Here is a 72,089-nt window from a genome sequence, read left to right as displayed (position 1 = left end):
ATTTGTCCCCTAAGCATATCAGCTTTAGCACAGCCTGTTGCCGCTTCCCTACTGCAGTGCTACACTGCTTCCAGCTACCAACTGATGACTGACTGGTGCTGCACGTGGATAATTCTGAGGAGGAAGTAGAGGAGGAGTGGGGGTTGGAGCCACTAACGTAGGTGCTGGCGGAAACCCTGATCGACATAGGGCCCGAAATCCTTAGGTAGCACCTGTGCCATCCCAGGGTACGACTCGCTCCCAGCCTCCACAATGTTCACCCAGTGTGCCGTCAGGGAAATGTAGCGTCCCTGCCCGAATGCACTTGTCCATGTGTCCGTGGTTAAGTGGACCTTCCCAGTAACTGCGTTGGTCAGGGCACATGTTATGTTACAGGACACATGTTGATGTAAGGCGGGCACGGCACACCGTGAAAAACAGTGGCGGCTGGGGACTGCGTAACGAGGGATGGCCACCGAAATCAGGCTGTGGAAGGCCTCAGTGTCCACAAGCCTAAATGGCAGCATTTCCAGGGCCAGTAATTTGGAAAGTTGCGCATTTAGTTCTTCGACCTGTGGGTGGGTGGCTGGGTATTTGCGCTTGCATTCAAATGCCTGGGGTAAGGACATTTGTACGCTGCGCTGGGACACGGAAGTGGATGTGGTCGCTAACGGTGCTTGCGAAGGTCCAGGTGCAGGGCGGGATGCAACTGGGCCTGCGCCTTCGACAGGGGATTGGCCACCATGTAACAAAGGGGAAGAGGAGGCAGTGGTGTGACCCGCAGACAACCGAGGCGTTCGTCCCACTTATTACGGTGCTTGGATGCCATGTGGTGGATCATGCTGGTGGTGGTTAGGTTGCTAGTGTTCACGCCCTGGCTCATTTTCGTATGGCACAGGTTGCAAACTACTATTCTTTTGTCGTTTGCACTTTCATCAAAAAAGCGCCATACTGGGGAACATCTACCCCTTGGCAAGGGAGATTTCCGCAAGGGGTTGCTCCATGGAACAGTTGCCTGCCTGTGTGGTATGGCCCACCTTCTCCCTTTTGCCACCCCACTGCCTCTTCCAGTCTGTTGCAGTGCTGCAGATCCCTCTCCCTCTGTACTGCTGTCCTCACTCGGCCTTCCACCTTCCCAGGTTGGGTCAGTGACCTCATCGTCCAACACATCCTCTTCCACTTCCTTCCTCTGATCATCTTCCTGATTTGTTGACCTAACCACAACCTCAGTGATTGACAACTGTGTCTCATCCTCTTCATCAACCTCTTGAGACAGTAATTGCGGTTGACTCATTGGCAACTGTGTCTCATCATCCACCTAATTAAACACTAATTGCCTTTACCCACCATCATGTTCTTGTGACTGTGGATGTTCAAGAGGTTGGGAATCAGGGCACAAGATCTCATGTCCCTCTTCAAGCGTGCTTGGCGAGAGGGCCAAATCAAGTAATGGCGATGAAAAGAGGTCCTCGGAATATCCAAGTGTGGGATCACTTGTTTGTCCAGACTGTAAATGGTGGGACGAAGGAGGATCAGGGTGAGGATTGTGTTGACCAGACTCCTGGCTACTGAGACTGGACTTGGTGGAAGATAGGGTGGTGCTTAACCGACTGGAAGCATTATTTGCTGCAGTTCAACCGACCACCTGGTCGCACTGGTCTGACTTCAAGAGTGGTGTCCTGCGTCGTCCTGCAAACTGGGACATGAAGCTAGGTATCTTGGATGATTGTTTTTCTTGTGCTCTGGCAGCAGGCACTGTTTCTCCGCGCCCAGGGCCACGGCCTCTGTGTGCACCATCAGCATCACGGCCACTTCCCCGTCCCTTATTGCTCGCCTTCTTCCTTTAAAATGTGATATATGCTTGAAAGTGTGTCACACGTACAGTAGCATAGGATTTGGAAGTGTACAGTCGTGGCCAAAAGTTTTGAGAATGACACAAATATTAGTTTTTACAAAGTTTGCTGCTAAACTGCTTTTAGATCTTTGTTTCAGTTGTTTCTGTGATGTAGTGAAATATAATTACACACACTTCATACTTTTCAAAGGCTTTTATCGACAATTACATGACATTTATGCAAAGAGTCAGTATTTGCAGTGTTGGCCCTTCTTTTTCAGGACCTCTGCAATTCGACTGGGCATGCTCTCGATCAACTTCTGGGCCAATTCCTGACTGATAGCAACCCATTCTTTCATAATCACTTCTTGGAGTTTGTCAGAATTAGTGGGTTTTTGTTTGTCCACCCGCCTCTTGAGGATTGACCACAAGTTCTCAATGGGATTAAGATCTGGGGAGTTTCCAGGCCATGGACTCAAAATGTCAACGTTTTGGTCCCCGAGCCACTTAGTTATCACTTTTGCCTTATGGCACGGTGCTCCATCGTGCTGAAAAATGCATTGTTCTTCACCAAACTGTTGTTGGATTGTTGGAAGAAGTTGCTGTTGGAGGGTGTTTTGGTACCATTCTTTATTCATGGCTGTGTTTTTGGGCAAAATTGTGAGTGAGCCCACTCCCTTGGATGAGAAGCAACCCCACACATGAATGGTCTCAGGATGCTTTACTGTTGGCATGACACAGGACTGATGGTAGCGCTCACCTTTTCTTCTCCGGACAAGCCTTTTTCCAGATGCCCCAAACAATCGGAAAGAGGCTTCATCGGAGAATATGACTTTGCCCCAGTCCTCAGCAGTCCATTCATCAAACTTTCTGCAGAAGATCAATCTGTCCCTGATGTTTTTTTTGGAGAGAAGTGGCTTCTTTGCTGGCCTTCTTGACACCAGGCCATCTTCCAAAAGTCTTCGCCTCACTGTGCGTGCAGATGCGCTCACACCTGCCTGCTGCCATTCCTGAGCAAGCTCTGCACTGGTGGCACTCCAACCCCGCAGCTGAATCCTCTTTAGGAGACGATCCTGGCGCTTGCTGGACTTTGTTGGATGCCCTGAAGCCTTCTTAACAAGAATTGAACCTCTTTCCTTGAAGTTCTTGATGATCCTATAAATTGTTGATTGAGGTGCAATCTTAGTAGCCACAATATCCTTGCCTGTGAAGCCATTTTTATGAAACGCAATGATGGCTGCACGCGTTTCTTTGCAGGTCACCATGGTTAACAATGGAAGAACAATGATTTCAAGCAAAACCCTCCTTTTGACATGTCAAGTCTACCATTTTAACCCAATCAGCCTGACATAATGATCTCCAGCCTTGTGCTCGTCAACATTCTCACCTGAGTTAACAAGACGATTACTGAAATGATCTCAGCAGGTCCTTTAATGACAGCAATGAAATGCAGTGAAAAGGTTTTTTTGGGATTAAGTTAATTTTCATGGCAAAGAAGGACTATGCAATTCATCTGATCACTCTTCATATGCAAATTGCTATTATAAAAACTTAAGCAGCAACTTTTCCAATTTCCAATATTTATGTAATTTTCAAAACTTTTGGCCACGACTGTATGTGCAAAAAAATTCACAAAGGTATTTGTGATGAGGAAACTCTATACGGGACAGGTACCACAGGTTTACTGGATGCCACTGATATTTTAGGGATGCGCACACTTTAAACAGGAGATGTGGCGCGGATAATTTAAGTGTCCGCAGAGGACACAGTCTACGGAAAAAGTGCACTGGATGTCACTGATATTTTAGGGATGCGCACAATTTACACAGGAGATGTGGCGCGAATAATTTAACTGTCCGCAGCGGACTATTACATGGTATTTTGCGCAGGATGCGCTAAAAATATATATTGCTGCTGTCACACACAATAGTCCTTAAAAGGACTTTTGGGTCTATGAAAAGTTTTTTGTATAAAAGTCTTCCTATTACACTCCCTACACTGTCTGTCCCTTCCTATGCACAGCTCTCCCTAACACTGAGCAATTTAGCGCAGGTTGCACTACAAACATATATTGCTGCTGTCACACACAATAGTCCTTACCAGGACTTTTGGGTCTATGAAGCGTTTTTGTGGAAAAATTCAATTCAATTACACTCCCTACACTCTCCTTCCTATGCTCAGCTCTCCCTGATTTAGAATGAGATAAACACGCGTCATCGGGGGCTATATAGCACTCGATGACGCGTTCCGGCCAGCCAATCACTGTTATGCCAGTAGCCAACATGGCTACTGGCACTACAGTGAGGGCAGTACTTACCTACACGTTTATTGGCTGCTTAGCAGCTGCGAAACGTGCAGGAAGGAGACTCGGCTGAGTACCGCCATGTGCTGAGCATAGCGATGCTCGAGCCAAACTGGTATTCGGCCGAGCATGCTTACTCAACACTACCATAATCCCCATAAACAATTTGCATTGCACCACAGATAGCAGCTTCATGACCCTCAGCAGGGCTTAATGCATTTACCACCCCTGTCACCAACATCATAGTGTTTTATAATTTATTATCTGGAGGAGTAAAAATTTATGTATATAGCTTATTTACCACTAATCTTAAGTGGGGAAAATTGGCTTCTACCTCACAGGTTTTTTTTTTTTTTTTTGCCTTCCTCTGGATCAACTTGCAGGATAACTGGCCGAACTGGATGGACAAATGTCTTTTTTCGGCCTTATATATTATGTTACTATGTTAGGTAAACTTCTAGTTAGGAGACAGTGTACCATAATAAATATACAGTTGGTCTTATATGATACTGTGGGATCAGCATCATAAATGCACAACAGATGTCAAGACAAAAATTATACTTTCCTTTGGGCTAACATGCATTTATCATAAAAAGATATAATGCAACCAGTATGATGTAAGATTATAATAAATGGCAATATCATTATTACAACCCATAATGCCTAACTGATATATTGGAAGAAGGTTAGCATAGCCAATACAGTATGGTCATATTAGTACAACAATCAAAAAATAACTAGGTCATATCTTAACAAAAACAAAGTCTGGGCAGCACCGCAGTCCTGCTTGTATGTATAGAGTGCCAGCGGTTGTGGGGACGATCCACCCCCAAAGTAATCCAAATAAAGAAAAAATTCCACGGCACAGCCAAGGTGTAAAATCCAAGTAAAGGCTTTATTCACCAGACAGCGACGTTTCGGTCCACCTGCTGTGACCTTTCTCAAGCAGTGTCATATCTTAGGTATCAGAAAACTGACACCCACAACTATTTGCAACATGTCCATAAATCCTTGCAGTGAAACCAAAAGAAAAAAAAAGGATAAAGTATCTTTCCTTCTTTTTGAGAAATGTCACTCGATCTGCACCTCTCATCCTTAGTAGCACTCTATCAATCACTTGATACCTTAGCCGACACATACTGTGACCTGCATCAAAAATGCTTTGGAACTGGTAACTCAGTATTTTTCAATCTGATAGTAGATTTATGCTGTCCAATATGTCTTTCGATTGGTTGGGTGGTTTTGTCTAGGTAATGTAGGCCATATGGGCATGCTAAGAAATAAATTACAATATTGGAACTGCATGTATAATAACCACTATTGAGAAACCTTACTGGGACGTTCCCGGAATTTCTTAATCTCACGGTGGGTAATCTTGCCAGTATTTTCTTAAAATTAGTCCAGTTATGTCACTAACTAATGCATTTATTTTGCTTTTTCTGTTGTTGGTCCCATATTTCACCCAGTGTTTCTTCCATTTTTTTAAAAGATGAGATGAATAAATGCTGACTTTTTTATTGGAATCTTCAGTTTCTTGGCTTTTTTTCAGTATTGAATTGGACCAACTGGTTGGTGTTCAGATGGAGATCGAGGACTCTGAAGCATTTCTTGATCCCAATTTTGACAATTTTGTTACGGTAATTATAGAAAACCCAAATCCATGGATGTATTGCTTTTTTTCCGGTGGTCTGGTAGTGTGGACAACTTGGAAACTGATGTGTATGGTGACTGTGATCCACACAATGTACCTATTATAAGGCTAAAAAGGACAGAACAGATGACAGGAAGTGTTGACATGATCAGCCTTTGCAGACTTGTAATCAATCAGTTACATTTACAGTATTTTCTAAACTTCTCATGCACACCACTTTATGCGTGGCAGGTCTTCTGGATGAAACAATTAACGAAACAACAATTGAATGTAAAATCTGTTGCTAAGTGAACAATACTTTTAATAAAAAATGTAAAAAACATCCACCCCATGGGACCCAGTTCAAAAGACTTTTTGCAGATATGTGCTTTCATAGTAAGCTGACTTTTTTAGGTCCCACGGGCTCTTAGACCCTGGGTGCAACTACAAACTCTGCACTCTTATGACTACACCACTGCCAGCATCAGATTAAATTTGACCTGAATCAAAAATGTGCCAGTTGTCCTGAAAGGGCATGTATAGCATACTGAGGTCTCCTAGGAATGTATCCAACCCCTTTTAGAATCTTTAATGCTAAGACAACATTAGTAAAGTCAAAGCGACATATATGGCTATGAGTGTTATGGATAACGGATGTAGAACTATTGTTCCAAGTAAACGGATTGACTTTGGGCTATTCTTGAGGGCATTGTGGTGGTAAGTGTTGGTAAATAATTAGCGCTTTTTTAGTGGCAGATGGCTTTTCTTCTGTCTTCTGATCTGTAAAATGGTGGCCACCATTTTGAGTGTTTCATATGGGATGAATCACAAAATAATCTTTTGGAAAATTTGTGACTAATTCGATTAATGTAAAATAGATTCTCTCATTTCTAGAGACAGTTTACAGAATATGACTCAGACCACATATGAGTCGTATTATCCTCACCCATGTTATGGCCCATGGTGTTAATTTCTAGTAGGATTCTGTGTATCTCCAAACATATTTATGATCATTTATGACTCAAAAGCTTCTCAAACTTTTGGAAGTGGAATTTTTGTGTAGGAGCAAGAACTTGTTTAATGTGTTGCAATTGAAACTGGCAAAGAACATCCTGTTGTAACTTTTGGAATTTTCATTGAAGTGAATAATGAAGCAGTCATTTCCCTGGATCAGGTTTGGGGGTATGAATGAAAGCAAATGATTAGGCTTCATCTACTTAGCAAGAACTAAACTGGAAGGGCAGCTTGGATAGTAAAAGATGTTAAAAGACTGGTTATATTTCGTACTATAGTCCTCAGATAGAAAAGATTGCGTGTCCTCAGTTGTTGAAAACTTTTAATGGCTAACTGAAAATATGATGATAAAATTATATCACTACTTAGGTCTCTCCAGGTCTGATGAAGAGACATAAATAGTCTCCTGCAGAGCACTTCATATACATTAATATATGAAAACAAAAAGGACATTTACATTTCATTCTAAAATGATTTACTGTATTTTTCGCCCTATAAGGCGCACATGCCCATAAGTCGCACCTACAGTTGTGTTCAAAATAATAGCAGTGTGTTTAAAAAAGTGAATAAAGCTCAAAATGCTTCTAATAGCTTTCCTTTGAATCACTTAATATTTAGTTGTATAACCACTGTTTCTGAGAACTGCTGTACATCTGTGTTGCATGGAGTCAACCAACTTCTGGCACCTGTGAACAGGTATTCCAGCCCAGGATGATTGGACTACATTCCACAGTTCTTCTCTATTTCTTGGTTTTGCCCCAGAAACTGCATTTTTGATGTCACCCCACAAGTTTTCTATTGGATTAAGATCCGGGGATTGGGCTGACCACTATATAACGTCAATCTTGTTGGTCTGGAACCAAGATGTTGCACGTTTACTGGTGTGTTTGGGGTCGTTGTTTTGTTGGAACACCCATTTCAAGGGCATTTCCTCTTCAGCATAAGGTAGCATGACCTCTTCAAGTATTCTGATGTATTCAAACTGATCCATGATCCCTGGTATTCGATCAATAGGCCCAACACCGTAGTATGAGAAACATCCCCATATCGTGATGCTTGCGCCACCATGCTTCACTGTCTTCACATTGTACTGTGGCTTGAATTCAGTGTTTGGGGTTCATCTGACAAACTGTCTCCGGCCACTAGACCCAAAAAGAACAATCTTACTTTCATCAGTCAACAAAATGTATCTTTAGGCCAGTCAATGAGCTCTTTGGCAAATTGTAACCTCTTCAGCACATGTCTTTTTTTCAACAGTGGGACTTTGCGGGGGCTTCTTTCAGATAGCTTGGCTTCACATGGGAGTCTTCTAATTGTAACAGTAGTCACAAGTAACTTTAGACCTTCTTTGATCTTCCTGGAGCTGATTGTTGGTCCTTGCCATTTTGGCTATACTTCTATCCATTTAAATGGTAGTTTTTTGCTTTCTTCCACATCTTTCAGGTTTTGGTTGCCATTTTAAAGCATTTGCGATCATTTCAGCTGAGCAGCCTATCATTTTCCCTTTCGTCCTAACCAGCAGCACAAGTGGGGTATTCGCCCCTGTGAAGCTGGTCAGGACAGGCGGAATTTTTGCTGAATAAAATTCTGCATCCCTAGTAATTAATTAACTCCCCCCTCCTTATATAGGCCGCCCTACACAGGGCTAGTTGCTTTTATTTTGTCCTGTGTGTTGGTCTGACAGGCATGACTCTATTCAGAGTCTCTCCCTCTGTAGTTGGGGGAGAAATTTGCTAAATTTCTGCATGTTTATGTTGCCTTATGTTATAAACTTTCTCTTACAGGTTCAGGCAGAGGACGGCTGTCTCCTGCCTATCTGGGAGCGTAAGTATGTGGACATCCTGGCTGTAGTAGCCAGTAAGTTAGACAGGGAAGTGCGCACAAAGCGGTGCTGTGGAGCTCCCTTCCCCCTGTCCCCTCTCCGCTCCGCTCCTGTCCGCCCTCCTCCTACCTCCTCTGTAGTCTGCGGGCCGGCCCTGAGATCGCGTCTCAGCTCCGGTGTGTCGGACGCGAAACCGGAAGTGCGTCACTGTCACTTCCGGTCCGCAACTTAGATCGACGCCGCAATGGAATACAGCTTAAATTTGCTGTATTATGCTTGCGGAGGAAGGGGGAGGAGGGAATAGGCTTAAGTTTTAGTGGGAACTTCGATTTTTATAAGTTAGTCCCGCAGTGGGGAGCTTGGACATTGTTGGAGGAGGAGCTGTTGCTCCCTCCTCCCCCCGCCCTCCCCTTCCTGCTATATAAGGCCAGACTGCTGGCTGGGTCAGTGTTGCACTCAGTTTCTGTGTGCAGCTGACCTTGACTGTTGGCTGATCCAGTGTCCTACTCTGATCAGAGGGCTCAAGGTTGCTCAGATTTCTTAAAGTGATGACGTCACCTTCTCAGGGTAAGATTGACATCTGGGCTTGCCCCTTTTTGGGGGCATTGGAACCATTTTAATAGTGCTTATTTCTTTTCTTAGGAAAAGCCGCCCACAAGCAGAAGCACCTGGCTTGTTCCAGTTGTGGCACCCCGTTACCTGATGCCTACGAATTTCATCGCTGTCCAGGCTGCCGCCCTAGGCCAGCCAATCCTGAGCCGACGGTCGTAGAGATGTTTTCTTGGATGAAGGAGTTCCTGGACACCTCCGTCGCGGAGATCAAGGGGGCGGTCTCCAATAAGAGACCCAGGCAGGCCTCGCCTGGGCCTGTTCCAATGTCTGAAGACGTGATCTCGCTTGGCGAGAATTCTTCCTCTGAGGAAGAGGAGTCGGGCGGAGAAGACACAGAGATTACTGCGCTCCATCAGGTCAAGGGACCAGGATGTTGAGCATGGGGAAGCTCCACACTCCACCGCTAGGGGGCCAAGGGCCTTCAAAGTGGACGAGTCGCTTAAAAAATTAATGGCGACCGAATGGAAACATCCAGAAAAAGGACCGGTCTTAACCAAGAGGTTCAAACTGATGTTCCCCCTACAGGAGGGGGACTCCCTGGATTGGGTCCCACCACCTAAGGTGGATCAATAGCCAAGCTTTCCAGAAGAACCTTGGTGCCTTCCGATGACGGGAGTAACCTGAAGGATCCCCTGGATAGACGCGCAGAATGTTCGCTTAGGCGTAACTATGCTGCGGCGTCCGCCTCTGCCTCTGTGGCCATAGCCGGTACCGAGGTGTCTGATTTCATTCGCGCCCGTATGCTGAAGATCCAAGCAGACATAGATTCGGGAGTCGCCAGAGATGACATCCTGGATCAATTTAAAACCCTCCTTTTAGGCATAGATTTCATGGCGGATGCGTCTCAGCAGCAGCTAAGGCTTGCTGCCAAGTCAATGGCTTTGTCTGCTGCCAGCAGACGGCCTTTATGGCTGAAGCCCTGGGTAGCGGATAATATATCAAAATTTAATTTGTGCTCCCTCCCTTACGAGCCTGGCAGGTTGTTCGGCTCCAAGCTAGACCGCCTCATGGAGAATCTAGCGGACAAGAAGGGAAAATCACTCCCTCAGCAATTCTTTCGAGGACATGGGAGAGGCAGAGGTGGAAGATTCCAGGGAAGAGAGAGGAACCAGAGACGTTCCGAAAGTAACAGGAGAGGTAGAGGTCGCGGTCGCGGGAACCGCAGGGCTGATCAATGACTCTCGGCAGCCCACCACCTCCCCATCCCCACCCCCCACACTTCCACACGAATCTCCCTGCCTGAATCCTCCAGTAGGAGGTCATTTATTTTTGTTCAGAGATTTTTGGGAGCAAATAATCCCAGATCCTTGGGTGCTGCAGCTCATCAGCACCGGTTACAGGATCGATTTCAGTTCCCAGCCTCAAGAGAGGTTCGTCCTTACAGGACGTCTAACACCCAGCAGACAACTGGTCCTGGAAGACTCTGTACTCCAGTACATTGTCAAAGGGGCCTTAGAGGAAGTTCCTCCTCGAGAGCTCGGTCAGGGAGTGTATTCTCCCATCTTTCTTGTTCCAAAGCCGTCAGGAGACTGGCGCATGATTATCGATCTGCGTTACCTAAATCGGTTCATCAGAAAGAAGCGTTTCCGGATGGAAACCATTCGCTCAGTCCTAAACATCCTGAACCCGGCAGACGTGATGGTAACAATAGATCTGAAGGATGCTTACCTTCATGTTCCTATCTGTCCGGCCCACAGGAAATATCTCAGAGTTGCTGTCTTCATAAAGAGGTAGTGAAGCACTACCAGTTTGCTGTGTTGCCTTTTGGCATCTCCTCTGCTCCACACACCTTCACAAAGGTTGTGGCTCCTGTGGTCGCCCACTTAAGGCTCCTCGGCTTAGAAGTCGTCCCTTATTTAGACGACTGGCTTTTAAAAGCTGCGTCCGCAGACATCTTACAAGCCCAGCTCCAACAAGCTCTCCACACTCTGCAGAACCTGGGGTGGCTCGTGAATTGGGACAAATCAGAGTTGGTCCCCTCTACCACAAGGCGGTTTCTGGGGTTTGTGATAGATTCACAACTAATGACCCTATATCTGTCTCCACAGAGGAGAGACAAAGTAATAAAAGCTGCAGAGTTTCTCCTACCCCCTAGACGGGTGTCTATTCGGGTTCTCATGAGGATGTTAGGCCACATGTCAGCGTCTGCAGAGGCAGTACCTTGGGCCTTGTGGCATCTTCGGCCACTACAAGAGGAAGTTTTAGCGGTTTGGAATCGCAAACCAAGAGACCTAGATCGGAATCACTCCCTGTCTGTAGAAGTCTGTTCCTCCCTCAGGTGGTGGAAGAACCTAGTGGATGGAATGCCTCTAGCCCAACCTACTTGGGTGATCCTGACCACGGACGCCTCCCTTCTAGGCTGGGGAGCCCATCTGGGACACAATACAGTTCAGAATACCTGGAATCCTCAGGAGAGACTCCTGTCGTCCAATCTGAGGGAGCTAAGGGCGGTGAGGTTAGCCCTCAATCACTTCTCACCTCTCATCCAAGGTCAAGCCGTGAGAGTACGGACCGACAACACGACTGTGGTTGCTTATTTAAACAGACAGGGAGGTACGAGATCCCGGACCCTCCTGAGGGAGGTGGGATTAATTTTATCTTGGGCGGAGAGCAATCTATCTCATCTAGTGGCAGTCCACATCAGAGGGGATCTCAATATAGTAGCAGACCGTCTAAGTCGGGGCCTTCCGGTACCAGGAGAATGGTCCCTGAACGAAAACATCTTCTCCAGGATAGTCCAACGCTGGGGGACTCCCGAGATCGATTTGATGGCAACTCGTCTGAACGCCAAAGTAAGCAAATTCTGCTCCTTGTACAAGGAGGACAATCCGGTAGCGATAGATGCTCTGTCTATAACATGGAGGTTCAGGCTGGCCTATGTATTCCCTCCAATTTCCATGATACCAAGGGTATTGATGAAGATCAAGCAAGACCAAACCTCAGTGATAGCCATCATTCCATTCTGGCCGAAGAGGTCTTGGTTCACCCAGCTCATGCAGATGAGTCAGGGCAATTATTGGAGACTTCCCCTAATACAGAACCTAGTGTACCAGAACACAGGTCCCTGTCTAGATCTGAGGAGGCTCAGTCTGACAGCCTGGAGACTGACCGGTCCCTTCTAGAAGCTAGAGGGCTTTCGGTGGAGGTCCTGAGAACAATCTCTCACTCCAGAGCAGATTCTACGAATCAGAAATATTCCCGCATATTCAAAATTTTATGCGATGGTGCGCGGATAGAGAGGTAGTTTCCTCAGATCCTCCTCTCTCTGAGATTCTTCAATTCCTGCAAGATGGTCTAGACAAGGGTCTAAGCCCATCTACATTGAGAGCTCACGTTGCTGCCTTGTCAGCATGCCTTGGTAAGCCAATTTCTCAGGACCCCTTAATTAAGAGGTTCCTTAAAGGTGCTCAGAGGCTTAGGCCCAGCATCCAGAGACCAATCCCTGAGTGGGAGCTGCCAGTGGTCCTAAGGGGGTTGTGCTCCCCCCCCCCCCCCCCCCCTTCGAGCCTTTGGAACAGGTAGACTTAAAATACCTTTCCCTCAAAGTTACCTTTCTCTTGGCCATAACCTCAGCCAAGAGGGTTGGGGAGCTCCAGGCTCTGGGGGCAGCGGAACCATACTTAAGTTTTCTGCAGGACAAGGTCCTGTTAAGATTTCTGCCTACCTTTCTACCAAAGGTTCCTTCGTTTGTGAACACCAACCAGACAATAACACTGCCGGTGTTTTCTCCTACCTCTAATACTCCTGAGGAGGAGAGATTACTTTCCTTGGACATCCCAAGAGTCCTTAGAATATATTTGAATAGAACTGAAGAGTTCAGGAGATCAGAAAACCTGCTGATCTTTTATTCGGGGAACAACAGAGGGCTCAAGGTTTCCAAGCCCACCTTGAGCAGATGGATTAAGGAGGCTATTAAGCTGGCGTTTACGTCACAAGACTTACCACCGCCATCCTTCTTATCTGCCCATTCTACAAGGGCAGTTTCTACGTCATATGCGGAAAGGAAACTAATCCCTTTAGAGCAAATTTGTGCGGCTGCCTCGTGGAGCACGCAAAACACCTTTATTTCCCATTACCGCCTGGAGAATAGGCGTTCAGAGGGAACAGCCTTTGGACGGTCCGTGTTAAATGCTGCTCGTCCATAGGTCAGCTCTCTAACTCCTGTGGGATAATTCAGCTACTTAGTAGTAGTCCTTTAGCCCTCCCAAAATTTGTGCGAGGTTCCTTGCTACTTCCCCACTTGTGCTGCTGGTTAGGACGAAAGGGAAGCGTCAATTTTGACGTAAATTTGTTTTCCCTTAGTCCTAACTGCAGCACACAAATATCCCTCCCTCTATGCTGTTATGATTACTTGTTAAAAAAGCAACTAGCCCTGTGTAGGGCGGCCTATATAAGGAGGGGGGAGTTAATTAATTACTAGGGATGCAGAATTTTATTCAGCAAAAATTCCGCCTGTCCTGACCAGCTTCACAGGGGCGAATACCCCACTTGTGCTGCTGTTAGGACTAAGGGAAAACAAATTTACGTCAAAATTGACGCTTCTGCACTTCTTTATATGTTTTCCCCTCTCCAAGCAACTTTTTAATCAATGTACGCTGTTCTTCTGAACAATGTCTGGAACGACCCATTTTCCTCAGAATTTCAAAGAGAAATGCACTGTAACCAGCATGTACAAAATTTGCTGCCTTCCTTCCTTAACCACCTCCGGACCGCCTAACGCAGATTCGCGTTCCGGAGGTGGCAGCGCTGCGCACAGTCACGCATATACGCGTCATCTCGCGAGACGCGAGATTTCCTGTGAACGCGCGCACACAGGCGCGCGCGTTCACAGGATCCGAAGGTAAGCGAGTGGATCTCCAGCCTGCCAGCGGCGATCGTTCGCTGGCAGGCTGGAGATGTGATTTTTTTAACCCCTAACAGGTATATTAGACGCTGTTTTGATAACAGCGTTTAATATACCTGCTACCTGGTCCTCTGGTGGTCCCCTTTGTTTGGATCGACCACCAGAGGACACAGGCAGCTCAGTAATATGTTGCACCAAGCACCACTACACTACACCCCCCCCTGTCACTTATTAACCCCTTATTCACCCTTGATCACCCCTGATCACCCCATATAGACTCCTTGATCACCCTCCTGTCATTGATTACCCCCCTGTCATTGATCACCCCCCTGTAAAGCTCCATTCAGATGTCCGCATGATTTTTACGGATCCACTGATAGATGGATCGGATCCGCAAAACGCATACGGACGTCTGAATGGAGCTTTACAGGGGCGTGATCAATGACTGTGGTGATCACCCCATATAGACTCCCTGATCACCCCCCTGTCATTGATTACCCCCCTGTCATTGATCACCCCCCTGTAAAGCTCCATTCAGATGTCCGCATGATTTTTACGGATCCACTGATAGATGGATCGGATCCGCAAAACGCATACGGACGTCTGAATGGAGCCTTACAGGGGCGTGATCAATGACTGTGGTGATCACCCCATATAGACTCCCTGATCACCCCCCTGTCATTGATTACCCCCCTGTCATTGATCACCCCCCTGTAAAGCTCCATTCAGATGTCCGCATGATTTTTAAGGATCCACTGATAGATGGATCGGATCCGCAAAACGCATACGAACGTCTGAATGGAACCTTACAGGGGCGTGATCAATGACTGTGGTGATCACCCCATATAGACTCCCTGATCACCCCCCTGTCATTGATTACCCCCCTGTCATTGATCACCCCCCTGTAAAGCTCCATTCAGATGTCCGCATGATTTTTACGGATCCACTGATAGATGGATCGGATCCGCAAAACGCATACGGACGTCTGAATGGAGCCTTACAGGGGCGTGATCAATGACTGTGGTGATCACCCCATATAGACTCCCTGATCACCCCCCTGTCATTGATTACCCCCCTGTCATTGATCACCCCCTTGTAAAGCTCCATTCAGATGTCCGCATGATTTTTACGGATCCACTGATAGATGGATCTGATCCGCAAAACGCATACGGACGTCTGAATGGAGCCTTACAGGGGCGTGATCAATGACTGTGGTGATCACCCCATATAGACTCCCTGATCACCCCCCTGTCATTGATCACCCCCCTGTCATTGATCACCCCTCTGTCATTGATCACCCCTCTGTAAGGCTCCATTCAGACATTTTTTTGGCCCAAGTTAGCGGAATTTTATTTTTTTTTCTTACAAAGTCTCATATTCCACTAACTTGTGTCAAAAAATTAAATCTCACATGAACTCACCATACCCCTCACGGAATCCAAATGCGTAAAATTTTTTAGACATTTATATTCCAGACTTCTTCTCACGCTTTAGGGCCCCTAGAATGCCAGGGCAGTATAAATACCCCACATGTGACCCCATTTCGGAAAGAAGACACCCCCAGGTATTCCGTGGGGGGCATATTGAGTCCATGAAAGATTGAAATTTTTGTCCCAAGTTAGCGGAAAGGGAGTGTCACAACCAGACAGCTGAGAAGCTCTGACAGGAGCCGTCCAGATCCTCCTCCTTGAGTTTCTTTGTTTTGGTTTCTGTTTCTCACCTCGTTAGTCTATCTCAGCTGTCATGCAGTCAGACTGATTACCTCCCTTTAAATTCCTCCCCATAAGGCAGTAGTTTGCGGCTGATACTTCTTCCTGGAGTGTGTGTGCATGCTGTCCCAGTTCCCAGTTCCCAGTTCCCAGCTCCCAGCTCCCAGTTCCCAGTTCCCTGTCCACAGTCGTCTGCAAGATAAGTTCTGTTTATGCATTTATGATTTTCTGTTTTCTGGATCCAGGTGACCCTGACTCCCTCCGTGTCTGTGTAGGGAGCCGGTGGTCGTGTCCCCTCACTATTGTAGGGCCTTCAGGTCTAAGATAGCCGAGGTACGTGGATATGCGCCCATCCACCTTTGGGGTGGTCGCATAGGCTGAGCAACAAGGGAGAGCGGCAGGTCGATTGCAGGGGTCTCCCTTTTGTTCCTTAGTTGTGGGTCCAGTGAGTCATTGTTTGTATTGTTTTATCTTGTTTCCTGTACACCATCCGTGACATTATCAGCCGCCAAAACCGTCTCAAGCATGGATCCGGTTACACTTTTGGCTGAACGCTTTCAGGGTCTTGCTTTGGAGGTAGCTGATCTCCGTAAGACTTTTTCTCAGTTTCAAGTGACCGGTTCAGCTTGCGTTCATGGAGTTTGTGATGAGCCTAAGATTTCGCTCCCGGATACGTTTTCCGGGGGTAGTGAGAATTTTGTACGTTTTAGAGAGGCTTGCAAACTCCATTTTCGCCTTCTTCCCCATTCTTCTGGTGATGAAGAACGAAGAGTGGGTATCATTATATCGCTGCTCAGGGGTAACGCTCAGTCCTGGGCCTTTTCGCTGCCGGAGGGGGCACGGCCCCTCCGTTCAGTGGATGAATTCTTTTTAGCCCTGGGTCAGATATATGATGATCCGGATCGTATTGCTCTGGCTGAGTCTAAACTTCGTCTGTTATGCCAGGGTAAACAATCCGCAGAGATTTACTGCTCAGAATTTCGGAGATGGGCAGCAGATACGGGTTGGAATGATGCTGCACTCCGAAGTCAATTTTGCTATGGTCTTTCAGAGGGATTGAGAGATGCATTTGCCTTTCATGAAAGACCTACCTCCTTGAATTCTGCTATGTCTCAGGCTGTTCGTATTGTCAGGCGTCTTAGAGAGAGAGGAGAGATCTCTCCTTCCTGTCATACTCAGTCCCGGGACAGTGCAGCGGTCTCATTCTGTGCACAGGGGTCTCAGTCGTTGTCAGCCCCTTCTGAGCAGGAGCCCACGCAGCTGGGGTTGATTGCCTCGGACAATAGAAGATTCAGCCCGCAGGGGAGGGTTTGCTTTTGTTGTGGAGGTATAAATCATCTGGCAAATGTTTGTCCCTCTAGGAGATTCAGGCAGTTTTCTGGGAGTAATAAAGAGACAAAAAGGAAGAAATCTTTTAAGAATGTTCCGTCGGTTACTATTGGCAGGGTTGAGGCGGAAATTGAAGGTTTTCCTTTTGCTTGTAGTTCCCGTTTTGTCCTGCCTGCTAGGGTGGCGCTAGAGAGCAAGAGCATTTTTTGCGAGATTTTTGTGGATAGTGGAGCAGCTGTCAACCTCATTGATAATCAATTTGCAATAACTCATGGTTTCCAGGTATGCACTTTGGGAAGAGATATTCCTGTTTTTGCTATTGATTCAGCTCCACTTTCTCAGAAATCATTAAAGGGCATAGTTCACAATATCCGTTTAATTGTGAATGATGCTCATGTTGAGGATGTGTCATGTTTCGTCCTTAGCGGTTTGCCTACTCCTCTAGTGTTGGGGCTACCCTGGCTCACTAAACATAACCCCACCATTGATTGGCAAGCGAGGCAAATAAATGGTTGGAGTAACTTTTGCAGAGAGAATTGCCTCATAACATCTATTTCTGAGGTTTCTACTAAAACTGTACCACCTTTCCCCTCTGAATTTTTGGATGTCTTCTCTGAGAGTGGAGTTCAGGGTTTACCTCCGCACAGGGAGTATGATTGCCCTATTGATCTCATCCCAGGCGCCAAGCTGCCTAAATCTCGTTTATACAATCTTTCTCAACCTGAGAGGGTCGCTATGCGTGCTTATATCTCTGAGAGTCTGAGAAAAGGACACATACGACCCTCGAAGTCACCTGTTGCCGCTGGTTTTTTCTTTGTTAAGAAAAAAGATGGTTCTTTAAGACCTTGTCTGGATTTCAGGGAGCTGAACAGTATCACTATTCGTGATCCTTATCCGCTTCCTCTGATCCCGGACTTGTTTAACCAGGTTGTTGGGGCGAAAGTCTTTTCCAAATTAGACCTAAGAGGGGCATACAACCTGGTTAGGGTCAGAGAAGGAGACGAATGGAAGACGGCTTTCAATACCCCTGAGGGCCATTTTGAGAATTTAGTTATGCCTTTTGGTTTGATGAATGCCCCAGCCGTTTTTCAGCATTTCGTCAACAGCATTTTTTATCATTTAATGGGAAAATTTGTATTAGTGTATTTGGATGACATTTTGATTTTTTCTCCTGATTTCAAGACTCATAAGGAACACTTATGTCAGGTCTTACTCATCCTGCGGGAGAATAAATTATACGCGAAACTGGAAAAATGTGTGTTTGCGGTTCCAGAGATCCAATTTTTGGGGTTTCTTGTCTCCGCTTCTGGTTTTCGCATGGACCCCGAGAAGGTTCGCGCTGTGCTTGAGTGGGAGCTTCCTGAGAATCAGAAGGCGCTGATGCGTTTTTTGGGCTTTGCTAATTATTACAGGAAATTTATTTTGAATTATTCCTCTGTTGTTAAACCACTCACTGATATGACCAGAAAGGGGGTAGATTTTTCTTCCTGGTCGGTAGAGGCGCGTAAGGCCTTTTCTAATATCAAGGAGAGTTTTGCTTCCGCTCCCATCCTAGTACAACCTGATGTTTCGTTACCCTTCATAGTTGAGGTTGATGGTTCTGAGGTAGGGGTGGGTGCGGTCTTGTCTCAGGGTTCCTCTCCTGCCAAATGGCAACCGTGTGCCTTTTTCTCAAAGAAGCTCTCCTCCGCAGAGAGAAATTATGATGTGGGAGATAGGGAATTGTTGGCCATCAAGTTGGCTTTTGAGGAATGGCGCCATTGGCTAGAGGGAGCCAGACACCCTATTACCGTGTTTACTGACCATAAAAATCTGGCCTACTTGGAGTCAGCCAAGCGTCTGAACCCGAGACAGGCCAGATGGTCTTTGTTCTTTTCAAGGTTTAATTTTGTTGTTACGTTCCGCCCTGGGGTTAAGAATGTGAAGGCAGATGCCCTATCACGTTGTTTCCCGGGAGGTGGGAATTTTGAAGACCCGGGTCCCATTTTGGCTGAAGGTGTGGTGGTCTCTGCTCTTTTTCCTGAATTGGAGGCAGAGGTGCAGGCAGCCCAGTCAGAAGCTCCTGATCTTTGTCCTCCTGGGAGGTTGTTTTTGCCTCTCGCTTTGAGACACAAGATTTTTAAAGAACACCACGATACGGTCCTTGCTGGGCACCCGGGGACAAGAGCCACACTGGATCTCATTGCCCGGAGATTCTGGTGGCCTGCGCTTCGTAAGTCGGTTGAGGGTTTTGTGGCAGCTTGCGAGACTTGCGCTCGTGCCAAGGTCCCTCATTCACGGCCATCAGGTCCTCTCCTTCCTTTGCCCATTCCTTCCCGTCCTTGGACACATCTGTCCATGGACTTCATAACGGACTTGCCTCGTTCCTCGGGGAAGTCTGTGATTCTGGTGGTGGTGGACCGTTTTAGCAAAATGGTGCATTTTATCCCTTTTCCTGGTTTGCCCAATGCTAAGACGCTGGCGCAGGCATTTGTTGACCACATTGTCAAATTGCATGGGATTCCTTCAGACATAGTCTCTGATAGGGGCACGCAGTTTGTTTCCAGATTCTGGAGGGCCTTCTGTTCTCGCTTGGGGGTTCGCTTGTCATTCTCTTCTGCTTTCCATCCGCAGTCGAATGGCCAGACAGAGCGTGTCAATCAGAATCTGGAGACATATCTGCGCTGTTTTGTGGCGGAGAATCAGGAGGATTGGTGTTCTTTTTTGTCCCTTGCTGAGTTTGCTTTAAATAACCGTCGTCAGGAGTCCTCTGATAAGTCACCATTTTTTGGTGCATATGGGTTTCATCCGCAGTTTGGGACTTTCTCTGGAGAGGGCTCTTCTGGTTTGCCTGATGAGGACAGATTCTCCTCGTCTTTGTCATCTATTTGGCAAAAGATTCAGGATAATCTAAAGAACATGAGTGAGAGATATAAGCGTGTGGCGGATAGGAGACGTGTGCCTGGTCCGGACCTGAATGTTGGTGATTTGGTGTGGCTGTCTACCAAGAATATCAAATTGAAGGTTCCCTCCTGGAAGTTGGGTCCTAGGTTTATTGGGCCTTACAAGATCCTGTCTGTCATCAATCCTGTTGCCTACCGTCTTGATCTTCCTCAGACTTGGAAGATCCATAATGTTTTCCATAAGTCCTTATTGAAACCTTATGTTCAACCTATTGTACCCTCGCCTTTGCCTCCTCCTCCGATTATTGTTGATGGAAATCTTGAATTTCAGGTCTCTAGGATTGTGGATTCTCGTCTTGTCCGCGGTTCCCTCCAGTACCTCGTTCATTGGGAGGGTTATGGTCCTGAGGAGAGGATGTGGGTCCCAGTGACGGACATTAAGGCCTCTCGTCTCATCAGGGCTTTCCATAGGTCCCATCCTGAGAAGGTGGGCCCTGAGTGTCCGGAGTCCACTCCTAGAGGGAGGGGTACTGTCACAACCAGACAGCTGAGAAGCTCTGACAGGAGCAGTCCAGATCCTCCTCCTTGAGTTTCTTTGTTTTGGTTTCTGTTTCTCACCTCGTTAGTCTATCTCAGCTGTCATGCAGTCAGACTGATTACCTCCCTTTAAATTCCTCCCCATAAGGCAGTAGTTTGCGGCTGATACTTCTTCCTGGAGTGTGTGTGCATGCTGTCCCAGTTCCCAGTTCCCAGTTCCCAGTTCCCAGTTCCCAGCTCCCAGTTCCCAGCTCCCAGCTCCCAGCTCCCAGTTCCCAGTTCCCTGTCCACAGTCGTCTGCAAGATAAGTTCTGTTTATGCATTTATGATTTTCTGTTTTCTGGATCCAGGTGACCCTGACTCCCTCTGTGTCTGTGTAGGGAGCCGGTGGTCGTGTCCCCTCACTATTGTAGGGCCTTCAGGTCTAAGATAGCCGAGGTACGTGGATATGCGCCCATCCACCTTTGGGGTGGTCGCATAGGCTGAGCAACAAGGGAGAGCGGCAGGTCGATTGCAGGGGTCTCCCTTTTGTTCCTTAGTTGTGGGTCCAGTGAGTCATTGTTTGTATTGTTTTATCTTGTTTCCTGTACACCATCCGTGACAGGGAGACTTTGTGAGAAAAAAATAAATAAAATCAATTTCCGCTAACTTGTGCCAAAAAAAAAAAATTCTATGAACTCGCCATGCCCCTCATTGAATACCTTGGGGTGTCTTCTTTCCAAAATGGGGTCACATGTGAGGTATTTATACTGCCCTGGCATTCTGGGGGCCCTAAAGCGTGAGAAGAAGTCTGGGATCCAAATGTCTAAAAATGCCCTCATAAAAGGAATGTGGGCCCCTTTGCGCATCTAGGCTGCAAAAAAGTGTCACACATGTGGTATCGCCGTACTCAGGAGAAGTTGGGGAATGTGTTTTGTGGTGTCATTTTACATATACCCATGCTGGGTGAGAGAAATATCTTGGCAAAAGACAACTTTTCCCATTTTTTTATACAAAGTTGGCATTTGACCAAGATATTTATCTCACCCAGCATGGGTATATGTAAAATGACACCCCAAAACACATTCCCCAACTTCTCCCGAGTATGGCGATACCACATGTGTGGCACTTTTTTGCAGCCTAGGTGGGCAAAGGGGCCCACATTCCAAAGAGCACCTTTCGGATTTCACAGGTCATTTACCTACTTACCACACATTAGGGCTCCTGGAAAATGCCAGGGCAGTATAACTACCCCACAAGTGACCCCATTTTGGAAAGAAGACACCCCAAGGTATACCGTGAGGGGCATGGCGAGTTCCTAGAATTTTTTATTTTTTGTCACAAGTTAGTGGAAAATGATGATTTTTTTTATTTATTTTTTTTCCTTACAAAGTCTCATATTCCACTAACTTGTGACAAAAAATAAAAACTTCCATGAACTCACTATGCCCATCAGCGAATACCTTGGGGTGTCTTCTTTCCAAAATGGGGTCACTTGTGGGGTAGTTATACTGCCCTGGCATTCTAGGGGCCCAAATGTGTGGTAAGGAGTTTGAAATCAAATTCTGTAAAAAATGACCGGTGAAATCCGAAAGGTGCTCTTTGGAATGTGGGCCCCTTTGCCCACCTAGGCTGCAAAAAAGTGTCACACATGTGGTATCTCCGTATTCAGGAGAAGTTGGGGAATGTGTTTTGTGGTGTCATTTTACATATACCCATGCTGGGTGAGAGAAATATCTTGGCAAAAGACAACTTTTCCCATTTTTTTATACAAAGTTGGCATTTGACCAAGATATTTATCTCACCCAGCATGGGTATATGTAAAAAGACACCCCAAAACACATTCCCCAACTTCTCCTGAATACAGAGATACCACATGTGTGGCACTTTTTTGCAGCCTAGGTGGGCAAAGGGGCCGACATTCCAAAGAGCACCTTTCGGATTTCACTGGTCATTTTTTACAGAATTTGATTTCAAACTCCTTACCACACATTTGGGCCCCTTGAATGCCAGGGCAGTATAACTACCCCACAAGTGACCCCATTTTGGAAAGAAGACACCCCAAGGTATTCCGTGAGGGCCATGGCAAGTTCCTAGAATTTTTTATTTTTTGTCACAAGTTAGTGGAAAATGATGATTTTTTTTTTTGATTTTTTTTTTATACAAAGTCTCATATTCCACTAACTTGTGACAAAAAATAAAAACTTCCATGAACTCACTATGCCCATCAGCGAATACCTTGGGGTGTCTTCTTTCCAAAATGGGGTCACTTGTGGGGTAGTTATACTGCCCTGGCATTCTAGGGGCCCAAATGTGTGGTAAGGAGTTTGAAATCAAATTCTGTAAAAAATGACCAGTGAAATCCGAAAGGTGCTCTTTGGAATATGGGCCCCTTTGCCCACCTAGGCTGCAAAAAAGTGTCACACATCTGGTATCTCCGTATTCAGGAGAAGTTGGGCAATGTGTTTTGGGGTGTCATTTTACATATACCCATGCTGGGTGAGAGAAATATCTTGGCAAAAGACAACTTTTCCCATTTTTTTATACAAAGTTGGCATTTGACCAAGATATTTATCTCACCCAGCATGGGTATATGTAAAATGACACCCCAAAACACATTCCCCAACTTCTCCTGAATACGGAGATACCACATGTGTGAAACTTTTTTGCAGCCTAGGTGGGCAAAGGGGCCCAAATTCCAAAGAGCACCTTTCGGATTTCACCAGCCATTTATTACAGAATTTGATTTCAAACTCCTTACCACACATTTGGGCCCCTAGAATGCCAGGGCAGTATAACTACCCCACAAGTGACCCCATTTTGGAAAGAAGAGACCCCAAGGTATTCGCTGATGGGCATAGTGAGTTCATAGAAGTTTTTATTTTTTGTCACAAGTTAGTGGAATATGAGACTTTGTAAGAAAAAAAAAAGAAAAAAATCATCATTTTCCGCTAACTTGTGACAAAAAATAAAAAGTTCTATGAACTCACTATGCCCATCAGCGAATACCTTAGGGTGTCTACTTTCCGAAATGGGGTCATTTGTGGGGTGTTTGTACTGTCTGGCCATTGTAGAACCTCAGGAAACATGACAGGTGCTCAGAAAGTCAGAGCTGCTTCAAAAAGCGGAAATTCACATTTTTGTACCATAGTTGTAAACACTATAACTTTTACCCAAACCATTTTTTTTTTTACCCAAACATTTTTTTTTATCAAAGACATGTAGAACAATAAATTTAGAGCATAATTTATATATGGATCTCGTTTTTTTTGCAAAATTTTACAACTGAAAGTGAAAAATGTCATTTTTTTGCAAAAAAATCGTTAAATTTCGATTAAGAACAAAAAAAGTAAAAATGTCAGCAGCAATGAAATACCACCAAATGAAAGCTCTATTAGTGAGAAGAAAAGGAGGTAAAATTCATTTGGGTGGTAAGTTGCATGACCGAGCAATAAACGGTGAAAGTAGTGTAGGTCAGAAGTGTAAAAAGTGGCCTGGTCTTTCAGGGTGTTTAAGCCATGGGGGCTGAGGTGGTTAAATAAGGGGAATAATTGCCACCTGTTTTTCAAAGAATGAATGACCTTACTAATTGAACTCCACACTGCTATTATTTTGAATAAACATGCCCCTTTCAATTAGTGATTCAATTACACAGAATCAGCAGGATGCATGTTATGACTGTTGGGTCTGTTGGATTTCTATTACTCTATTACACCTGCTAGTAAATTATTTGCCATGTAGAAATATCATTTCTACCAAAAACAGTGATTGATCAGGTTAGTGATGTCTGACTGCTATTATTTTGAACACAACTGTAGGTTTTAGAGGAGGGGGAAAAAAATTTCATTGGACTTCAGATCAGACTACCAATCTGACCCCAATGTTAATCAGACCTCAGGTCAGAGCCCTATTTTGACCCCCAATGTTAATAAGAACCTCAGTAAGACCTCAGCTCAGACCCCAATGTTAATAAGACCCCAATAAGACCTCAGATCAGACCCCCAATCAGACTTAAGCTCAGACTCCAATATGAATGTTCCCCAAGCAGACCTCAGATCAGAGCACTAAAGTAAATAGGACCCCCTCATTCAGACCTCAGATCAGACCCCCAATGTGAATGATCCACCAGACCTCAGATCAGAACCCCAATATGAATAAGACACCCCCCTTATTCAAACCTCAGATCAGACTCTTAATATGAATAACCCCCAGACCTCAGGATAAGAGCCCCAATATAAATAAGACCCCCTCCCCCTTCCGACCTCAGATCAGAACCCCAATATGAATGACCCCCAGACCACCAATCAGAACTCCATACTCAGAGCAAAAAAAAAAAAAAAAATTTACTTACCTCTCCTGCTCCAGACCACCGCTCCTAGGATCCTTCTCTCTTCATCTTCTTCCTGCCACGCGCTGTGCTGTGACTGGACGCGCACAGTGTGAGGTCACAGACCGCGCCAATGTCCTCAAGCTGTGCGCAGTCACAGCACGGTGAGTGGCTAAGGACAAGTGTCACGAGGGTATCAAGAGCCACGTCTGACTCCGTTATACCCGGGGTCAGGAAGTCACAGCGGGTGGCTGCGCGCTCTATATCTAAAGATCACGTTGTTTCTTAGTGATTGTTTTCTGTGTTTGCCTTGCCATCCTTTTTTGTCTCACTCAGGGATCCGTAGCTTCTCCTCCTCAGCTGTTTCTTGTCTGCCACTCCCAACCTCCTTATATTCTCCCCTCACACTTCTCTAGTTGCCAGTTATAGAGCTTCCTGCCTGGACATCTATACTGACCCACTGGAGTTGTGAATCCTGGTTGTCGTTCCAGAGTGCTACCCTCCGGATCCCTGTTGGGCTTATTGTTGTCTCCTGTTGTCGCCCACCTGGGATTATATGTTGAGTCTGTGTTGTCTGTCCTCCCCTTGGTGTTTTCCCTTAGAGCTAGTGGTGCGGACTAGTGTTCCCATCGCCCTGTTCACTATCTAGGGCTCAGCTCAGGGAAAGCCAGGGCTTTAGGCACGTGATCGGCGTACGGGTGAGGAACCCGTCTAGGGACGTCAGGGCAGCCAGGTGCCAGCCGCCAGGTGAGTCAGGGGTCACCACCTTCCCTCTCACTTGGGCAGGGCCTTCCTCGTTCCCTCCCTCTGTGTCACGTATGTGATAGCCACGCCGACCGTGATATTATAACTGGCCCTTACTTTTTGAGAAAAAAAAAAAAAAAAAAAAATTATATAATTTTTTATTTGTTGTTTTTTTTTTCTCTCTACTTAGAATCCAATATGGATCCTATTGATGCCTTGGCAGAACAGCTTAAAGCCTGTCTTTGGAGGTGGCAGGATTGAAGGCGTCTGTTCTCCAACAACAGCAGCAAATGCAGCAGACCGCACCCCCAGCGGTTGCTATGGTTAACCAGGTTGTCACAGAACCCAAGGTTGCTCTTCCCAACAGATTTTCTGGGGGAAGGGACAAATTCGCGACGTTCCGTGAGGCCTGCAAATTATATTTTAAGTTGCGCCCTTACTCCTCAGGTCATGAAGAACAGCGGGTAGGGATTGTCATTTCCCTGCTTCAGGGGGATCCGCAATCCTGGGCGTTCTCGTTACACCCTGGTTCTCAGTCTCTTCGGTCAGTGGAGGGATTTTTTGGTGCTTTGGGTCTCATATATGATGACCCTGACCGAGTCGCCCTGGCTGAGTCGAAGTTACGGAGACTCCTACAGGGAGATCGGTCAGCAGAGGAATATTGCTCAGAGTTCCGTAGGTGGGCTACGGATACTCAGTGGAACGACCCGGCTCTCAGGAGTCAGTTCTGCTCTGGGTTATCTGAAAGGGTTAAGGATGCACTGGCGCTGTATGAGACCCCCCTTTCCCTTGATGCTGTTATGTCCCTCTCTATCAGAATAGATAGACGTCTTAGGGAGAGATCGAAAATTCCGGAGCAATTGGTTACCTCTCCCAAGCAACAGTCAGCCTGTACTTACTTAGATGAGCCTATGCAGCTAGGCGGAACTTCTCGTCAGGTCCGTCCTCCCGAGGTTCGCCGTAGGGGGGGGCTTGTTTTTTCTGTGGGGGGAAGGGTCATTTCATTAATGTCTGTCCCTCCTTTCTCAAAAACAAAAGACCGTCGGAAAACTACTAACCCCGGGCTGTGCGGAGGATGTCAGCCGGGGGGTATACGTTTCCTCCATACGAACATCTCAATTTGTGTTAACAGCGGTCATTGTTTTTGGTGTTAAGACGGAGTCTATTTCTTTTTTTCTAGACAGTGGAGCAGGGGTAAACTTGATTGATGCCCATTTTGCCCGCACTATGGGTTTGTCTCTCTGTACGCTGCAGAGACCTATTCCCGTATTCGCTATAGATTCTACTCCTCTGTCTCAGAGAAACCTCACCCACATTGTTCATAATTTACACCTTCGGGTAGGGGACCACCATAATGAGTGTCTTTCATGTTACGTTCTGGAGGGCCTTCCTTCTCCGGTGGTATTGGGTCTTCCCTGGTTGGTAGCGCACAATCCAGTGGTGGATTGGCAGGCCAGGGAGATATTGGAGTGGAGTGAGCATTGCAGAGAGAATTGCTTAAATAACAATTGCTTAATCGCCTCCATAGCTTCCCTACCTACATTTATTTCGGACTTTGAGGACGTTTTTTCTGAAAAGGGTTGTCAGAAACTACCACCTCATCGTCCTTATGATTGCCCGGTTAACCTGATTCCCGGGGCAAAATTACCCAAGTCCAGGTTGTATAATCTTTCGGGTCCCGAGAGACAAGCCATGAAAGATTATATCTCCGAGAGTCTGGCTAAGGGACACATCAGACCCTCTTCTTCACCCGTGGCTGCAGGGTTTTTCTTTGTTAAAAAGAAAGATGGGGGCCTGCGTCCTTGCTTAGATTTCCGTGAGTTAAACCAGATAACCATCCGTGACCCATACCCTCTTCCTCTCATTCCTGACCTTTTTAATCAGATTGCGGGTGCTAAGTGGTTCTCCAAACTTGATCTTAGGGGGGCCTACAATCTGATTCGTATCAAGGAAGGGGATGAGTGGAAGACAGCTTTTAACACCCCTGAGGGGCATTATGAAAATCTAGTTATGCCTTTCGGTCTGACCAATGCCCCTGCTGTCTTCCAACATTTCGTTAATGATATTTTTAGTCATCTCATCGGCAGGTTTGTAGTCATATACCTAGATGTTATCTTAATTTATTCGGCTGATCTGAAAACACATGAGGTGCATGTCAGGCAAGTACTGCAGGTCCTACGGACGAATAAATTATATGCGAAAATTGAAAAATGTGTCTTCGCCGTTCAGGAATTACAGTTCCTGGGATATCTATTATCTGCTTCAGGTTTCCGCATGGATCCTGGGAAGGTCCAGGCAATTTTAGATTGGGATCTTCCTGAGAACCTTAAAGCCCTACAACGGTTTTTGGGTTTCGCTAATTTCTATAGAAAGTTCATAAAAAATTATTCAGTGATCGTTAAACCCCTTACCAACATGACTAGGAAGGGGACGGATGACGCCGCTAAAGATGCATTTTCCTCGCTAAAGGAGAGGTTTACCTCGGCACCTGTTCTAATTCAACCTGATGTCTCCCAGCCTTTTATTGTCGAGGTAGATGCGTCAGAGGTGGGAGTGGGAGCTGTATTGTCTCAGGGTCCGTCTCCTGGCAAATGGCGTCCTTGCGCTTTCTTTTCCAAAAAATTATCTTCTGCGGAGAAGAATTATGATATTGGAAATAGGGAACTGTTGGCGATTAAACTGGCGCTTGAAGAGTGGCGTCACTTCTTAGAGGGAGCAATCCACCCCGTCACGGTGATTACGGATCACAAGAACCTTCTGTACCTAGAATCGGCTAAGCGTCTCACCCCTAGACAAGCTAGGTGGTCGCTATTCTTTACCAGATTTAACTTTGTAATCACCTATCGTCCTGGGGCAAAAAATACCAAGGCAGACGCATTATCTCGTAGTTTCCCTGGAGGGGGTAATGTTTGTGATCCGGTACCTATTTTACAAAGAGGAGTGGTTGTCTCTGCTGTACACTCTGTTCTAGAGGGAAAGGTGTTAGAGGCTCAGGGGGACGCCCCGGCCTCTTGCCCCTCAGAAAAATTGTTTGTACCGTTAAACCTGCGTCTTGAATTATTAAAAGAACATCATAATTCGGCACTTGCTGGACACCCGGGTAGTAAAGCAACCTTGGAGCTTTTATCTCGTCGTTTTTGGTGGCCAAGGTTGCGTCAGGATGTAATGGATTTCGTGTCTACTTGTTCTACTTGTGCACGCGCGAAAGTCTCTCATACACGTCCAGCAGGGTCTTTATTGCCACTTTTCATCCCCAATAGGCCATGGACACATCTGTCAATGGATTTCATCACTGACTTACCGTTGTCGGCGGGTAAAACAGTTATCTTGGTAGTAGTAGACAGGTTTAGCAAAATGGTACACTTTATTGCGCTACCCGCACTTCCTAATGCTAAAACTCTCGCTCAGGTGTTTATCAGTGAAATCGTGAAGCTTCACGGGGTCCCTTCCGATGTGGTTTCGGATCGGGGAACCCAGTTTATTTCTAAGTTTTGGAAAGCTTTTTGTTCCCGTTTGGGGGTTCACTTGTCCTTTTCCTCAGCTTTCCATCCTCAGTCGAATGGACAGACTGAGCGTACCAACCAAAACCTAGAAACATATTTAAGGTGTTTTGTGTCTGAAAACCAAGAGTTGTGGTCATCATATTTACCGTTAGCTGAGTTTGCCATAAATAATCATTATCAGGAGTCCACTGGCAAGTCACCATTCCTTGGTGCATACGGTTTTCATCCCCAATTTTGTACTTTCAAAGAGGGGGGGTCTTCTGGGGTTCCCGAAGAGGAAAGGTTTTCTTCATCTCTTTCATCGGTATGGCAGAAGGTGCAAGTTAACTTGAAAAAGATGAGTGGTAAATATAAATGCATGGCCGATAAGAAACGGTCGCCAGGTCGGACCTAGGAGTGAATGACTATGTGTGGTTGTCTACTAGGAATATTAAGTTGAAGGTTCCTTCTTGGAAACTGGGTCCTAGGTTCATTGGTCCCTATAAAATAGTAGCCGTCATTAACCCTGTGGCTTTTCGCCTGGAGCTACCTCAGACTTTTAAGATCCATAACGTCTTCCATAAATCGTTACTCAAGAAGTATGTTCCACCTCTAGAACCATCGCCGCTGCCACCTCCTCCTGTCATTGGGGCTAGTAATCTGGAGTTTCAAATAGCCAGAATTGTTGATTCTCGTCGGGTCCGCCGCTCTCTTCAGTATCTGGTGCATTGGAGGGGTTACGGTCCCGAGGAAAGAATGTGGGTTCCAGCGTCAGAGGTAAACGCCAACAGGTTAATTCAGACTTTCCATGCCTCTCATCCGGAGAGACCTGGTCCTGAGTGTCCGGAGGCCCCTCGTGAAAGGGGGGGGTACTGTCACGAGGGTATCAAGAGCCACGTCTGACTCCGTTATACCCGGGGTCAGGAAGTCGCAGCGGGTGGCTGCGCGCTCTATATCTAAAGATCACGTTGTTTCTTAGTGATTGTTTTCTGTGTTTGCCTTGCCATCCTTTTTTGTCTCACTCAGGGATCCGTAGCTTCTCCTCCTCAGCTGTTTCTTGTCTGCCACTCCCAACCTCCTTATATTCTCCCCTCACACTTCTCTAGTTGCCAGTTATAGAGCTTCCTGCCTGGACATCTATACTGACCCACTGGAGTTGTGAATCCTGGTTGTCGTTCCAGAGTGCTACCCTCCGGATCCCTGTTGGGCTTATTGTTTTCTCCTGTTGTCGCCCACCTGGGATTATATGTTGAGTCTGTGTTGTCTGTCCTCCCCTTGGTGTTTTCCCTTAGAGCTAGTGGTGCGGACTAGTGTTCCCATCGCCTTGTTCACTATCTAGTGCTCAGCTCAGGGAAAGCCAGGGCTTTAGGCACGTGATCGGCGTACGGGTGAGGAACCCGTCTAGGGACGTCAGGGCAGCCAGGTGCCAGCCGCCAGGTGAGTCAGGGGTCACCACCTTCCCTCTCACTTGGGCAGGGCCTTCCTCGTTCCCTCCCTCTGTGTCACGTATGTGATAGCCACGCCGACCGTGATAACAAGGAAGCGGTGAGTACAGAGCCAGGGAGCGCTGCATTCATCTCTTCCCAGTCCTCCTGTACTAATGAGCGCTTCCATAATGGTATTATTCGCCTCATACTGACATTTTCCCCACTTAGGTGGGGGGGTGCGTCTTATAGGTGAAAAATACGGTATATAATGGAAGAAAACCTCCTTAACTCCTAATGTGATTGTCCCAAAATGATTACTTACCACCTCTCCACAGGACAGGTGATGTTGTCAGATCCGTGCGGGTCCAGCCGATTGGACCCCGACCAGTCACGAGAGCAGGGATGTGTTTAAAAGACGCAGCAGTAGAATATGTGAACTATTTAAACTCTCGTGATTGATAGGGTCCCACCAGCTGGACCCCCACCTTTCAAACATTGTGGATAGGTGAAAAGTCATTCAGGGACAACCTATTTAAAGAAGACCCATCACACTCTTGAAACTGGCAGCACTGATTGGACAGTGGTACACTGTGTATGAACACCCCTCTTCACCAAAACAGTAACACACATCTATAGTGTAGCTTTAGGATTGCTTACCTTTTCGAAATTCATTTACTATAATACTTGGAATCAAAGAAGAAATTCTCATAAGGGGTAAGATAGAGATTAGTTTATATATTTAGGAAACAGACCATATGCCTCATTTGTTAGTGCAGGTACACATATAAATCCTGAAAGTTGGTCATATAGAAAAAGGGAAACATGCAACATTTCTCACTAATAACCATTGTACATGTGTAACAATTTACATGCATAGTATGAAAAGAAGAGTATTTGAAAGTCACAGTGGTACTAACAGACGAGCAGGAGATTATTTGTTCCAAAGCATTAGGCCAGCTTGTATAGGGGCAAATTGGGTTGCCTGATTAGCAAGGGATGCTGTCCACAAGGAATGGCTCACCTTAGAGTTAGCCAATAGAGAAGATACAATTTCCAGCTAAGGTTTAGAAGAATCCTGTGTCCACCAATTTCCTATTTCATTACTAAAGTCCTATAATATGTAAGTATATATGGGCAAGCAGCAGGGGCGGATTGGGAACTTAAAGTTGCCCTGGAAATTTTTTTTTTAAGTGGCTCCAAGTTGTAGGGAGGGCAACGAAAGTAGGCAGAGTCAGCAATGCCATAGCGCAATATACCATCCCAGCAAAACCATATACCGCAGAACAGCACAATACACTGCCCCAAAAGCTGTCCCTCTGCCCCAAAATCTGTGGTGGCCATTAATAGATGCCATTTTCTGTCCTTCTTCTCCAGTTGTCTCTGATTAAAATACAGTGCAGGGGGCTTAGAAGGTGAGATGCGGGCCACAGCAACCAACGCCTTCCAGTCTCACTGGGAGATAAAGGACTTTTGCTGTTTGCCTCACCCTTTGGTTATTCCAGATATATATATTCCAGTTTTTGCATATGATCACCGCTGTAACTGGTATAGGAATGGACAGATTGCAAAGCTAATATAAAATTCTCAGATATACTGATATTTTCACAACAGCTATTCTGCCTAACCATGAAGTTAGGCATTTGAACTAACTTTGGAAATCCTTTTGAATCTGGGTTATGACTGAAGTAATACTGGTGGCATGCACCTTATGTGTGGATGTGTTGCAGGGGGATGTGGAGTCAGTAAGGGATGTTACCTTCGGTCCACTTGAAAAAAAAAAAACATATCTACCACCAGCTTTTAGCTATGATCAGAATTCCTATATCCAAAAATGAGACACTTTAGCTTGTTGCCGGTGGCAACGTGTAGTTTTTAGCATGTTTACACACTTCCCACTAGGGGAACAATAGGGGGCCTTATTTCTACTGGGGGTCTCTGTGAGAGTATTATTAATACTGGATGGCTCTTCTACTAATGGGGGCACACTTGAGGAGCGTTATCATGGTTGGGAGCACTGTAGGGGACATTATTACTAATGGGGGCATTCTAGAATTCAATTACTATTGCTGGGACTATGAGGAGAACTATCACTATGGGGGCACTAATTTTTCTTCAGGATAGTATTTGGGGGTATTAAGAAGCACAGCAAGCAGCAGGATAACACTGTGTGGACTACAGGTTGGGGGATGATGATAGAAAAGTGAGGAACCTAAGATGTCTGTGTGTCACACTCTGCAGAGACCAGATGCGGCTTAAAGAAGATCTACATCGGAGGAGACGTCACCTGGGAGGCACTGGATGTAGCAGGTATGTGCTGCTGTATAGCAAATACAGCAAAATGCGGTGTGTGGGGGAAGGGGGGCCACTTAGAGAACTGGGCCATATTCATTGGGCCCCGGATCTTTTGTGACTCTAGCAACGCCCCTGCCTGTCATACAGGCAGTGGTGTCTCTAGCTTTCAAAATTTGGGGGGGCACACTGGGTGCCAGGACAAAAGTAGGGGGGGCAGCTATAACAACGATACATTTACACAAGTATGCTTAGAAATGCTGCGATACTTTACCCAATACCAAAAACCGCAACAGGGAAGAAAAGTCCTGCTGCCTGTTATAGAGAGGGAGATCTGTGGATGACACTGTTATAGGGAGGGAGATCTGTGGATGACACTGTTATAGGGAGGGAGATCTGTGGATGACACTGTTATAGGGAGGGGAATCTGTGGATGACACTGCTATGGGGGGGATCTGTGGATGACACTGTTATGGAGGGGGATCTGTGGATGACACTGTTATGGAGGGGGATCTGTGGATGACACATACCGTATATAGCATCTTATGCTATATATGTCATCCCCATTTACCCCTCCATAACAGTGTCATCCACAGATCCCCCTCCCTATAACAGTGTCATCCACAGATCTCCCTCCCTATAACAGTGTAATCCACAGATCTCCCTCCCTATAACAGTGTCATCCACAGATCTCCCTCCCTATAACAGTGTCATCCACAGATCCCCCTCCCTATAACAGTGCCATCCACAGATCCCCCTCCCTATAACAGTGTCATCCACAGATCTCCCTCCCCGCCGCTCACAGGAGTGTACATTTGACATATCTAAACTGGAATCCATATCCTGCAGTAACTTTGAATTTAAATCAGGATTAAGCGGCCGCTCATCTCTACTAGTACCTTAAAGGGAACCTGTCACCGGGATTTTGGGTATAGAGCTGAGGACATGGGTTGCTAGATGGCCGCTAGCACATCCGCAATACCCAGTCCCCATAGCTGTGTGCTTTTATTGTGTATAAAAAACGATTTGATACATATGCAAATTAACCTGAGATGAGTGAGAGCTTGAAAATATGACTCTTCTCTGGCCACACAAGTAAGATATGACTCTTTTATGTTAATTTGCATATGTATCAAATCGGTTTTTATACACAATAAAAGCACACAGAGCTATGGGGACTGGATATTGCGGATGTGCTAGTGGCCATCCTGCAACCCATGTCCTCAGCTCTATACCCAAAATCCCAGTGACAGGTTCCCTTTAATCTTACACCACTCGGCTAGCTTCGGTAACAGGGCCAGGCTACAGCCTACAGGCACTGCCTGTTAGTTGTTACCAAGCGAGCGCTGATTTCTGCAGGTCAGAGGATACGGATTACAGTTTAGAAGAAATGTACACTCCTGTGAGCAGTCCAGACCAGTGGCGGATCAGAGCCTGGTCTCGGGAGGGGCACTTCCAGATTATTTTCTGTCCGCCGCCACAAAACAATGTGGTGCTTATAGAACAGACTACACAGTGTACAGGTATACTGTATATTGTGTGGCACAGTGTATGCTATATGTGTATAACATAAACATATTTCCCATGAAAACTTACAATTACTTGGCTTGGCCCTTGGGGATCTCGGAAACCACTTCAACACTTGGCTGGGGGGCTCGGCTGGGGGGCTTGGCTGGGGGGCTCGGCTGGGGGGCTCGGCGGAGCTGATGTTGTGTTTTATCCTAATGAGAAAGATTTCATAGTAAGGATTTGGAGAAGGGGCAGAAGGATAGCAGAGCAGGGAGAGGCTGGTGCTGCTACTAGGGGGCTCATACCATGGGGGAGTAATAAAGCCCACCATTATGCCCCCCCAGTAGAAATAATTCTCCTTATAATGTGACAGTGCAACAAATACCCCCTTGTAATGCCCCCAGTTGAGCTAATGTCCCCATAGTGCCCCCAGTAAATACCCCCATAGTCCTCCTCTCCCCCTTCCTCCTAGTACCCCCATAATGTACCAGTATAAAATGCCCCATATAACGTGCCCCAGTAGATGCCCTGAGTGTCCCCCATAATTTGCAAGTATAAAATACCCCTTCTTAGTGCCCCCCGTAGATGACTCCATAGTACTCCTGTCTCCCCTTCTCCATAGTACCCACCATAATGTGTCCCAGTATAAAATGCTACTGTACAGAGCCCCCCATATAAAACACCCCTTCTTTGTGGCCTCAGTAGATGCCGCTATAGTGCCCACCAATAATGTGCCAGTAATAAGTGCCCTCCCAGTATAAAATGCTACTGTACAGAGCCCCCATCATGTGCCAGTAATAAGAGCCCCCCCATCATTTGCCAGTACTAAGAGCCCCCCAATATGCCAGTAATAAGAGCCCCCCCATCATGTGCCAGTAACAAGAGCCCCCCCATCATGTGCCAGTAACAAGATCCCCCCCATGTGCCAGTAACAAGAGCCCCCCAATGTGCCAGTAATAAGAGCCCCCATCACGTGCCAGTAACAAGAGCCCCCATCACGTGCCAGTAACAAGAGCCCCCATCATGTGCCAGTAATAAGAGCCCCCATCACGTGCCAGTAATAAGAGCAACCCAATGTGGCAGTAATAAGAGCCCAGCCCCCTCATCACATGCCAGTAATAAGAGCCCCCCCATGTGCCATTAACAAGAGCCCCCCCATGATGCGCCAGTAATAAGCCCCCCATCAATCGCCAGTAATAATCCCCCCATCATGTGCCAGTAATAAGCCACCCATCATGTGCCAGTAATAAGCCCCCCCATCATGTGCCAGTAATAAGCCCCCCATCATGTGCCAGTAATAAGAGCCCCTCCATTATATGCCAGTAATAAGCCCCCCATCATGTGTCAGTAATAAGAGCCCCCCATCATGTGCCAGTAACAAGAGCCCCCCCATCATGTGCCAGTAACAAGAGCCCCCCCATGTGCCAGTAACAAGAGCCCCCATCACGTGCCAGTAATAAGCCCCCCATCATGTGCCAGTAATAAGCCCCCCATCAAGTGCCAGTAATAAGAGCCCCCCAATGTGCCAGTAATAAGAGCCCAGCCCCCACATCACGTAGCAGTAATAAGAGCCCCCCCCAATGTGCCAGTAACAAGAGCCCCCCATCATGTGCCAGAAATAAGCCCCCCATAATGTGCTAGTAATTATCCCCCATCATGTGCCAGTAATAAGCCCCCCATCATGTGCCAGTAATAAGAACCCCCCATCATGTGCCAGTAATAAGCCCCCCCATCATGTGCTAGTAATAAGAGCCCCCCATCATGTGCCAGTAACAAGAGCCTCCCCATCATGTGCCAGTAACAAGAGCCCCCCATCATGTGCCAGTAACAAGAGCCCCCCCATCATGTGCCAGTAACAAGAGCCCCCCCCATCATGTGCCAGTAACAAGCCTCCCCATGTGCCAGTAATAAGAACACCCCATCATGTGCCAGTAATAAGAACCCCCCATCATGTGCCAGTAATAAGCCCCCCCATCATGTGCCAGTAATAAGCCCCCCCATCATGTGCCAGTAATAAGCCCCCCCATCATGTGCCAGTAATAAGCCCCCCATCATGTGCCAGTAACAAGAGCCCCCCCATCATGTGCCAGTAACACGAGCCCCCCCATGTGCCAGTAGCAAGAGCCCCCCCCATGTGCCAGTAATAACAGCCCCCCATCATGTGCCAGTAACAAGAGCCCCCCATGTGCCAGTAAGAGCCCCCCATGTGCCAGTAAGAGTTCCACATCATGCGCCAGCCCAGTAACAAGAGCATAGAGCCCCCCCAATGTGCCAGTAACAAGAGCCCCCCCTAATGTGCCTGTAAAACTATTGTACATATAAAAAAAAAACACTTATACTTACCTCCATGTCAGCGATGCGATGCAGGCCTCTTCCGGCCTGTGTCCCGCGCTGTATGGCTCAGGTAGCGCGATGACTTTATTGCGCCGCCTGCCCCGGCCTCTGATAGGCTGTCGGCCTAGTGCCTGTAGCCTATCAGAGGAAGGGGAAGGGACACACCTCTCCCTCCCCTGCCCCGCCGATATAGCACAGGCATCTGTAGCGCTGTCCTGAGGACAGCGATACAGATGACTATGGAGATGAGCACAATGGAAGCGCTCATCTCCCTGTGCCCTGCTGCCGCTCCGTTGGGGGGGCATTTCAGTTGGGGGGTCACAGCGAGATGTAGGGGGGACCGTGGCCCCCCCCCCCCCCCTTGGCGACGCCACTGCATACAGGCCTTATAGCTGCTACATAGATAGGATCCGTTGTGTGTCTCATTTTTCCTTCCTTCTGACAGTTTAGAAGAAAGGTTAAATAAATGGTGATGTCATCCAGGGCAAAAAGGCAAAATAGTGGCCCAGTAATGGAGTGGGGAGGGTGGGAACAGCATGAGAAGTCCACAGAGTGGCCCAGTGACAGAGTGGTGAAATGGCGGCAGCATGTGGAGACCAAAGAGTGGTGAGGTGGCAGCAGCATGAGGAGACCACAGAGTGGCCCAATGACAGAGCGTTGAGGTAGCAGCAGCATGAGGAGACTATAGAGTGGCCCAGTGACCGAGTGTTAAATTGGGGGCAGCATGAGGAGACCACAGAGTGGTGAGTTGGCAGCAGCATGAGGAGTCCACAGACAGTGACAGAGTGGGGAGGTGGGGGGCAATACCAGTACCAGCTGAAGATGGCAGTAGGATCACCTGGCAGCAGGTGTGTGGCATCAGGCTGGTGGCAGCATCAGAATAGTAGCTGAAGCAGGTAGCCAGAAGAAACAGGTCTCTTTTGACAAAGTTTAGGTGTGGCACCATGGATGATCTAGTCTGATGCATCAGGCATACTGGTGTGTGGAAATCCTGGCTGATCCACGCCTGATTGATCTTGACAAAGGTCAGTCTATCCACATTTTGGGTGGACAGGCCTGTTCTCCTTGGGGTAACTATGGCCCCCGCTGTACTAAACACCCGCTCTGATGCAACACTGCTGGCCGGGCAGGAAAGCTTGTCCAGGCAAACTCGGCCAGTTGCGGCCACAAATCGAGTTTGGCTGCCCAATAGTCCAGGGGATCTTCGATGTGGGGTGGCAAAGTGCAGCCCAAGTATGCCACCACCTGCTGGTTCTGGTTCTGCTCCATGTCTACCTGCTGCTGGTGAGTAGTTTCTTCACTAGGCAGTTGAAGAAAACTGCTTATCAGTGACTCTAGACTTACGCACATAGGCAGTGGCCAACTGACTACATAGGATGTCTCGATTGTAGTTCAGTTTGTCCTCCCTCTCAGAGGGTGGAAAAAGGCCCCCGTTTTGGACCAGTAGGGAGGGTCTAAGATGGTGGAGAGCCAGTAGTCATCCCTCTGCCGAATGGTGACAATTTGGCTGTCACTACGCAAGCAACTGAGCATGCATCGGGCCATTTGCGCAAGTGACTCGGAGGGACTCCTTGCCTCCATCTCGCATACTGCCACGGTGTGTCTGGGTCATCTGCCTTGTCTTCCTCATCACCCTGTAGCGCCTCTGGCTGCTCCTGCTCCTCCTCTCCTGTCACCTGTGTACAAAAAACACCTATTTCTCTATGCATTGCTTGTGCTTGAATGTCCTCCTCCTCCTCCAGTTCAGCCCCCACAGGGCTCATGTGGCCATGAGATGTAGTCACCATGTCTCCTGTCCCCTTACCAGCCAGATTAACAGTATCTGTTTCAGGACATGAAGCAGTGGATTGACGTTGTTCATCCCGTAGTCCTGGCGACTGACAAATAAAGTTGCCTCCTCAAAGAACCCAAGCAAACGGCAGGTGTCATGCATGAGCTGCCACTGGCTAACATCGAAGTTACACAGGGGAGTACCTCTGTCCGTCTGTATCATCAAGAAATCATTTATGGCCTTTCTTTGTTCATATAGTCGGTCCAACATATGGAAGGTGGAGTTCAAACGGGTGGAAACGTCGCATATCAGCCGATGTTGGGGAATGCCATTCTGTCTTTGCAGCTCAAGGAGGGTGTTCTTGGCAGTGTAAGAGTGGCTGAAGTGCATGCACAGTTTCCTGGTCATTTTCAGGATGTCTTTCAGATGGGTGGAAGACTTCAGGAACCTCTTTACAATCAGATTTATCATATGCACCATGCAGGGCGCATGGCTCAGACCTCCTTGACGCAGCGCCGACACCATGCTCTTCCCGTTGTCGGTGACCATGGTTCCGATTTTGAGTTGTCGAGGAGAAAGTCAGGATTATATTTCTTGATGAAGGACGCAGAGCAGTTCCCCTGTGTGACTCCATTCGCCCAGGCAAACTAGGTGCAGAACAGCGTGGCACTTTGGCGGACACCGACAGGCTCAAGGACTGGCCCACTTTCTGTTTAACATAGGTGTGCAGGGCTGGTACTGCCTTTTTCGCAAAGAAATGGCTTCTTGGGACTCTCCACCTTGGCTCGGCACAAGCCATCATTTCTCTGAAAGGTGCAGAGTCCACCACTTGGAAAGGGAGGGACTGCAGCACCAGCAACTTGGCCAGGATCACGTTCAGCTTTTGCGCCGTTGGATGAGTGCACGCATACTGTTGTCTCTTGGCAATAGCTTCGGTGGTGGATTGCTGAAGAAATAACTGATGAGGAGTAGGAGGATGAGGAGCAGGAGCATCAGGACCAGCAGTTGATGGGAAGGACAGACAGCTCCCTTCTGCTGAGGCGGTGGACTCTTGATTTGTGGAAAAGGTGTGCGAGCCACTGAGTGATGCAGCGGTTGATTAGGCCGGCTGGACCACTATATTAGCACCAGGGTTCTCCCAGGCCGCTTTATGGTGATGCTGCATGTGTTGAAGTAGGGCTGTGGTGCCAACATTGGCATCCTGGCCACGCTTCACCTTCTGCCCACAGATTCGGCAAATGGCCATGTTTACCTCCTCAGACGGCTTGACAAAAAACAGCCAGACCGCCAAGTATGGCATTTTCCCCCCAACACTCCGCGCTGACTGCCTGCTACCGCTGCCTCCGTGAACCCCTGCACCGCTACTTTCCGGGCAGATAGGCTCCTGTGAAGCGGGCTGTCTACCCCAGGCACGTTTGGCTCCCTACCTCCCACTGCTGCCACCCTGCTGACTCATGGCCACGCTACTACCTTGCCGGTTCAGCTGCTGCTTCACGCACAAGCTGCCATCCTCTTCTTCTGATGATGATGAAGCCCCTTTTTCACCCGGCTCCCAAGTGTGATCGGCTACATCATCATCCGCTACTGTGTGCACGTCACTGATGTCCCCCTTAATGGCCTCAGGGCCAGGAAGCTCGCAACACCAGCTCCCAAGCAACTCTCATCATCACTACTTGCCCACCTACAGGCGGAAGCGGCAGATGTTTCCTCCAGATCTTGGCTGGGCAGTAGCTGCTGACTGTCCACTAGTAGCTCGTCCTCGCTGAAAAGTGGAGCCAAGCCTACAACATATAATACTTCTCCCTATGAGGGAACAGAAAATGACAGAGGCAGGTTGAGGACAGTTGGGGGCACAGGGCCTGCTCCCGGGCCATGCCAACTAAGTGTCATGTCAGAGGAACCCACCGACTCTTGGCTGGGTGTGTCTGATGTCACTTGCGATGAAGTCGAAGAGTCAACCATTCAAGCACCGCTGGGTTGCTGGTCAAGACACGGCGGCTAGGTGACACTGGGAGCTCAGGCCTCTCACTGCAGCTCCTGCTGCCACCCCCCCCCCCCCCCCACACACACTTTTTCTGCTACTTGTGCCTGCACAAGAAACATTTTGGCCACTGCCCGTTCCCTTTGAAGGGCCTGTAACTTGTCTGTTTGACATACTGTAAAATAAAAGAATTAAATTAAAAGTTAAAAAAAATTCTTATTAATACACCACAAAAATGTCTTTGAAACAATGTATGCTCACTGCAAAATGGCTAATGACATGCCCTTTTTTTTCTTATTAATACACCACAAAAATGTCTATAAAATAATGTACGCTCACCGCTGAACGGCTAATAAGGCTACTTTCACACTAGCGGCAGGACGGATCTGACAGGCTGTTCACCCTGTCGGATCCGTCCTGCCGCTATTTCGCCGTGCCGCCGGACCGCCACTCCGTCCCCATTGACTATAATGGGGATGGGGGGCGGAGCTCCGGCGCAGCACAGCAGTTCGCGGTGAGAGGCCGCCGGACTAAAAAGTCGGACATGCAGTACTTTTAGTCCGGCGGCCTTTCGCCGCGCACTGCCATGCTGCGCCGGAGCTCCGCCGCGTCCCCATTATAGTCAATGGGGACAGAGCGGCGGTCCGGCAGAACGGCAAAATAGCGGCAGGATGGATCCAACAGGGTGAACAGCTTGTCGCATCCATCCTGCCGCTAGTGTGAAAGTAGCCTAATACGTACTTTTTTTCTTATTAATAAACCACAAAAATGTCTAGGAAACAATGTATGTTCACCGCAAAACAGCTAATAACATGCCCTTTTTTTCTTGTTAATACTCCACAAAAATGTCTATAAAACAATGTACGTTTACCTATGAACAGCTAATAACACGCACTTTTTTTGCTTATTAATACACCGCAAAAATTTCTATGAAACAATGTACGTTCACCAGAAAACAGCTAATAACAGTCACTTTTTTTTATTTATACACCGCAAAAATGTATATAAAACAATGTACATTCACCGCTGAACGGCTAATAAGACGTACTATTTTTTATTATTTTTTTTTTATTTAACATCTTTATTATTATACAAACAGTACACAAAAATTTAAGTAGAAATTGGTATACATTTTTCAAACCCCCCCCTATTCTTCCCCCCCCCTTGATACCCCCCCTGAGCCTGATACGTGCACCCCCGCCTCCCCACCCAGCCCCCCTTAAATAATTAAGGAGAAGGGAGGAGAGAAAACGGGACAAAAAAATTATTATAATAATAATAACAATTAGGATAAATTACAGTTGTACAGTCCTATCAGAATTAACAACCTTCCCATATCTTAACCCATTTCTCAATTCCACCCCTCTGCTTATAGAGAATCCGCTCATAATTTTTCACCTTATTCACCAGATTTATCCATTTGTTTACTTCTGGGGCCTGTCGTGCAAACCAACTCCGACTAATCAGGACCCTGGCCAATAGTAATATTCTGCCTATTAGAATCTTTTGGGGTTTATGACTAGTTAGTATCGAGAGATCGTTCAGTAAAAACAATTGTGGCTCAAGAGGAATCTGTCTTTTTAGTTTGTATATAAGAACCTTGTTAATACCACTCCAGTATGCCCCGAGTTCTGGGCATGCCCAGATCATATGTATGTAATCCGCACCGGCAGTATCACATCGAGGGCAGTTGGAGGAATCTCTTAATCCACACCTATTAAGCCAAGTATTAAGCCAAGTAGGGGTAACGTATAATCTATGATAAATATTGAACTGTATTAGGACGTGATTAAAGTTGTGGGATAGTACATCTGGGTTAGTAAAAATACTCCCCCACCCTACACTTTGTATATTTGGGCAATCCCTCACCCAAGCCTTTTGCCCTGGTGATTGTGTCTCGGAAAACCGTGAATTAATTAATAATTTAGATATATTTGAAATCTTCATTCTTGCTGGTGTCTTCCCAAACCTCTCATTAAGCGGGGAGGAATTATCTATTTCTAACAGTGATTTATCAACTAAACTAGCAAGTGCCGAACGAAGCTGAAAATACCTAAACCATGACAAATTTTCTACACTATGTGATAATTCCACAAACTGCATAATTTCTCCATTATTAACAACCTGTGCCAGGAAAAGAATCCCATTCTTTTGCCAGAATTGATCCTGTGCTATACCATCTAATATCTGTAAGTGAGTGTTGTGCCAAAGAGGCGTGAATGTGAGTGATCCTTTTACTCCCAACCATTCTCTAGTAACAGCCCACATTTTCATTACTAGTTTTATAGTCCCTTTATGCCCCCGGTCCCTATTAGTCAACAACCCCGATTCCAAAAGCGTAAATATATTATTATATGGAGAGCTTCTTACTAAACTACTTAAGAAAGTGTTGTTTGGCCACTCACTGCACGTCCATAACTGGGCGGCAATGAAATAGCCTTTGAAACATGGGAGGTTTAGACCCCCATGGTCCAAAGGCTTATAAAAGTATTCCAATTTGAGTCTCACACGTTTTCTTCCCCAAATCAAATTGTTGATTATTCTTTCCATTAATTTGAAATATTTTTCCTCTATCCAGATAGGTAAATTCCTAAGAACATAGAGGAATTGGGGTAGAATTACCATTTTAACCAGTGAAACTCGATCCGCTCTGGATAAGGGAAGTCTTAGCCAAATCCCTATTTTTGCTCTTATTTTGGTCATCAATGGGGTCAGGTTAAGATGTACCGAGTCTTCCACCTTAGGAGATATCGTCATACCCAAGTATTGAAAGGTGTCAACCATATCTAGCTGGGTTATCAAGGATTCCTCTTGAGGCACTGAGTCTATTGGCATCAGAATAGTCTTTGACCAGTTTATATCTAGGCCTGATACCCCACCAAATAGTTTAACATTATGAATAATTCTTGGGACGTTATCTCTGTGTTATCTGCAAAAAAAAGAACATTGTCTGCATATAAAGAAATGGGATCTTCGTCTCCCAGTATACCAAAGCCTTTAATTTGAGGATCCTGCCTAACAGCCAGAGCCAAGGGCTCAATGTAGATATCGAATAGGAGTGGAGATAGTGGGCAACCCTGACGGGTACCTCTATTTAGATCAAAGCTCGAAGTAAGACTCCCATTGAGACTCAGCCTGGCCGTAGGGGACCTATAAAGTGTCTTAATCATATTAATAAATCTCTCCCCGAAGCCCATCCTCGCCAAAACCTTCCAGAGAAACCGCCACTCCACCCTGTCGAAAGGCCTTTGAGGTATCTAGAGACAGGATGGAGCGAGCAAACCCACCGGGGGCCTGTATATTGGCAAAAAGCCGGTGGAGATTGTGATGGGTACCATTGTTTGGAATGAAACCGTTCTGGTCCGGGTGGACAACAGAGGCGATCACCCCAGAAAGCCTTGTGGCCAGAATCCTCGCCAGGAGCTTTACATCGGCGTACAACAGCGAGATCGGTCTGTAGGATCCCATATCTACGGGGTCCTTACCTTTTTTGGGAATTAATATTATTACAGCTTCCATCATTGAACCCGGCAGGTTCCCCTCCTCCACCGACTCAGCAAGGACCTCCAACAATCTAGGAAAAACATCCTCTTTATATCGAATGTAGAATTCGTATGGAAGTCCGTCCGAGCCGGGGGTGGAGTTACCCGCACATAGTTCAATTGCGCCCTCGAGCGCCCTCGAGATCGGCCTCAAGTACCTTCCTTTGTGCTAAAGTAATAGTGGGAAAAGCTATACCATCAAGATAGCAGTCAATCAATTCATCCGTGATCTCACAATCGGCTCTATAAAGGTCTGAGAAGTAATCGAGGAAGGCCCTCTCTATGGAATCATGTCCCCTAACCATCCTCCCATGGGTCAGTCGTATATTATCTATATTTTTTGGGGATTCCTGACTAGAGATCACCCTAGATAAAAGTTTCCCTGGGAGGCCTGTTTCAGTAAAGTATTTTTGCCCTTTGAAGAATAGGCTCTGTTGTGCCTTATCCAACAAGAGGTCGGAGTATGCTTGTACACTCTTCTGCATATTTTCCTCTGTCCTATTTATTAAAAAAAGATTGCGTAGCTGAGGACGCTTGTTCTTTTAGTTTTTTCTCGTTTTTCCCATACACCTTTCTTAAATTTGCAATATGACTGACCATTATTCCCCTCATATAGGCCTTAAAAGTGTCCCATACCACTTGGATTCTAGCTGACCCATAATTAGCTAGCCAAAATTGGTTTATTTCCTTTTGTATTATTTCATGGTCCTTTATTAATGAAAGCCAATAGGGATTTAGTCTAAAAGGAGACCTCCCTATTTGTTTATCCTGGGCCAGGCAGAATTCAAGGAGTATCGGTAGATGATCCGAGAGTGACCTAGACTCATACTTCATTCGTGTTACGTGACGTACATATTTTTTATTGATCAGTGCATGGTCTATTCTAGACATAGATCTACCTGATTTACTAATACATGAAAAGACCCTTCTCCCTTGGCCCAGACCTTCCCAAACATCCTCAAACCCCGCCTCAAAGCAGAAGCGAGCCAGAGGGGACCCCTGAACCGGGACATCTCCCTCCACGCCCAAAACGACCCTGTCTACTATCAGATTCATAACACAATTGAAATCCCCAATAATCAATGTGGGGCATTCTGGCCATTTGTCAATAAATGTTAACAGAGAGTTCAGCACTGAAAACGAGAATGGAGGTGGAATATAAACAAATGCCAGAATGCACATCCTTCCGGCCAACTTGCAGTATAGAAAAACAAATCTTCCCTGGTTGTCAACAGAGGACGCCTCACAAAGAAATTCAATTGCTTTATGAATAAAAACTGTCTCCCCTGGAATGACTAGAGAGGGTCGAATGGTACGTGTGCGCCGCCCATCCCCTGGTGACCATCCTCGAGGTCTCCCCAGTAAGGTGTGTTTCTATCAAGCATACAATTGCTGGAAGATGTGTATGCATCATGTCGAAAACCGCCTGTCTCTTTCTTTTGTCCCCCAGACCCCTAACATTCCAGGTTAAAATTCTGATGGACATTGTCAACTATAGTAAGGAAGAAAAAAAAAAAAAGGAAGAAAACGCATCAGAGCCCGTCCCATCCCACCCCCCCATACTAGTAATCCACCAGCACAAATTGTAGCAGATTTCTCACCTGTGGCCCTCCCTCCCAACCTCGCCCCCCTGCTCGGACCTCCCTACTATGATAGGAAAGAGAAACTATAAACTAACTCTAATAATTATTATTCATCCCAGCCACTCCCTTTATATTTAGATCACATATTATTATGTTCAAGCCAGTCCGCGGCTTTTTCTGAGGTGTAAAAAAACAGAGTGGTGTCCTTAAAAATAATCCGGAGTTTTGCTGGAAAAATAAGTGAATATTTAATGTCCTTTTCTCTTAGCCTCTTTTTAACAGCCATAAACGAACGTCTCTTTTCCTAAATATCCTTTGAGAAATCAGGAAAGAAAGCCAGTCTATTCCCATCATATAGAACGGGCGAGCATTCCCGCGCCCTTCTTAGTACCATATCTCTGTCCCTTGAGACGAGCATCTTAGCAAGGAGTGTTCGCGGTTGTTGCCCAGGCATTCGTTTCCCACCCGGGACTAGATGGGCTCTTTCCACCATAAACATTGGAGAAAAAAAGTCCTTTCCAAAGTTCTCCAAAATCAAGGACTGTGTAAATTGGATAGGATTCTTATCTTCCACACCTTCTGGGACCCCCAATATTCTCACATTTTATCTTTGTGACCGATCTTCAAGATCCACTACCTGTCACGACCATGCTTATGCTCGTGACTCTTGTGGTCGCATGCGGTTGTCAGCGGTTTGGTCTGGTTGTCAATCACAGCTGAGGGCTGTAGTATTTGCCTCACCTGTGGTTGCCGCTAGCAACATTATTTATGTGGCAGCATAGCAGCCTGAGCTGTATCGTGGCAGCTAGCTATGTTGTGCATGCGGTTGCACCTGGCAACCTCTCTTTATAGGTGTGCCTTTTATCGGTGTGCACGGGGTGTTATATGTGTTGTGTGCACTTCCCCTTTAAGTTGAAGTTTTCCCTTCCCTGGTGTTGGAAGGGTTAACTTCCTTCCTAGTGTGTGTGTGCACTGGGTGTGTCTGACTGTGGGTGTGGCTACTTGGGCTATAAAGCCTCTTTGGAGATCTGAAGCTGAGGGGTTCTTCAGCCATGCTTTGCTGGAGAAACCCTCCTGTTATCTCCATCTGCCAGTGGGGGCCACCCTTGTGGTCATAAACAAATTGTCATGTATTGTTTATACACAATGTTATGAGGATGTGTTTGTGTGTCATGTCTATTCTTTGCAGCGTATGGTTTCCTGGTGTCCTGTGTGGTGTGTGTGCTCTGTCGTTTGTGTTTGTGGACAGCAGCACTGATACTTGGGTCCCAGGCCCTGTGTCTGTGGCAGGTGGGTGTTAGTACTAGTTGCACTTACCTGCCATTGCCATATGCCTGTTTCCGTTTCCCCTGTCTTTATAGTTTGGCCATCTTTAGACTCCTGTTTCTCCATGTCCAGGAGGAACAGGTAGTCTACCCAGCTCCTAGCGTAGGGACCGGCGGAGGGCAAGTAGGGACCCGAGGTTCCAGAGCATGAGTCCTCCTACCTTCAAGGTCGGCTCATGTCGCTAGGAGTTAGGGTCAGATTAGGGAGGCAATAGGAGGTGACCTGCTCCCTAGTTCTGTGGTTCTGGCCAAGACATGACTACCATCCTCTGTCATCGCACGGCTGAGGGTTTTCCCCATCCTCAGCCGTGACACTACCTTTCTTTTAAGAAGGTTGAGATCTATCTTCAGGGTGGAAACCTCAGTGTTTATTTTTTGGGATTCATTTTGCATTGTTACCAGAGAGCTCTCCACATTAGTAACTCTATCACAGATTTTTTTCAGATCGTCTCTAATCAGTCCCACCTCGGCATGGATTGACCCGAGTTGAGTTGTAATGCCTTGTATTAAGTCCCCATTCTGTTTCACTGCCATTAATATTTATTTTAGTGAAATGGGATCACCCTTAATCGTGTCTTCTCCCTCTGCTACCCCTTCCCCTTGGGGGTACCCAGAGGGTTTTTGTGGTTCTGCCTCCATCACCTCAGTGTTGTCAGTCCTTTTTGAACTAATGTCCTTTTGACCACCTCTGGTATTGACCCTTGGAGACTTTAGAAATTGGTCTATTTTTATCCCTTCAAAGGGTTTGGTAGCAGATTTCTGAGCAGAGAGGTCTGTCGACCGCCTGCTAGTTTTTGGAGCCATTCCGTATCCCTCTTTTTCTTACCTGCTTCCCCTTCCCTTTTTTATTTCCCTTCTCCTTCTCTTTCTCCTTTACTTTCTTTCCCCTCTCCTTTATCTCCTTCCTTCTCTTCTCCCCTTTATTTTGTTTCTTCTGGTTTTTTCTTGCTTTTTATTTATTTTATATATATTTTTTTTCCTTTCCTTTTCCTTTTCTTTTTCCTTTTTTTTTCTCTTTCCCCCTCTCCTTTTTTTTTTTTTGGGGGGGGTCCTTATCTTCCATTAGTGCTGCTCATATAAGGTGTAACTTGGAAGCACGCTGGTAGCCTTTCGGTTAACCTTTGATTGCCTTATTCACCTTTTTAGCCAGCATAGGGAAAACCAACCATATACAACGCACAGGGAAAATAGCAACCATCTCACCCGTTTCCACGTGGAGCCACGAGGCGAGGGGATTGACCAGGAAGCCAGCCAGCCACTCTGGGAACGCCAGCCAAGAATCTCAGCACAGGAGAATGGAACCGGAGATCCGAAGCACAGCTGTAGCAGACCCCACCACAAACACCAGCAGCGAAGCCTTCAGGCAGCCCTAGCGGAGAGTGCAGAGAGTACAGAGAGGATCAGGCAGAAAGAGCGCCGAGCCGGCAGGAGAGAGGCAGCCAGAACAAACCAAAGCCGATACTGGAGTCCAGGAGAAGGTCCAGGCAGGGGACAAACTTTTGGGAGGAGGAGGATGGAAGTCCGCAACTTACGTTGGGTAAGTGGAGAGGGAGAGCAGGGAGCAGGCTTGAAGGCAGAAGTAGAGGTACAACAGCAGCGAGGCTCGGCCCACCAAGTGTATAAGCAGCAGCAGCGGGGATCGAACTACGAAGAGGGTTCCCCCAGGGCTGAAAGGGAAGCCGCAGACCGCAGAGACCTCAGGGAGAGCGGAGGAGGCCGAGACCCGGGAGGAGGAGGAGAAAGCCTGACGCCCTACTCCTACATCATCACGCCACCTCTACTATTCTTTATTATTAATACACCGCAAAAATGTCTGAGACATTTATTGACCACTACTGTAGAAACAATACAGCCTCTATGTCTCAGGATCTGACTACCAACATTGGACACTGTACCATTGCTCTATATTGAGCTAGTGATTTAGCACAACCGCACTTCATTTTGCTCATTGTTGCTACATGTAATCTACTCAGCATTGTTTTTTATGAATTTTCATTTTTTATTACCTATTCTACTGGTCCTACATGTCATCTATGTCTAGATATATTTTTTTATACATATTTTTAATAATAAACTACCCAGGTGTCTGAATTACTTAGGTGTTTGTTCTGCTATATTGTCCTACAGATGATGAGTGCTTAGCCTTAATTTATATTATATTCTACTACTCCTTCTTTGACCGGGTAGCACCCACTCCACAGTTACTGACAGGGTGAGCCACCATTTTTCTTCATTTTTTAATACTCCACAAAAATGTCTATAAAACAATGTACGTTTACCTATGAACGGCTAATAACACGCACTTTTTTTGCATATTAATAGACAAAAATGTCTATGAAACAATGTACCACAAAACAGCTAATAACACTCACTTTTTTTATTTATACGCCGCAAAAATGTATATAAAACAATGTACATTCACCGCTGAACGGCTAATAAGACATACTATTTATTCTTATTAATACACCGCAAAAATGTCTATAAAACAATGTACCCTCACCATTGAACGGCTAATTAGACATACTTTTTTTCTTATAAATACACCAGAAAAATTACTATAAAACAATGTACGTTCACTGCTGAACGGCTAATAAAACATACTATTTTTCTTATTAATACACCAAAAAACATCTATAAAACAACGTACATTCATCGCTGAACGGCTAATTAGACATCCTTTTTTTCTTATTAATACACCAGAAAAATGTCTATAAAACAATGTATGTTCACCGCTGAACAGCTAATAACACACACTTTTTTTTCTTATTAATACACCAGAAAAATGTCTGCAAAACAATGTATGTTCACCACTGAACGGCTAATAACACGTACTTAGAAACATAGAAACATAGAATGTGTCGGCAGATAAGAACCATTTGGCCCATCTAGTCTGCCCAATATATCTGAATACTATGGATAGCCCCTGGCCCTATCTTATATGAAGGATAGCCATATGCCTATCCCATGCACGCTTAATCCCCTTCACTGTATTTGCAGCTACCACTTCTGCAGGAAGGCTATTCCATGCATCCACTACTCTCTCAGTAAAGTAATACTTCCTTATATTACTTTTAAACCTTTGCCCCTCTAATTTAAAACTGTGTCCTCTTGTGGTAGTTTTTCTTCTTTTAAATATGCTCTCCTCCTTTACCGAGTTGATTCCCTTTATGTATTTAAAAGTTTCTATCATATCCCCTCTGTCTCTTCTTTCTTCCAAGCTATACATGTTAAGGTCCTTTAACCTTTCCTGGTAAGTTTCATCCTGCAATCCATGTACTAGTTTAGTAGCTCTTCTCTGAACTCTCTCTAGAGTATCTATATCCTTCTGGAGATATGGCCTCCAGTACTGCGCACAATACTCCAAGTGAGGTCTCACCAGTGTTCTGTACAGCGGCATAAGCACTTCACTCTTTCTACTGCTTATACCTCTCCCTATACATCCAAGCATTCTGCTGGCATTTCGTGCTGCTCTATTACATTGGCTTCCCACCTTTAAGTCTTCTGAAATAATTACTCCTAAATCCCTTTCCTCAGATACTGAGGTCAGGACTGTGTCAAATATTCTATATTCTGCCCTTGGGTTTTTACGCCCCAGGTGCATTATCTTGCACTTATCCACATTAAATTTCAGTTGCCAGAGTTCTGACCATTCTTCTAGTTTTCCTAAATCCTTTTCCATTTGGCGTTTCCCTCCAGGAACATCAACCCTGTTACATATCTTTGTGTCATCAGCAAAAAGACACACCTTCCCATCGAGGCCTTTTGCAATATCACTTATGAAGATATTAAACAAAATTGGTCCCAGTACAGATCCCTGTGGAACCCCACTGGTAACATGACCTTGTTTTGAATGTTCTCCATTGACTACAACCCTCTGTTGTCTGTCACTCAGCCACTGCCTAATCCATTCAACAATATGGGAGTCCATGCTCAATGACTGCAGTTTATTGATAAGTCTTCTATGTGGGACAGTGTCAAAAGCCTTACTAAAATCTAGATATGCGATGTCTACTGCACCTCCACCGTCTATTATTTTATTCACCCAGTCAAAAAAATCTATAAGATTTGTTTGACATGATCTCCCTGAAGTAAACCCATGTTGTTTTTCATCTTGCAATCCATGGGATTTTAGATGTTCCACAATCCTATCCTTTAATAGGGTTTCCATTAATTTGCCTACTATTGATGTCAGACTCACTGGTCTATAGTTGCTCGATTCCTCCCTACTACCTTTCTTGTGAATGGGCACGACATTTGCCAATTTCCAATCTTCCGGGACGACTCCTGTTACTAATGATTGGTTAAATAAATCTGTTAGCGGTTTTGCCAGCTCACCACTAAGCTCTTTTAAGAATTTTGGGTGTATCTCATCAGGCCCCTGTGACTTATTTGTCTTCACCTTAGACAGCAAACTTAGAACATCTTCCTCTGTAAAGATACATGCATCAAATGATTTATTAGTCATCCTTTCTAGTGGAGGTCCTTCTCCTTTTTCTTTTGTAAAAACTGAACAGAAGTATTCATTAAGGCAGTCGGCTAGCCCTTTATTCTCTTCTACATACCTTCCGTCCTTTGTTTTTAATTTAGTTATTCCTTGTTTTAATTTCCTTTTTTCATTTATATATCTGAAGAATGTCTTATCCCCTTTTTTCATAGACTGAGCTAGTTTTTCTTCTGCCTGCGCTTTAGAAGTTCTTATAACTTGCTTGGCCTCTCTCTGCCTAATCTTGTAGATTTCCTTATCTTCATTGCTCTGGGGTTTTTTATAATTACAAAATGCTAGCTTTTTATTTTTAATGATTTGGGCCACTTCTGCTGAGTACCACAGTGGTCTCTTCCTTTTTTTGCTTTTACTGACAAGTCTAATGCAATTTTCTGTTGCCTTCAATAATGCACCTTTTAAGTAGTCCCATTTCTCCTGGACTCCATGTAATCCGTTCCAGTCTGATAAGGACTCATTTATGACTAATTTCATTTTTGAAAAGTCTGTTTTTCTAAAATCTAAAACTTTTGTTTTTGTGTGGTGGGACTCTTTCACAGTTCTTATATTAAACCACACTGACTGGTGATCACTAGATCCCAAGGTTTCGCCTACAATGACATCATATACCGAATCCCCATTTGTGAATACCAAATCCAAAATGGCCTCCCTCCGGGTTGGCTCCTCAACCACTTGTTGTAGAGATAACCCCAGTAGGGAATTTAGAATATCTGTACTCCTGGTAGAACTTGCTATTTTGGTTTTCCAGTTTATATCTGGAAGATTGAAATCTCCCATAATGATAACTTCTCCTTTCATTGTCATTTTAGCTATTCCTTCAACTAGTAGATCATCTAGTTCTTTAACTTGACCAGGTGGTCTATATATCACACCTACACGAGTTACTACATGGTTAGCAAACTGCAACGTAACCCAAACTGACTCTATGTTGGCCTCACCAACTTGTATTAGGTTAGATTTAATGCTATCTTTCACATACAGGGCCACTCCTCCTCCTTTCTTGCCTTCTCTGTCTCTTCTGTATAAAGAGTACCCTGGTATGGTTATGTCCCAGTCATTTCTTTCATTAAACCATGTCTCCATAACAGCCACTAAATCTACATTCTCAGATGCCATTATTGACCCAAGTTCATTGATTTTTTTACCTAAACTGCGAGCATTTGTAGACAGGACTATTTTTTCTTATTAATACACCAGAAAATGTCTATAAAACAATGTACGTTCACCACTGAATGGCTAATAACACATACTTTTTTTTCTTAATACACCAAAAAATGGCTATAAAGAAATGCACGTTCACCGCAAAACTGCTAATAAGACGTACATATAGTTCCTATTAATACACCCCCTAAATGGCTGTATCAAACAGCACTTGCACCCCAATAACAAGCAAGGTGTCACGCCTCCCCGGAAGGAGAGAGGGAGAGCGTGCACCCACTAGTCTGCCACCCACGCCCCTGTCCCTGCCTACTTGCACTTACCCGTCCTAGGCGACGGAGCGCAACTGGGTGGCGATCCCTAACTTGAGTAAGTGCGGGAGGGACAGAGAAAAGCAGAGACAGGCAATGGGCGACATGCGGCGACAGGAGCGTACAGCTTTCGAGAAGGGTCAACAAACTAGCAAAGGTCACAACGAGAGGTCACGTCAAACTACGAAGGAGATGCAAAGACAATACCAATAACAAGCCAGAGGTCAAACCTGGAGGTCGCGTCAGAGTACAAGATAGAAGCAGGAGCGTGGTCAAATAACTAGCCGTCGGTCAAATTCAAGAGCAATGGAGCAAAGTATCAAGAGCCTATATAAACAATATCACAGGCAAACTGTGGCCAGCAGGTTGCCTGCTTATATACTGAAGGGCTAAGGTCATGGACTGATAGCTGAGTGCCGAGTGTCCAGCTCGGCGCTCAGCCCACACAGGTATCCTGGCAACAAAGGACGCCGGCCGCACATAGAAGGAGCGTGCGGCTGGGCGCGCTCCACCCTCCGTTGCCATGGCAGCAGAGAGGCCGATTGGCTCCTGCAGCTGTCGGAGAGGAACAGGATGTCGGCGGCGCAAGAGGAAGGACGCGCGTCGCCGGCGTCCTGTGACACAAGGTTTGCTGGAATTACTGAGCTATTATATAGTGCAAATCTAAAAGCAGCAGTATAACAGCAATTTGGATCCTGAATTAGTGCAGCAAGGTGTAATAGAATCGCTCCTATTACCCAGGCTGTACACTCCCCTATTGGACCCTGTTCTCCTTTTATAGTGTGGATAATGCCTCCCTATGATTTCCCTACACCTTGAATGATCTTTCCCTGAACTTTTAAATCTTTTTTTTCAACACAATAAAGTTTTTCCTAGCACAGTCCCTAGCGCCTGTCACATCTCTCCCTCCACTAAGTACACTGGAAAATGGCAGCATCCAAGACGGCTGAGGCTATTTATAGGGCTGTGACATCACAGGGGCTGGCTGGCTGCTGATTGGCTGCATGCATGGCACTGTGGGTGATCCCTTGTTCCCACAGTTCTTTGCTCCATGTCTTAACATGTGCAGAAGCCATTTTAGGAAAAAATTACCAATAAGCGTGAGGAAATTCGACTTTTCCTGAAATTCGGATAGAATCCACTTCGTCAACTTTGATTCGCTCATCTCTAATTATGATTGTCTGGTCTTAATAAATGCCCCCCCTTTCCCATATTCATAAATTAAGGGATAGCGATAGGCAGGTTTTGCCAATTACAAATTACCACTCCATAAGGTGAATAGAATAATCACATGTAAAAAGCAGGATGATACGCAATTAGCAGTATCTTGTGGTGGTACCAAAAGGATATGAGGCGCAATAGATACTATGACAAGAAATATACCGTACAAGCTAAATAACATGAGCATTATCTGTAATAAAGAGGATGGACAGTTGGAATGTAAAATAGAAGGTACAATAATAAGCATCCCCTATTGGGTCCCAGTGTCTAATAAATCTGGGGAAGAGTCATAAGATAGGGACGGCCTACCTGTAGATTCCCTTGCCATTGCAAACCTAAAAAAACACTAACCTAGGGAATTCAGAGCCCTAGATGTGCTGATTTGCTGAGTCTTATGTTACTATAAGATGCAATTTTTAGATTGCTTCTTCCTTAAATTAGAACTACTGCTATAAAAGCCTTGGTTTCTTCATAGAGACCAGGGCCTTTACATACAACTAATGGCTCCCCCACATGGGAGACCCATTCCGACCCCAGGAGTGCAGCTCTCCCAGGGTAAGCCACCTCAGATGCTGTGTCTGTGATCTGCGTTATTGCCAATCACAGACATTAGCCCCAGGTGTCTGCTGTTCAAAACAGCAAAAACCCGGTGGCTATGGCACCTGCTGCACTCGCGAGCTGCCCCGGCAGATCTTATATGAATGACCTATCCTTAGTATAGGTCATCAATATAGCAAAAGTGGAGAACCCCTTTAAAGGGGTTGTCTGCCTTTTACTGCTGATGGGATGACCTATCCTGATCATCAATATTAGATCAGCCACTCCCCCCCCACCCCGCCGATCAGCTGTTTGAAGAGAAAGCAGGACTGCATTCTCTGCCATGTTTACCTGCTTGCCACAGCAAATGCAGTGGTGAGCAACTGTAATTACAAGTATGGTGTCCCCATTCACTTCTATGGGACAGCTCCTTCCAATGCTCCTTCCAACTGAGGGGTCTGAGACACACTCATGGACACTGTAGAGGCAGAACGTCTCTGGGTAAGTAGGCCTTATGTTCTGCTCCTGTTTGTCTCATGGCTCCATCTTGAGAAGCCTCCTCAGTGAAAAAGACACTTGATCGTTTCTTTAGTTTTCTACCATCACTGCAAGTTAATCCTGAAGGGGCCTGGGGCCTTACTTTGAGATAATTATGTGCTGTATCTTTGCCAGTTGTACCTCGAAACTATGAAGTCACACAGCCATAATGTGCAGAAAGTCACATTTCTCTGTTTTGTTTATCTGGCACAAAATTATCTGATTTGCATAACTATCATCAAATGTGAAAACAATCCTCACCTCTCCTTTCTCTACTAGCTAGGTCCCGAGATAGATGAGAGATAAGCAGCTGGAAACCCCACTTAGGCCACAAAATGCATTCCGTATTTTTCTCACACCAGTCAAAATGTATTCTCATCTACAAAGATGGACAGGAATAGGAACAATAGAAATAATTGTCTTGGTTTGCTATCCATTAAAAAAAAACTGCACATTGTAGACAAATAGAGTAGAGTCATGTGCATGAGCCCTTAGTCATGGAGTCACCTAGGTCCCATCGAAATGCATTGCCTCTGCTTCTTCCTTATATGACTTCTCTCTGGCTTCTCCTATTATTTTTATACTGAATTCAATGCAATACCTAATCTATGATAACCTAGGGTGAAAAACAAAGAAATTGAGGTACAAATATTTTCTTTCTTACTAGAATTTTATAGCTTTTAGAGTACTGAAGATCTCCCCAGAGTTTCCCAGCAATAAATTAAAAGCCTACAACTTAATAATTAACTTGCATCTTTCTGGGTTTGTAATCGTTACCCTTATGAGGTAAAAAGTTATTTTGTCAGACTTCCAGTCTCATGGACATTTCCCATGTGGATATTTACATAGAAGATGCCGGGAATCCTCAGGCCGACACAGGGAATGTCACATAAAAGATGGAGGGATTCCCTTTTCAGACATGCAGAATGTAGCAGAAAGGTCATAGCCATCGATGGCAGAAAGATTCACGTCCTGATATAAACATCTTCTACCCCTGTCTCAGTTTCCACTTCAAGAAATATGGATCACATACAAAGCATTTTTATAAAAGTCACCAGAAGAAAGCGTTGGACTCAAGAAGAAGGACAGGGCCACTATTCCAGCACAGCTGCAATAATACAGGCTGACTGAGCCCCATGCTGGAGTCCACAAAAAGAAGGGTTAAGCTATTGCTCCACAATGATACCCCCAAGTTGTTGAAAAATTCTAAGGCATGCCTATGATCAGGCCCACCATACAGATAAATCCAAATATTATGCTACAAGATGACTGATTATGGGGTCCCTGTAGCAGCTTTGAGAAGGTAGGTCTCTGGGAAAGGAGGTTACTGGTTATCCTGCCTCTGTACCTAGAAGTCATCTCAGCCAAATGAACGTGTCCATAATAATAAACTGAGTAGCTTCTTAAATATGCTACCCAGTTTTTATATGAAGTTAGGCTGGTTTAGGTGCTGTATACTGCCTATCTATATGTAGTGCAGCAAGTCTACTGTGTCATGTGCCACTTGTGCAGGGGGTGGAAGACAAGGGGCCCACCCTGCTCAGGGGATTCACCTGTACCCCTGTGGGCCAGTCCGCGCCAGGCTATGGTATACAAAAAGTTATAGTAACAGTAACTTAATGCCTTTCGGCAACCAACACTGGGGGCAAATTACAGCATATGATTTACCATTATGTTCAGAGGAAGCTGTACAAATCTTAATACGATGAGCTCCCTCTAGTGGTGGTGGCATGCTGATAGACTTTCATCATTTTAAAGATTGTCCATATGCTCTAATATTTTTTACACTTTAGAACCCTAGTCATCATAGCAGGGCAACTGAAGGAAAATTGCTCAACAATTGACCTCTGCACACTAATGATGGGAATAAACAGTTAGTTCCTGAGCATGGGACTAATTCCTCATCCCTCATCATAGATCTCGTTGTACAGGGGTTTATTGAATGTGGCTTCTTCACACTGGATTACTTTAAAAGGTAATCTGTCCTTTGCTACTGAGGTTGTGTTGTCTGGGGACTTTTTTTTTCTGCCTTGTCCAATGCATTCCAGGACTGCAGCATCACTTCCCAGCAGCCTCTTGGGCCCGAGTGAGAGATAGTTTTGCTATCTTGAAGTCAGACTTCCCATCATTGCCTAACTCATGCAGGATCCTGGCTCAGTTCTCCTTCCTCCCGCCAGGTTTACTCTCACATCTCATTCTTGCCATAGTTCGGATGCACTAACTAGCTTATAAAATCCACATTTCCAGGATTCTTTCCACCCCCCATGCTGTAAAATATACAAAGACCGGACAAGGAGTAAACATTTTTTTTTCTCGTGCTAATCTGCCTTTATTTTTGTCTTTCTTTTTGGTAATGGAATTTAATGTTGGACATTGAGTTAAAAATAAGACGTTTGTGAAATTCTGAAAACGTCTATCCCTGGAACATCCTGTAGCTGAGGCGTATCAGGTGCCTCCATAAGCCAGAAGCACGGCAAACACCTCCGGCTGACAGCCCAGAAGATGTTATGTCTGATACTGCGCCACGTTTTATGCACCAATTAAACCAGCTGATGGACCAAGGACTAAGGATTGGTCACCCAGTATGAGCGTTCTTTTTCCATCCACAACATTGGATGTTGATTATGTAAATAAACTCAATCTTTGCAAATTTCTAACATGCCCTACCCAATTCCACATCATTTTCAAGGTCTCTGCTTGCTGACAATGAATGAAAACATTCTTCTTTACACCCAGAAGCTGACAATCTGTGGGATATAGCTAAACGTCAAGGGTTCCTAAAGCATGTTCTGGAAGCCATGTGAGTGAATTTAAAAAAGAGGAGAATTCATATCTGTCCATTATACTTTCTCTACTTTTATGATCCAATCCTGATTTTGACTTCTCAAACTGCCCCAGGAAACCTGAACCTGTATCCATACCCATAGTGTCTCAACCCAACTCAGTTTGTAGCCACCATGGGTCCAGTTCCTGGAAATACAGTATGCGCAATTCTCCATTATTTTCTATTTCATGTGTCTATTAGGGAATATGGACAAAGGTTGTCTTCATGAGACAACCTCTTAATTACTTCTCACAGCTGATGGTCTGTTAGATTATATCCATAATATATAATGAATGCAGCACGCTGATCATCAGCAGTGGACAGAGATGTGTGCAGCTGCCAGGGGCGGATTAAGTGCATGATAGGCCCGGGGCTGTCTACCCAACTTGGGCCCCTCCCTCCATTTTAGTTAAAGTTTTAGTTTTTTTTCTGTATGAAGAGGCTGAGGTGCTTCGTGAGCTCCACAGTCTCTTCCTAAGCCATATGACATCACATTCATCGTTCACATGGCCTAGGTGCAGCTCAGTTCCATCTGAGTGATTGGGGCTGAGCTGCAATACCAAGCACAGTCATATCAAATGGACAGCGCTGTGCTTGGTGAGGAGTAAAGAGGCAGTGGCGCTCACTGGAACATCGTGGTCTCCTAAAACAGCTGATTGGCGGGGGTGCCAGGAGTCGGACCACCACCATCTCAGGGGGGCAAGGGGGGCAATTATCCCCCCTAGGTTATTACGTGCCCCCCCCCCTCCCCCGCTGATTCCCCTTTAAAACGCTGGCCACTGCTGCCGCTAGTACAGCGGCGATCTGTCAGTTTTGCCAAACTGGAAGTACTGCCCATGCTGCCCACCCGCTTCACTACGGGCTCCTCCCTCGGCAGTCGGCAGCTAAGTGAATCTTCCCCCGCCCACCTCAGCTTCTATTGGCTGGGAGGGAGAGGGGAGCACTGCCATTGGCTGCCTGTGTACTTCAGCCTAGCAGGGTCTGCAGAGTGAGAAAGGAATGCGGCTTGGGGATTTAACATCAGGAAACATCGTTGCGCGCCCCTCCCCCTGCCACCACGCCTAGAGGAAGAAGGGACGAGGACAGAGCACATCAGAACTGTAAGTACATTTTCTATCTGCAATGCACTCCTGACCAGCGCCCCCTGCGTAACATGCACCCCTGACCAGCGCCCCCTGCGTTACATGCACCCCTGACCAGCGCACCCTGCGTTACACGCACCCCTGACCAGCACCCTTAGCGTTACAAGCACCCCTGACCGCTGCATTCTGCGTTACACGCACCCCTGACCACCGCACTCTGCGTTACACGCACCTCTGACCAGCACACCCTGCGTTACAAGCAGAATAAGAAGTATAAGTTACACACTGCGTTACATGCACCCCTGACCAGCACCCCCTGCGTTACATGCACCCCTGACCAGCACCCCCTGCGTTACATGCACCCCTGACCAGCGCCCCCAGCGTTACATGCACCCCTGACCAGCGCCCCCTGCGTAACATGCACCCCTGACCAGCGCCCCCTGCATTACATGCACCTCTGACCAGCCTCCCCCTGCGTTACATGCACCCCTGACCAGCACACCCTGCGTTACATGCACCCCTGACCAGCACCCTTAGCGTTACATGCACCCCTGAGCAGCGCCCCCAGCGTTACATACACCCCTGACCAGCGCCCCCTGCGTTACATACACCCCTGACCAGCGCCCCCTGCGTTACATGCACCCCTGACCAGCGCACCTTGTGTTACAAGCACCCCTGACCAGCGCACCCTGCGTTACATGCACCCTTAGCGTTACAAGCACCCCTGACCGCTGCATTCTGCGTTACACGCACCCCTGACCGCCGCACTCTGTGTTACAAACACCCCTGACCAGCACAACCTGCGTTACAAGCAGAATAAGAAGTATAAGTTACACACACCAACAACACCCACAGGGTTATTTCACAAAAGGGTGAAGAGTTTGGAGAAGTCAGGAGAAGTGAACCATATAGGACAACATAGCTGATTTGACATTTTTTTTGTTGAGGCACGGACTCACTGACTTGAATGGGTCCGAGATCCCCAATATATGGAAAAACATAGGACATGTCCTGTCTTTTGCGATGCAGAGGCACGGACTCGAAAGCCCATGGGAGCGCTTCACAGTGCCTCTGTGGGCTTCTGACCCATGCCTCTTTTCCGCACCACGCCGTATCTTGCGTATTGCATTGACTTAAATGGGTCCGCCTCCGTGATACGGTATTCACACGGCCGATGCCCATATATTGCGGACACTCTGTTTGCGCTCCACAATATAGGCACGGACAGCCTACGGTCGTGTGAATGAGCCCTTACTATGTGTTTTAACCCTCTCCTTTCAAGAGCACACAGCTTAGAAGGAACATCGTTCCTAGGATCTACTTTATAGTTATCTTTATGACTTTCATGTCTCTGCCATATTAAGCGGCAGCCGCTCTTTTTCCTGTCATCCTTCAGTAGGTGGGAGAAACATTGTGTCCGGCTTTTTGTTTGTTAAATTATGTCACTCCTAAATGAGTGCGTCCTGTGGCGGTGCCAGCGGAGGCCTGTGCAGAACACACAGAGTCTTTATTTGCGGAGGTCTTAGTAGTGGCATATACATGAGGCAGTCATTGTGCCTGCTGAGTTCTCCTTCTCTCCTCCTCACTTTCACCCTTTTCCTTTTCTTTCAATATCCAGACGGTAGATGGATACACAGAAAGTCGAGATCACAGCCGTCGTCCCGAGAGAAGTTTTCAGGAAAAACTTTTAGGAAACAGAATCTGGCAGAGTGTCATGAAGTGTGCGGTCAGCTGTCTGTGTCTAATCCTGCCAGAGTGAGGGCAGACAGCAGTCGTGTGTCAGGAGATATGGTAGGAACATTCAGTCTGAGTCCCGGACATATCTTTTAGGGATTAATAAAACTGCAGAACATTTCCATTTTTTTTCTTCTGTCTGCGGGATGAGGGCAAACAAAAATTTGAGTGGGACGGATTTAGACACGGACGCTGTGCGTCTTCTGTAAACGGTGGTTGACTAGATGGTGGGTCGCACAAACATAGCTGTAAGGGAAAGATCTGCAGCACCTCCACCAGTGTGCCGGAATACAGTGAATGAACTTAGAACTGATTCTATGGGATCCCATATTTTACAAGCAATTTCCCCATGTACAGTCGTGGCCAAAAGTTTTGAGAATTACATAAATATTGGAAATTGGAAAAGTTGCTGCTTAAGTTTTTATAATAGCAATTTGCATATACTCCAGAATGTTATGAAGAGTGATCAGATGAATTGCATAGTCCTTCTTTGCCATGAAAATTAACTTAATCCCAAAAAAACCTTTCCACTGCATTTCATTGCTGTCATTAAAGGACCTGCTGAGATCATTTCAGTAATCGTCTTGTTAACTCAGGTGAGAATGTTGACGAGCACGAGGCTGGAGATCATTATGTCAGGCTGATTGGGTTAAAATGGCAGACTTGACATGTTAAAAGGAGGGTGATGCTTGAAATCATTGTTCTTCCATTGTTAACCATGGTGACCTGCAAAGAAACGCGTGCAGCCATCATTGCGTTGCATAAAAATGGCTTCACAGGCAAGGATATTGTGGCTACTAAGATTGCACCTCAATCAACAATTTATAGGATCATCAAGAACTTCAAGGAAAGAGGTTCAATTCTTGTTAAGAAGGCTTCAGGGCATCCAACAAAGTCCAGCAAGCGCCAGGATCGTCTCCTAAAGAGGATTCAGCTGCGGGATCGGAGTGCCACCAGTGCAGAGCTTGCTCAGGAATGGCAGCAGGCAGGTGTGAGCGCATCTGCACGCACAGTGAGGCGAAGACTTTTGGAAGATGGCCTGGTGTCAAGAAGGGCAGCAAAGTAGCCACTTCTCTCCAAAAAAAACATTAGGGACAGATTGATCTTCTGCAGAAAGTATGGTGAATGGACTGCTGAGGACTAGGGCAAAGTCATATTTTCCGATGAAGCCTCTTTCCAATTGTTTGGGGCATCTGGAAAAAGGCTTGACCGGAGAAGAAAAGGTGAGTGTTACCATCAGTCCTGTGTCATGCCAACAGTAAAGCATCCTGAGACCATTCATGTGTGGGGTTGCTTCTCATCCAAGGGAGTGGGCTCACTCACAATTTTGCCCAAAAACACAGCCATGAATAAAGAATGGTACCAAATCACCCTCCAACAGCAACTTCTTCCAACAATCCAACAACAGTTTGGTGAAGAACAATGCATTTTTCAGCACGATGGCACATAAGGCAAAAGTGATGACTAAGTGGCTCGGGGACCAAAACGTTGACATTTTGGGTCCATGGCCTGGAAACTCCCCAGATCTTAATCCCATTGAGAACTTGTGGTCAATCCTCAAGAGGCGGGTGGACAAACAAAAACCCACTAATTCTGACAAACTCCAAGAAGTGATTATGAAAGAATGGGTTGCTATCAGTCAGGAATTGGCCCAGAAGTTGATTGAGAGCATGCCCAGTCGAATTGCAGAGGTCCTGAAAAAGAAGGGCCAACACTGCAAATACTGACTCTTTGCATAAATGTCATGTAATTGTCAATAAAAGCCTTTGAAACGTATGAAGTGCATGTAATTATATTTCACTACATCACAGAAACAACTGAAACAAAGATCTAAAAGCAGTTTAGCAGCAAACTTTGTGAAAACTAATATTTGTGTCATTCTCAAAACTTTTGGCCACGACTGTACAATGTGCTTCTTCTATGGCACCCCTTGTACTGTGCCTCCTTCTTCTGCAATAGTGCACAATGGGCAATATTTTCCATTGGGGTAGGAATTGCGCTTTAACCAAACTGCAATTGACGCAATGGCCATACTCGTAATGGTATTTCAGATACAGTACTCGCGTGGCATCACTTATCCACCTGTAGCCAATGAGACATCAGTACCATGCGGAGGACATCTTAGGCCTAGCACATGCAGCATGATAATGTTACTGAATAGTACTGCCCCACTGATGAAAGTCTTGGACTGGGGTAATCAAAGTGTTAAAACAGCACTGGGAAGATATATTGAACCACTACACATTCACAATGGTAAAGACATCTGCAGCGTACTCAAGTTGTGTATAATAGGTGTTTCTGGGTGATGTAGTGCAATAGACACTAACCTGGTACGGCTGACTCTCTGCATAGGCAGGTGATGGTAGAAATTGTTCGTGACGCCAGTGCCAAGTAAACGGTGGCACGCCGTTTGCGGATAGCAGGAATAAATTGAGGAACACGTGGTATTAAAGCAGAACTCCAACTTTAGTAGTTTTCATGCAGAGACAATATTGGAATCGCAGTTCCGTGGCATACAGTCGATTTTGTAATACGGTTGATGCAGGCAATTACAGCTTGAGCAAGGTGATTACAGAGTGTTAAACACAGGACTTGCAGTACAGGAGCTTGCACTCTATTTCTGTCTGATCCTGGAATATAGCAAATCTTCTCCAAGGCCCATTAACCTAGTTCTGGCTTTATATCCTTGGCTGTAGCTTTATAAAGTACCTCCTCTGTTATTCTGAGTACCTCTTGCTTCTCTGATCTTTGCCTCTGTCTCGCTCAGCTTCCTCAGGCTCTTTCCTTTAAGTATTCCTGTTTCTGCATAAGGGAATTCAGGAGGAGAACCTTCCCCTGATAGCAGGCTTCAGGCCTGGACTGGTTTCTGACATCGTCTAATCTCCAACTGCAGATCACAGACACTAGACTCCGTCTCCCTTCTACTTCCCTGACTGGGCCTTATATAAACTAGGGCTCTCTAGCTCCCTCTAATGACTAGAAGCTGGAATAACACCCCTAGCAGGCCTGTACAAGCAAATTTCACAGTACCAGAGAAATACATAGCATTACATTACATGACATTTTATAAAACTGACATATACCAACTTCCCCATAATTAAGGAGGGACGACAGCACACCAAGTGACACTTTGTAGTGACGGGCATTACAGTCCCCGTACACTACACATCTACTGGAGTAGAGTTTTGTATTACCATCGGTGCCTTAGTGATAGTCAGCACAATGGGGGATGGGCAAAATTTGGGAATATTTTGGAGTAGAGTCCAAAATATGCCTAAGTTATGTAGAAGTTGGATGTCAATCATGTCCATAAATATTACAATTTGATGTGGTGTCACTTGCAGCAAATCTTTCCACAGACAGTAATTCCAAATCTACACCATAAATAGCATCCGATTCTCCTCTTATTGCATTTATCTTTACAGAAAATGCATGTTGTTAATATCACTTTAGATAATGCATCCCGGGAAGTGTATGTGTAAATGTCTATTGATACCCTGTGACGAAAGGCAGCTCTGCATAGTCTTCAAAATGGCTTGAGTTTTAATTTCGTGCACCCATTTAAAGTAAGAAGAACTGCTCTAGAGCACAAACCTCCCACGTGAAGGAGAAGAAGATGGAACTGAGACCTAGCTTGAAGCTCCTGGGCACCAGTAAAAATCTTATAACAACACCTTCACATACCATGTGCCTATTGTAATATGGGTATCTTTTCATGTGCCCTCAGGAGCCCCCTGTGATCATGAAAGTCGTATTATTTGGATCAGGGGCGGACACAGGCAGCAAAGGGCCCCTGTGCAAAAGATGTACCTGCCCCCCCCCCCCTTCCAAATCACACATACAAATATAAACATATATGTGCAAATAAAAAACATCTTGTGAATATGTTTACAATATGTATATATATTCTTTTCATACTAAGTCACGCCTCTAACTCTGCCCAAAGCATAACTATACACAACCAGTACCCTTAATGCCCCCACATAGTAATTATTCCCCCTTTATGCCAGTACATAGTAGTTATGTCCAGATATGTGCCCCCTCAGAGTAGTAATGGTCAGATATGTGCTCCCTTCACAGAAAGTTAAAAAAATATACTCATCTAGTTCCTCATGATCACAGTTCAGCCGCTGGCGCTCCATAGCAGTAGCAGGATGTAGTGTCACACATTGCTCTGCTGGTCTGTGTAGGAGGAAGAGGAGCACAGCAGATTCCCGGCCTCACCTCTCCTTCTCCTACACAGACCAGCAGTGGTGCCAGGTCCATATTTAGATTTGATGCTGCCCTAGGCACTTTAGTGCCAGCTTACTCCCCTCAATGAAGTCCATAGCTGATGGTAAAATGCTCCCTAGGCCTTCAGCTATCCCTCGGGACTCCCTCATACACTTGGACAATTAAAGGACTGACCTGTTACATGTGCGCTTGGCAGCTGAAGGCATCTGTGTTGGTACCATGTTATTATGTGCCTGCATTGCTAAGAAAAATTATGTTTTATTATATACAAACGGGGGCATTACTATTACACCTAGAGGCTCCGCTCTCTCTGTAACTGCCGCGCCCTCTGCACTTTAACATGGCCCAGTGGAATGACATTTTCACTGCCAGGCCCTGTCAAAGTAGACAGGGAGTGGCAGTTGCAGAGACAGCAGAGCCCTTAGGTGTAATGGTAACGCCCCCATTGCTCCTAGAGGATAATTTGCATATATGCAAATATTCATTTTTTTTCTCAATAATGCAGGCATATATGAACATGGGCCCAACACAGACCGGCACTGATGGGTGGCTCTAGCACTGCCCTAGCCATTTTACAGGGTAAGGCAGCGCTAAAGCATGTCCATTAGTGCCAGTGACATCACCGGACTCACTGCCAGGCGGACGCCACCCCCAAATAGTATCCCCAGTGGTAATAAGGCTTCCTACAGTGCCCTAATAAGGCCTCCCTATAGGGCACCTCTTATAATCTATAAGGCACTTCTATAGAGCTCTCAGTAGTAGTAATGTCCTCCACCACTGCCCACAGTATTTATAATGTTCCCTGCAGTGCCCCCTGTAATTATACCTCCTGCCGTACCCCCCGGAGTTATAATCATCTCTGTAAGTGCCCCCATAAATTATAATGTCTGTCCTCTCCCTCCAGTCCTCTATATAATGCAGTCCCATGTAAATAAAACCAGTCGTCTCCCACCAGTCTTCTATATGAAACAGTCCCATGTAAATAACCTATCGTCCTTACAGTCTTCTATACAATGCAGTCCTATTTAAATAACGTCACTCCTCTCCCTTCAGTCTTCTATACCATGCAGTCCCGTGTAAATAACACCAGTCATCTCCCACCAGTTTTCTATATGATACAGTCCCATGTAAATAACCTATCTTCCTTACAGTCTTCTATACCACGCAGTCCCATGTAAATAACTTCACTCCTCTCCCTTCAGCCTTCTATACCATGCAGTCCCATGTAAATAACACCAGTCCTCTCCCTCCAGTCCCATGTAAATAACTTCTCTTCCTTACAGTTCTCTATAACATACAGTCCCATGTAAATAACTTAAAGGGGTTATCCCATCTTAGACAATGGGGGCATATCGCTATTGTCTGATAGGTGCGGGTCCCACCTCTGGGAGCCACACCTACAAGGAGAACGGAGCCAGGCAGAGTTGTGGCTGGAGGACCACGGGTTTCCCGGGGTCCGTCCACCACCAGGCGCAGCTCCCCGCCTCTCCCACTGAAGTGAATGGGAGCACACCGTTCATGCGCAGCCACTGCTCTCATTCATTTCTATGGGGCCGACGGAAATAGCCAAGCCAGCGCTCGGCTATTTTAGGCGGCTCCATAGAAATTAATGGAGGGCGGCTGCGCATGCGCAATGCGCCCTCCTCAACTTTCTCCGCTCCGTTCTCCTTGTAGGTGCGGGTCCCAGAGGTGGGACCCGCACCTATCAGACAATGGGGGCATATCCTAGCGATATGCCCCCATTGTCTAAGATGGGATAACCCATTTAAATCCCCTCCTTCACCCCCCTCCAACACATAGTCCCATATAAATAACATCACTCCTTACCCTCCAGTCTTCTAAAATAACCAGTCCCATGTAAATAATACCAGTCATCTCCCTCAAATCTTCTATAACATACAGTCCCATGTAAAAAACATATCTTTCTTATAGTCTTCTATAACATACAGTCCTATGTAACTGAAACCCCTCCCCTCCCTTCAGCCCCTCTAACATACAGTCCCAGTTAAATAACATATTTCCCTTCCACTAAGCAGGGGGAGGTATAATGGGGAGAACCACATCTCCCAGCATTTCTCTGACACTTACATTCATTACATGGCATCACAGGTCTCAACTGCTGAGCGCTGCCTCTTTCTGCACTGGTCACATGACGGTGACCTCATCACAGGTCCTACCTCCACTTCCACTGCCAAAAAGATCACATTACTATGATGTCATCGAAGGTCCTTCAGCTATGAAGTGTAGACACAAACTGGCAGCAGATTCGCAGTAAGTGCTAATCAACCCCCTCCCCCACCCCCTCAAAACTCCGCCTCCCCCCCACCTCCACACCAAGGTGCCCAGGTTGCCCTGTTGGCGGAGGTAGGGAATGAAAAATATGATAAGATAAAAAAAACGCCTCTGCTGGTACTAGGATGGGCCCCCTCCCTTGCTGGGCCCCTGTGCAACTGAACCAGCTGCACAGGCGGTATGTCCGCCCCTGATTTGGATGCTCTGATTCTCTTTTCTCTATTACATGACCTCAGTACAGAACATCTACTCACATTCCCCCTGAAGACGTGTGCTCAGTTAACATGTGACTCAGCCATGTCTTGGCCAGTTCTCTGATGTCTTATTGGAGCTCATGTTCACCAGGTGCCCGGAATGTGAGGAATTTCTATAAAACAGATAAGGAAGGAATTTGGAGAATTGAAATCTCATACATTTCTTTTGTTTATATGAAAAACTTCCTAAATCCATCCGTCAGTGCATAAACATGTTGCGCCCTTTTCACCTTGTCTGTGGGTGTCTATCGGTGGCAGCGGGTTGTCTGCAGCTTTTTTCGATGCTTTAAAGAGGGCATAATCTTCCATTTCATTATAAATAAAGCTTCTAAATGATAGAATATGAAAAGATGGACATTGGGGCCGATTTTCTAATCCTGTCTAAAATGTAGACAGCATAAAGCACCTACTTTATCACAGGGGCTGTTGATTCATAGGGAGCGACTTCCAATAGGTGGTACTAGCGAGATGGTTCTCTTCCTTGGCAGATACCTCTTTGCATATTTGTTTCCAATGGAGCATAGCCAATAGGTCTCCATACCATTGAGTACTTCCAGTAAGTCTCCATACAGGACTGGTCTCTTTAAAGAGATTCAGCACCCTGCCCAAATTTCTTCCAAAGCATCACACTGAGCCAACCAGAATCCCACTCTGTGCTGATGAGGGGCAAGCACCCTGAAGCAGCTATCTACATATGGAAATCTGGTCTGGCTATATTCCCTTGTCAAATCCCAAGGCTTGTTAGAAAGTTGGATTTTGATTCATAGGGAGCCACTTTCAATAGATCGTGCTGGTGAGATGGTTCTCTTTCTTGGGAGATACCTCTTTGCATATAGGGGCACAGTTTAGATGCTAAATCTGGTGCATGGATGGAGCCTTTTATCTAATTTTATGACAACCGTTGATTTCCTTACAATTTTTAGGAAAATATTGCAACTTAGGCCATGCCCTCTTTCCACCACTAAGTCACACCCTTTGACAAGCAAAATGCTGTGAATTTTTCAGAAACTAAGTGGGAGATTTTCACTGCCAAAGGATGCACCTAATTTATGGTTTCATTTGCACCAACAAAACTGGCATAAATAAAGATAAATTTGTTGCTCAAGCCCCCTTCCTACCCTTGCCATGCCTCCTTTTGGAAATGTTATGTGAGGCGCCTCAAAAAGTCACTTGTGATTATTTTTAAGAAGCCACATGTAAAAAGTTGCAAATACACGTGTTTGCGACTTTTTAACATCACTTTTCTGGCACAAACACAATGATAAATCTCTCCCTAAATCTACAACATTGCACCACATTTTAGTGCAGTTTACGATAAGGTCACATGTGGGCCATTTCTATTTTTAACTCTTCCAGTTTTCAGAATTCTGGATCCTGGTTCCTGCAGTGTAAGGAATGAAGGCTTTCTACATCTTTAATTTATACAATGCATTCAGAAAGTCTTTAGACCCTTTCACTTTTTTTCACATTTTGTTATGTTGCGACCTTGTGCTAAAAAAAAAAAATCAAGTTGTTTCCCATCATTCTGCACTCAGTAACATAATGAGAAAGTGTAAGCAGAATGTTTGAAATCCCTGCTAATTTATTGAAAAGGAAAAACTAAAATCTTGCACTAACAGACAGTATGTATTCAGACCCTTTACTCAATACTTATTCGAAGCACCGTTGGCAGCGATTAAAGTCTCCAGTTTTCTTGGGTATGATGCCACAAGGTTTACACACTTGGATGTGGGGATATTCTGCCATTCGTCTCTGTAGATCCTCTCAAGCTCTGTCAGGTTGGATGGAGACCTTCATTGCACAGCCATTTTCAGGTCTCTCAAGAGATGTTTGATTGGGTCCAAGTCAAGGGCACTGGCTGGGCCACTCAAGGACATTCAAAGAGTTGTCCCTAAACCACTCTTGTGTTGTCTTGGTTGTGTGCTTAGAGACATTGGGGCAGATTCATCATAAATATATACCGTATTTTTTACCCCATAAGACGCACTTTTCCCCCCCAAAAAAATAGGGGAAAAATGTCCCTGCGTCTTATGGGGCGAATGCTGACATTTTTTACATCGCAGGCTGCGATGCATGAGCGAGCGGGGAGGGACTGGGAGGAGGAGCTGGGGGCCGGCAATTGCGGCGGGGCCGGTGCAGTCACTGTACTCCGGCCCGCCGCTCCAGTGCTGCACTATACAAATATAAAACGTCTCATTCAATTAAAAGTGATTAAACATGCCCCCCCCCCACTTTTAATATTACCGTACATCCTAACAGCTTCTGTAGAATGCAGGCAGGCCAGGCGGGCGGCAGCGTAACTCCCTGATGTCACGTGCCTGCGCCGCCTACTTTATGAATGAAGCAGGCGGTGCAGGCACGTTACGTCAGTGAGTGACGCGCCGGCCGCCCGGCCTGCCTGCGTTGTACAGAAACTGTTAGGGTGTACGGTAATATTAGGAGTGAGGGGGCATGTTTAATCACTTTTAATTGAATAAGACATTTTATATATGTATACTGCAGCACTGGAGCGGTGGGGGGGGGAATCTGTGGATGACAGTTTTATGGGGGACATCTGTGGATGGCACTGTTAAGGGGTGGGGGGTCTGTGGATGGCACTGTTATGGGCTGGGGGGTCTGTGGATGGCACATATATAACAGTGCCATCCACAGATCCCCCATAACAGTGCCATCCACAGATCCCCCATAACAGTGCAATCCACAGATCTCCCATAACAGTGTCATCCACAGATCCCCCATAACAGTGCCATCCACAGATCCCCCATAACAGTGCCACCCACAGATCCCCATAACAGTGCCATCCACAGATCCCCCATAACAGTGTGAGCCACAGATCCCCCCTGTAACAGTGCCATCCACAGATCCCCATAACAGTGCCATCCACAGATCCCCCATAACAGTGCCATCCACAGATCCCCATAACAGTGCGATCCACAGATCCCCATAACAGTGCCATCCACAGATCCCCCATAACAGTGTCAGCCACAGATCCCCCATAACAGTGTCAGCCACAGATCCCCCCAGTAACAGTATCCTTCACAGACCCCCCATAACAGTGTCCGTCACAGATCCCCCCATAACAGTGTGTCATCCACAGATCCCCCATAACAGTGCGTCATCCACAGATCCCCCATAACAGTGCCATACCCAGATCCCCCCATAACAGTGTCCTTCACAGATCCCCCCATAACAGTGTCAATTACAGATCCCCCATAATAGTGCCATCCACAGATCCCCAGTAATAGTGCCATCCACAGACCACCATTAGTTTCAAACCCACCAAAAGCACACCTTTTGGTTAAAAAAATTTTTTTTCTTATTTTCCTCCCCAAAAACCTAGGTGCGTCTTATGGGCCGGTGCGTCTTATAGGGCGAAAAATACGGTACTTACGTATATGCATATACCTGGTCACAAATTAGGCACAGCTTCTGGCAGCCTGCCTGGTTATCATAGACCAACATATGCCGCCAGTCTATGATAAATCTGCCCCATTGTCTTCAGCCCAGTCTCAGGTCCAGAGCACTCTTAATCAGGTTTTCATCAAGAATATCTCTGTACTTTTCTCCATTCATCCTTCCCTTAACCCTGACCCAGCTGCCGAAAAACACCCCTTACAGCATGATGCTGCCGCAACCATGCTTCACTGTTGGGAAGATATTAGACAGGGGATGAGCAGTGCTTGGTTTCCTAAGGCCAAAACGTGCAATCTTGGTTATGTCCAGGTGGACTTTCATGTGTCTTTTACTGAGGAAAGGCTTCTTTCTGGCCACTCTGCCATAAAGCGCAGATTGGTGTGGTGCAGCAGTAATGGTTAGCTTTCTGGAAGTTTCTTCGATCTGCACACAGGATCTATGGAACCTTGGGTTCTTAGTCACTTAGCATGGCCCATTTCCCCTAGGAGGAGCTCTAGGAGGAGTCCTGGTTGTTCCAAACTTCTTCCATTTAAGAATTATGGAGTCCACTGTGCTCGTGAGAATTTTCAGTGAAGTAGACATTCTTTGTACCTTTCTCCAGATATGTACCACCACACAGTCCAATCTCTGAGCTCTACAGGCAGTTCTTTCCACCTCATGGCTTGGTTTTTACTTTGATATGCATTGTCAGCTATGAGACCTTATATAGACAGGGCTGTGTCTTTCTAAATCATGTGTCTTTCTAAATCATGTGAATTAACTACAGGTCGGAGATGTAGAAACATCTCAAAGATGATCAAAAGAAATGGGAATCCCCCATAGGTACATTTCAAGTGTCATAGCAAAGGGTCTGAATACTTATGTCCATGCTAAATTTACATTTTTACTTTTTAATAAATTTGAAAACATTTCTAAAATTGTGTTTCCAATTTCTCATAGTGTGCTGAGTGCAGATTAATGGGGGGGGGGGCATTTTTTTATTTATTTTAGCACAAGGCCACAACATAACAAAATGTGAAAAAAGTGAAATGGTCTGAAGAATTTTTGAATGCACTGTATATTAATACAGTATAGCCATAAACTAGATTACATTGCATAATAGATATTTAGTTAATAGGAGAGGTTTTTGTCTTATCTGTACAGGACCTTGGACATAGCTATGAGAATCAAAAAGATTGCCTCCCCTATTTACACTGCTGACTGCA

At 45.9% G+C, this 72,089-nt stretch overlaps 1 long non-coding RNA gene across 1 annotated transcript; it reads right to left on the bottom strand.

Moving 5' to 3' along the window:
* Positions 1-32,131: 32,131 nt before the first annotated feature.
* Positions 32,132-52,841, bottom strand: LOC120986933. The gene is made up of 3 exons (XR_005775848.1): positions 52,689-52,841; positions 48,811-48,817; positions 32,132-32,143 (listed from the first exon to the last, which is right to left on the bottom strand). It is a non-coding gene; the product is annotated as an uncharacterized LOC120986933 (long non-coding RNA).
* Positions 52,842-72,089: the final 19,248 nt, after the last annotated feature.

The sequence above is a fragment of the Bufo bufo genome, chromosome 1, assembly GCF_905171765.1.
Source record: "Bufo bufo chromosome 1, aBufBuf1.1, whole genome shotgun sequence".
Lineage (NCBI taxonomy): Eukaryota > Metazoa > Chordata > Amphibia > Anura > Bufonidae > Bufo > Bufo bufo.
The sequence above is the reverse complement of the archived record's forward strand: the minus strand, read 5'-3'. Positions and strand labels throughout refer to the sequence as shown.